General features: G+C 38.8%; 1 protein-coding gene and 2 long non-coding RNA genes across 5 annotated transcripts in view; 2 read left to right on the top strand and 1 right to left on the bottom strand.

Annotated features, from left to right (window-relative positions):
• Positions 1-19,819: 19,819 nt before the first annotated feature.
• On the top strand, positions 19,820-32,084 carry LOC149680938 (uncharacterized). Of its 3 annotated transcripts, none has more exons than XM_089834439.1 (18): positions 19,820-20,302; positions 20,364-20,490; positions 20,578-20,723; positions 20,788-20,932; positions 21,016-21,096; positions 21,166-21,265; positions 21,338-21,556; positions 21,624-21,778; positions 28,300-28,649; positions 28,723-28,808; positions 28,884-28,994; positions 29,065-29,279; positions 29,343-29,411; positions 29,475-29,570; positions 29,650-29,773; positions 29,825-30,007; positions 30,102-30,347; positions 30,456-32,084. In XM_089834439.1, the coding sequence occupies exons 1-16, from the start codon at positions 20,290-20,292 to the stop codon at positions 29,945-29,947; spliced, it is 2,160 nt and encodes a 719-aa protein (XP_089690565.1). In that variant the 5' UTR covers positions 19,820-20,289; the 3' UTR covers positions 29,948-30,007; positions 30,102-30,347; positions 30,456-32,084. The 3 variants fall into 3 exon arrangements, with proteins under 3 accessions (XP_089690565.1, XP_089690566.1, XP_089690567.1); XM_089834440.1 differs by having other exon boundaries at positions 30,102-30,351; XM_089834441.1 differs by having other exon boundaries at positions 30,102-30,351; positions 30,427-32,084.
• An 895-nt stretch (positions 32,085-32,979) lies between these two features.
• On the bottom strand, positions 32,980-33,774 carry LOC149680937 (uncharacterized). Its single transcript, XR_016365532.1, has 2 exons — positions 33,343-33,774; positions 32,980-33,186 (listed from the first exon to the last, which is right to left on the bottom strand). It is a non-coding gene; the product is annotated as an uncharacterized LOC149680937 (long non-coding RNA).
• Positions 33,775-71,166: 37,392 nt separating this feature from the next.
• LOC149680936 (uncharacterized) overlaps positions 71,167-72,089 on the top strand; it is a 1,037-nt gene continuing 114 nt past the window's right edge. Inside the window, exons 1-2 of the long non-coding RNA XR_016365560.1 lie at positions 71,167-71,341; positions 71,562-72,089. The exon at positions 71,562-72,089 is cut by the window's right edge and continues 114 nt beyond it. This is a non-coding gene — a long non-coding RNA (uncharacterized LOC149680936). The remainder of the gene's footprint in view (positions 71,342-71,561) is intronic.

The following is a 72,089-nucleotide window of genomic DNA, read 5'->3' as shown; positions in this document are numbered from 1 at the left end:
TAGGATATACGCGGCGATCAGCTAGGGTTACGAGAAACGTCTAGCCTCCCTAAGGTAGGATCGCTACCAAAGGTTTTCGCATTTGCGGTTTTTCCTTACTATTATAATGGAAACGAATCGTATATATACCCCAAAATTTGAAGAAAGCGGGAAGAGGGGTACCCTTCATTTTAAACGCCAATATTAGCAAAGTTTGAGAAGATAATAGGTATAACTTTATTTTAAACGATTTAACTATTATTAATGTTAATTATTGAAGATTAAAAATTTAAAATAATTAAAAATAATTATATTTATTTAAATATTAAAGATAAACCTCTCGTGCAAAGAGACAGATTATCATTGCCTCCTATATCTACCAAGGCCTGTGCATGCGATATATTTCCTTCATTGCCTCCTATATCTACCAAGGCCCGTGCATTGTGATATATTTCATTCATTGCATAAACATAAGAGAGAATATGCAGCCAGTATAAGGATCCAAGATGGCGGCCACTCAAGGGGGAGGAGTCGGGTTTTCCCGATCTCTCTCTCTCTTTACCTGTCAATATTTGATTGATTGTATAGGCTTATAACAAAAGATGCTTTTGTAGGAATAAATTTATAAAGACCGTAACTAAAAGTAAGTTATCTGTATGAGTAAGCTTATAAATAAAGACCATAATATAAAGTAAAAAACTATTTATTTTCTTTAAAAGTATAGGTTCTAATATTAAAGATATTTTTTCAATTTTCATTTTAAAATGCATTTGATTTATCCTAAAATAATTCCTTCTATCTTCGTAAGGAAGAAGATAAATTTTAATATTATTTTTAAATCTTACGTAAGTCATTAAGCCTTTCTTTAATATACAACGCGTTAAGTTGTTTTCTAACGTAGAGTTCCAAAACTAATCTTTCGAGATCTTTAGTTTTGACTTTAAAGGTGTGATAAAGTTCTTCCGGGTTTTCTTGAGGTTTTTCCGGTGGATTTTCCTCAGTCTTGACTTTTATATTTTTGGTGTACGTCTCTGTTTCGTCAATGGTAAAGGGTATATTTTTAGTAGGCCTACCTCTGATTTAGGGAAATGTTTTAAATGTTCTTCGTAAGGATTATCGGTCGGTTTCCATGCTAGCAAAATCCCGTTGCATTCGAAACATTGTACTAGATCATCAGTATGTAACGAATAAAACCCCGCTCTGCTTAAAGCTTTTTTATAGTTTTCATCTTGTGGCCAGGAGTAAAAAGAATGATATCTTTGCAGCTCGGAGTTCATGATGCTGAATGAATATGATGATAGGAATATCTGAGTTATATCCCCATCAAATTTACTACCCCCCTTTTTTACCTTCCCCCTCAAATTCCTTAATATATGAAATAAAAGAAAACAGTATTAAAAAAAAGGTGACACATTTATTTTTTAAAAATACAAAAGAGATTACAAAGAGTATTTGTTAACAAAAGGATTAAGTTAATCTTTACGGGCGCGCTTCAACATGTTTGTAACAATGACGTCATTTTTCAACCGATCTCGTCCAAACTGCTTCATGAATGATTTGTGGCTCTTTCTTTTTGTTCTTTGTATTATATACATAATACAATATAGTCCGCATGTCGAACTTGACAAGTTTTGAAGTCTTCTTTTGTTAAAGGACCATTTTCTTGAATTTCTTTTAACAAATTCTTTAATCGAGGGGAGAAAGTTCCCTAAAGCCAAAGAGTCAAAGTAATAACCCCTTCTGTTTCCATCAAAGTAACAGCATACCCAGTGGGATCCGTCTTTATAGTGATTGTCTAAATTTATTATAATGGATGAAGGAAACTTGTCAATTTTTTCGGGTAATAAATCACTTGGGTAAACACCTAGGAAATGTGGCGTGAATCGTAGAAAGCGTCTTATCTGATCGGCGTTCATTATTTGTTTAACAAACGATTGACACGTTTCTATTTTTATCTATTTGTAACATAGCCTGGAATTCGGCTAATACGATACAACTAAGCGTAGTGGGTGTGGGTTTTTCAAATCCCAATTCTAACCTTAATTGTCCTTGCTTCGTGGGACTCCAATGATCTGAATGACTCGCGTAACCGTCAGGTGTTAAGTCTAAACAGTATATGGCGTAACCCGAGGCAAAGTCGTCCATAGAGATATTGTTTCCCTTGTCATTGTAGTGGCAGTTTGACCCCGAAAATAAAGTGTAGTAGCTTCGGACAAATTGCTTTTTACTGTAGTGGGGTTTTAAGGCTTTGGATGGGTATTGTTCGGAATTGATGAATGCTGCTAGATGATTGACATTCCAATGTCCAAAGTCGAAAGGGTTACTATCCAATGTTCCATTGTAAGCAGTATGCTTTACAATAGCAACTGTAATCCTTGAGGGCTGGGTACCCAGGTAGATGTTTCCGATTGATGTGTTTAAGATATTAGGCGAGATTATAAATATTTTAGTTTCCGTTCTAGTGTAACTATATTGGGCTGGTTTAATACTTAAGGCTTGTTCATGAGCAATTAGAATTTTAGGGGCTAATTGTAACTTTAAGACGTATAATACGGCTTCCACGATGACGGGCTTATAACCAGTGCCTGCCGCGGGAAGTTTACCCATAAGACAAAAATTAGGTTTGCTTCTGTGTAATTTTAATTTCATAGAAACGCCGTTTATCAGATATCGAGGGATATTAAACAGGTCTACGTAAAGGCTGGAATACATTTCAATTTCCTCGGATAAGGCTGTGAGTTTCTGTCGTTTAACAAAACCCATATTTGCTGTAAGCGAATCCATGCTTCCACTTGTATCTTTGTAAAACAAAGAAGCCCCCAAATGAGATTCTTTAGCCGCCGGACCGTATGACGTCAGAGCCGAAAGCAAAGCCGTGTACGCGTAGTTACTAGCAGCGGGTGTTGTTGCGCAATCACCCAGCTCCAAATCGACACGCTCAAATTGACTGTATTGGAAATTATTTACGGGTCCAACCTCGTCAGTGGCTGTTAAAGCGGTTCCATCTTCATTTACAATTTTAGTTCTGGTGTACAGCATTGTTAAAGCTGTATCCACGTATTCGCTGCCGCTAGACGTTACTTCAAATTCAATAGGTTGGTCCCCTTTCAAGGAAGTCAAAGGTTGATACGGAACCCATTTGGAATTTTCGATGGCCGTTTGAAGGGGAGGGGTGGCGAAAATATCGAAACCAGTACTGCAAGCTTCGGTCATTTTTTAGGGAGAGAAAATATCGCGAACCGTTTTGAATGAAAGTTTACGTTTATCTGATTTAAATTTGTTTGTGTTGCTTTGTTTTATAGATTTCTTTCTCTTTGGTATTTTTTTCTTTTTAGCTTGTCTTTTCTTTTGTTTGGCACCCCCTCTACCGTATTGTTGTTGTACATCATCCAGCGTTTCGGTGAACCTTCTTTTAGCGGAAGTTTTCAGATCCTTTCCAGCGGCGACATCGTTTATAATCTCTGAAGATGTGCCCAGAAGCTGTTTACCAAGGAACTTTGCCCCTTTAATTAAGAAAGGTGATACGTATCTTCCGAAAGATTTCAAGAAGGACCCTATGCCGTGACCGTGTTGTCCTTGTTTGCCGACGTAAAAACTCAGACCACCACCTGACATCGCTTGTTGGGTATAATAATCCGTGTAGACACATCTTTTGTTATCTAACGCGTTTGACTTGCGCATCTTAAATGAACTTTACAGTGCAACAGTCCAAACTGAAATAAAGCCGGTTCACCCATGTGATCCTTTATATAAATGCCAACCTCGCTAATATAATGTTTTGACAAAGGGATGTAATGGGGTGAGACAAAAGTAAGGCACACGGCATCCCCGTGTTTCTTGTCTTCGATGGGTATAATACGTAAGAGGAGGGCGTGGATGTTACCGACAATTTCCCCTTCTACCAGGTCGCAATAAATATATAATTGAGATGGTACGTGGTAGTTTAGCCTGGCTTGTCTATCGCTCACACCTTGTATATTGAGATGGTCTTTGTACCCCAAGATGTCGGCTAATGATTTGTGGGTCTTGAAGATAATTTTTGTATCACCAGAGGCATCGGTTTTTAAATTTACATGTCCCGTCGTTTCATTAATATGAAATAAAGAAGCTGTTTTTTCGCATACTTTGGAAGTATTGATAGTTTCCACAACGTGGTTTAGTGATTTGTAATGACCAGCCGGTATATTATGCAGTTGATAGATTTCGTATCTGGTCAGTTTTGTATCTTTTCGTTCAACCTGGTATGTTAAGTCGCATGACTTGGGGTTTTTAGGTTTTTTAAAGTTGCCATCATCCAATGAATCTTCAGGTGTTTTTCTCTTATTGGTTTTGTATATTACATTGTAGAAGCTGTTTGTATATATTATCTCTACTAACGAAATTTCCCACTGTCCTTGTAAATTAATAGGATCCGGTAGTTTAGTGGTGTAACTACCCATAGTGTTATTAGGGTAGATATCCATACTAGCGTCGCTAGGTAGCGTTAAATAGAATTCAGATTTTCTCGACATTTTCGGCTGTTACCCAAGAGTTCTGTGATTTAGGTAAACCGATAAACGATACAAAATATTCTAATTTTCCTTTACGTTTACGTTTCTTGAGTATAGAGTCTATCTAAAACAGTTTGGGCTCCACTGTTCGAATGAGCTGATCAGAGTAAAACAACCCGCTTATATGCTTGTCGTCCAAATCTTTCAGACGATATAACACTGGTTTTCTGAAACTCAGAATAGAGGAAATGACAAATACTTCCGTCGAGAAATTAGGTTCATAACCTTTAGAAAATTCTGGTTTAAGCTTGCTTATTCTTACGTAATCACCAACACGAAATTTGACATCTTTTTTAGTAGGGTTATTACTCAATTCAGACTTGTAAATGTTTTTGTAGACTTCCAGAACGTTAGATGGGGAAACATTATCGGGTGCCATTTTTATTACGGAGTGATAAGAGGCATTGTAGCCTTTAACTATGTCTGTCAAATGATCTATATATCTATGTGAATTGAAATGAGTCAACATTTTGAATATTCGATGTTTTAAAGTTTTAATTAATCTTTCTACAAAAGGACAGTGGAATTTTTCTGACGTCATAGAACCGTATTTGATTTTATTTTTCTTTAGAAGTTTTTGCGTACGTGAATTAATAAATTCTTTTCCTAAATCGGACCAGATGGCTTTAGGTTTGCTTTGTTCGATGATTATTTCGAGAGCTTTCGTAGCTTCGGCAGCGTGTTTTCTTTTCATGGGTACTACAAAAGCTTTTCGGGAAAAGCAATCAATGCCTACCATAATAGCCCAGGACTTTTAGGGTTTGACCTAGAACATTTGAACATAAAGATGAAAATTGGTGCATGTGTTGTTTTTGACCCATCAAAAAATATACTAAAAGTCCCCTGCTGTAGAGCGCGAGCTTTCGCCGCCATCTTGGAAAATGGCCGCCGGGAATACCAGCTTCAATGTAATCCACGTTCTTCTTCAAAAATGATGAAAATTGGTACACATAATGATTGGAACCAAATGAACATCATGACAAAATTTTACAGCTCTGTGTTCAATAGTTTGGTCGCCATATTGGAAAATGGCCGTCGTGAATGCTAGGTACAGTAAATTTCACCATGTTGTTGGAAAATTATGAAAATTGATAGGTATTATAATCAGAGCTGTGTGAACTTCATAGTAAAATATTGAAGCCATTAATCCGATAGTTTGGCCGCCATCTTGAAAAATGGCCGCCATCAATGTCATTTAGATACAGTATATGGTTCAAAAATTATGAAAATTGGTAATAATTATGTTGAAGACCGTCTAAACATCATACTTGAATATTGAAGACGTGCTACTGATAGTTAGGGCACCTCTTCGAAAATGACTGCTGGAATGCCAAATATATAAATCTTTTTGAAATTCCTATTTTGAATAGATGATTTTCATTAACGTAATAAACAACAAAAATGGGTATCTTGAAGTTGAAATTATCGACGCCACCTTTAAAAATGGCGAAACGAAAATCATTGCCCTAAATTCTGAAAGAAAGAAAAGTTATTCAAAGCTGTTAGTCTCAACATGTTGATTAGAGAATATGATTTAATATGGGGTTTATACATTTTAGTGTTTTTTAAGATTAGATTTTAGACAAATCTCTAACATTTCATTCATATTCATCGTCACCCTGAAGATTTTTCATAATAATTGCATGTCAGAACCCTTGATTAGGCGCTACACATAGCTGGGGGCCTTGTCAGCGACCCTCCCCATCATATTCCAAATTGAACCTGCGGAGCCGCAGTCATGGCACACGGGATCGGCCAGCGGGCCCGACAAACGCCACTTGAGCGGGTGACAGAAGCTGGACACCGTCAGCGGCGAGCCCAGTTAGGAGGTGGTCGGTGACAGGGAAGGATTAAGGCAGCAGAAAACTCGAGGAGACGGGGGAGTTCTCTCCAAGCACAAAAGTGCCATAAGGCCCAAACAAATAGTGTATCCGCGACCCCTAGAGGGTTGCCAATAGCGGGGGCGAGCCGAGGCAACACCTAGGCGGGGGCGAAGCGGACGGGCAAAACCTTCACGGAATGGGGCAAGGAACGGTCTAAAGCAAGGGCAAATCCAAGGAACTCCCGAACCGTCACACCGAACTCGGGCCCCCTCCGCCGCGACAAGTCCTTTGAGTTAAAAAGGTTAAGAGAACACTTCTTTTATTTGCGTGCTGTAACTGGGTGTGGTTATGATAAGGCGTGGTTTAAAGTAATGACAGATAATAAACATCTTACAGATTTGTTTCGCTTTTTGAATGGCCATATTGCATCTAAGGAAGTCATAGCTGCTGCCGAAGGGAGATTTCTTTTCGCTTTGTTTTATGGGGATAATTGACACGTCACGCTTCAACCATGTAGATGTAACACGTATAATGGAACCGTTGCCGCACATACTGTCCTCATTTGATCTCGCTAAGCTTCATCCAACAACCGACGCCGCAAAACTACATTTTTTCCGAGCGTATCTTCAAGTCCAACAATAGCTAGGAAACGATTTAATCCCAAACAGTGGGGATTGGTTCGCGATCGCGAAAGTCGAAAACCCATTCACACCATTCTCATTCCGACATCAGATGAACTTCTAACACTCATTATTTGTACCTGCAGTCTGCAGAACATCTTGTGTAAAGAACTGTGAATGTAGACGATCTGGATTTGCTTGCTGGGCAAAATGTGGTCATTGTCAAGGTATTAGCCGTAATAAAAAGTCTTCAGGATGAAGCGAAATATGAACGAAATGTTAAAAATGTGTCTTAAATCTAATCCTTAACGGCAATAGAATGTTTATACCCCATATAAAATGGTTTTTCCTAACCAAAATGGAAGTAACATGGCTTTCCTTTTTTTCCAGATTTTAGGATATCAATATTTCAGCGACCATTGTTGAAGATGGGTCGATAATTTAAACTCAAAATTGGTTATTTTTATGATGTTTAATACGTTCATGAAAATCATCTACTCAATAAAAAAAATATCGAAAAAATTTATATATCGGTAATATATTTGTCATTTCAAGAAGTCATTTTCGAAGATGGCACCCAAACTATCAGTAGCACGTCATCAATATTCAAGTATGATGTTAAGACGGTCTTCAACATAATTACTACCAATTTTCATAATTTTTGAACCATATAGTGTATCTAAATGAAATTCATGGCGGCCATTTTTCAAAATGGCGGTCAAACTATCGGATAAATGGCTTCAATATTTTACTATGAGGTTCACACAGCTCTGATTATAATACCTATCAATTTTCATAATTTTCCAATAACATGGTGAAATATACTGTATCTAGCATTCACGGCAGCCATTTTCCAGTATGGCGACCAAACTATTGAGCACAGAGCTGTAAAATTTTGCCCTGATGTTCATGTGGTTCCAATCATTATGTGTACCAATTTTCATAATTTTTGAAGAAAAACGTGGAATACATTGTAGCTGGCATTTCCGGCGGCCATTTTCCAAGATGGCGGCGAAAGCTCGCGCTGTACAGCAGGGGACTTTTAGTATATTTTTTGTTGGGTGCAAAACAACACATGTACCAATTTTCATCTTTATGTTCTAATGTTCTAGGTCAAGCCCTTTTTTGGCCTATCTGTCCTGGCCTAATATATTCGATTTGAAATCTGCCGTTGGGGGCTGCATATATCCTCGATTTTATACCTGCCGTTGAGGGCTGCTAATATCTTGGATATGAAACTTGCCGTTGGTGATTAGGAATATTTAGGATTTGATCACCTGCCGTTGGTGGCTTCTAATATCTGGGATTTGATCTCCTGCCGTAGGTGGCTTATAATATCTGGGATTTGATCACCTGCCGTTGGTGGCTTCTAGTATCTAGGGTTTGATCACCTGAATTTTGGTGGCTTCTAATATCTGGGATTTGATCACCTGCCGTTGGTGGCTTATAATATCTGGGATTTGATCACCTGCCGTTGGTGGCTTCTAATATCTAGGGTTTGATCACCTGCTGTTGGTGGCTTCTAAAATGTGGGATTTGATCACCTGCCGTTGGTGGATTCTAATATCTGGGTTTTGATTACCTGAAGTTGGGGGCTACTAATATCTGGGATTTGATCACCTGCCGATGGTGGCTTCTAATATCTGAGATTTGGGGGCTATGAGTATCTAGAATTTGATGCCTGCCGTTGGGGCTGGGAATATCTGGGATTTGATCACCTGCCGTTAGGGGCTTCTAATATCTATGATTTGAAAACCTGCCGTTGGTGGCCTGTAAAATCTGGTATTTGAAACCTGCCGTTTGGGGCTGCATATATACTCGATTTTATACCTGCCGTTGAGGGCTGCTAATATCTTGGATATGAAACTTGCCGTTCGTGGCTTCAAATATCTGGGATTTGATCACCTGCCGTTGGTGGCTTATAATATCTGGGATTTGATCACCTGCCGTTGGTGGCTTATAATATCTAGGATTTGATCACCTGCCGTTGGTGGCTTCTAATATCTGGGATTTGATCACCTGCCGTTGGTGGCTTCTAATATTTGGGATTTGATTACCTGAAGTTGCCTGCTACTAATATCTGGGATTTGATCACCTGCCTTTGGTTGCTTCTAATATCTGAGATTTGGGGGCTATGAGTATCTAGAATTTGATGCCTGCCATTGGGGCTGGGAATATCTGGGATTTGATCACCTGCGGTTGGTGGCTTCTAATATCTGGGATTTGATTACCGGCCTTTGGTGGCTTGTAATATCTGGTATTTGAAACCTGCCGTTGGGGGCTGCTTGTATCTTATATCTTCGATTTGAAACCTGCCGTTGCGGGCTGCTAATATCTGGTATTCTAAACCTGGCGTTGGGGGCTCTAATATCTGGTATTTGAAACCTGCCGTTTGGGGCTGCATATATATTCGATTTGAAATCAGCCGTTGGGGGCTGCATATATCCTCGATATTATACCTGCCGTTGAGGGCTGCTAATATCTTGGATATGAAACTTGCCGTTGGGGATTAGGAATATCTAGGATTTGATCACCTGCCGTTGGTGGCTTCTAATATCTGGGATTTGATCACCTGCCGTTGGTGGCTTATAATATCTGGGATTTAATCATTTGCCGTTGGTGGCTTCTAATATCTAGGGTTTGATCACCTGCCGTTGGTGGCTTATAATATCTGGGATTTGATCACCTGCTGTTGGTGGCTTATAATATCTGGGATTTGATCACCTGCCGTTGGTGGCTTCTAATATCTGAGATTTGGGGGTATTCTATGAGAGCGGTAGCTCTCTTAGACAAGACTTCATACTGCTCTTAATGTATAAGGAGAGTTTTTTGTTTGGATGTTACTTTTTTTGTATTGTATTAACTGTTTTGAAAAATTTCCACAGAACTTCAATTCGGACCCTGAATATGTGGTTAAAATTTCAAAGAGATCCATTAATTAGTTTATTTTATAAAAAATAAAGTTGCTAAGGGTGGTTTTCATTTCCATAAAATTAATCAGCCCTTTTGACGAAAAACTGGAAATTTCCCATAGAAATAACATGGGATTTTTTTTCGCAAACAGCCATTTTGTCCAGGCACTTATAGACATAACTATACATTTGTTAGACTTGAAAATTGTTTTAAATGAAAGGTACAACATTTTACTTGGCGCTAAGCGATTTTCATTAACTTTAATTAAGTCTTAGTGTGTTTAATTTAAAATTTCTAAAACCAATCCATTCTGCGATATTTTAGCAAGGATATTCAAGGAGTCAGTTTACGATGTTAGCACGTTTAAAGCTATTTGGTTCAATTTTCGCGGTGCTTGAAAAACAAGGGGACCTTGGCTTGTGTGAGCTAACAAGTTGAGTTGGAACACTAATATACTTTGGGACAGTAACAAACAAGGTGATTAACAAAAAAACCGACGACTGGTAATTAAGCTAGATTACCGACGACTGGTAATAAAGCCGGATTACCGACGACTGGTAATTAAGCCGGATTACCGACGACTGGTAATTAAGCTAGATTACCGACGACTGGTAATAAAGCCGGATTACCGACGACTGGTAATTAAGCCGGATTACCGACGACTGGTAATTAAGCTTGATTACCGACGACTGGTAATTAAGCTAGATTACCGACGGCTGGTAATTTACCCGGATTACCGACGGCTGGTAATTTAGCTGGATTACCGACGGCTGGTAATTTTGCCGGATTACCGACGGCTGGTAATTTACCCGGAGTACCGACGGCTGGAAATTCAGCCGGATTACCGACGGCTGGAAATTAAGCTAGATTACCGACGGCTGGAAATTAAGCTAGGTTACCGACGGCTGAAAATTAAGCTAGATTACCGGCGACTGGTAATTAAGCTAGATTACCGACGACTGGTAATTAAGCTAGGTTACCGGCGACTGGTATTTTATCCGGATTACCGACGGCTGGTAATTTAGCCGAATTACCGACGGCAGGAAATTCAGCCGGATTACCGACGGCTGGTAATTAAGCTAGATTACCGATGACAAGTAATTAGGCTAGATTACCGATGACTAGTAATTTAGCTAGATTACCGTCGACAAGTAATTAGGCTAGATTACCGATGACTAGTAATTTAGCTAGATTACCGATGACTAGTAATTTAGCTAGATTACCAACGACTGGTAATTAAGCTAGATTACCAACGACTGGTAATTAAGCTAGGTTACCGACGACTGGTAATTAAGCTAGATTACCAACGACTGGTAATTAAGCTAGATTACCAACGACTGGTAATTAAGCTAGGTTACCGACGACTGGTAACTAAGCTAGATTACCGCTGACTGGTAATTAAGCTAGATTACCGACGACTGGTAACTAAGCTAGATTACCGCTGACTGGTAATTAAGCTAGATTAGAGTCGACAGGTAATTAAGCTAGATTAGAGTCGACTGGTAATTAAGCTAGATAACCGTCGACTGGTAATTAAGCTAGATAACCGTCGACTGGTAATTAATCTAGATTACCGTCGACTAGTAATTAAGCCGGATTACCGACAACTGGCAATTAAGCCGGATTTTGTCCAGGCACTTATAGACATAACTATACATTTGTTAGACTTGAAAATTGTTTTAAATGAAAGGTACAACATTTTACTTGGCGCTAAGCGATTTTCATTAACTTTAATTAAGTCTTAGTGTGTTTAATTTAAAATTTCTAAAACCAATCCATTCTGCGATATTTTAGCAAGGATATTCAAGGAGTCAGTTTACGATGTTAGCACGTTTAAAGCTATTTGGTTCAATTTTCGCGGTGCTTGAAAAACAAGGGGACCTTGGCTTGTGTGAGCTAACAAGTTGAGTTGGAACACTAATATACTTTGGGACAGTAACAAACAAGGTGATTAACAAAAAAACCGACGACTGGTAATTAAGCTAGATTACCGACGACTGGTAATAAAGCCGGATTACCGACGACTGGTAATTAAGCCGGATTACCGACGACTGGTAATTAAGCTAGATTACCGACGACTGGTAATAAAGCCGGATTACCGACGACTGGTAATTAAGCCGGATTACCGACGACTGGTAATTAAGCTTGATTACCGACGACTGGTAATTAAGCTAGATTACCGACGGCTGGTAATTTACCCGGATTACCGACGGCTGGTAATTTAGCTGGATTACCGACGGCTGGTAATTTTGCCGGATTACCGACGGCTGGTAATTTACCCGGAGTACCGACGGCTGGAAATTCAGCCGGATTACCGACGGCTGGAAATTAAGCTAGATTACCGACGGCTGGAAATTAAGCTAGGTTACCGACGGCTGAAAATTAAGCTAGATTACCGGCGACTGGTAATTAAGCTAGATTACCGACGACTGGTAATTAAGCTAGGTTACCGGCGACTGGTATTTTATCCGGATTACCGACGGCTGGTAATTTAGCCGAATTACCGACGGCAGGAAATTCAGCCGGATTACCGACGGCTGGTAATTAAGCTAGATTACCGATGACAAGTAATTAGGCTAGATTACCGATGACTAGTAATTTAGCTAGATTACCGTCGACAAGTAATTAGGCTAGATTACCGATGACTAGTAATTTAGCTAGATTACCGATGACTAGTAATTTAGCTAGATTACCAACGACTGGTAATTAAGCTAGATTACCAACGACTGGTAATTAAGCTAGGTTACCGACGACTGGTAATTAAGCTAGATTACCAACGACTGGTAATTAAGCTAGATTACCAACGACTGGTAATTAAGCTAGGTTACCGACGACTGGTAACTAAGCTAGATTACCGCTGACTGGTAATTAAGCTAGATTACCGACGACTGGTAACTAAGCTAGATTACCGCTGACTGGTAATTAAGCTAGATTAGAGTCGACAGGTAATTAAGCTAGATTAGAGTCGACTGGTAATTAAGCTAGATAACCGTCGACTGGTAATTAAGCTAGATAACCGTCGACTGGTAATTAATCTAGATTACCGTCGACTAGTAATTAAGCCGGATTACCGACAACTGGCAATTAAGCCGGATTACCGACAACTGGCAATTAAGCCGGATTACCGACGACTGGTAATTAAGATTGAGTACCGACGACTGGTAATTAAGATTGAGTACCGACGACTGGTAATTAAGCTAGATTACCGTCGACTGGTAATTAAGCTAGATTAACGACGACTGGTAATTAAGCTAGATTACCGTCGACTGGTAATTAAGCTAGATTACCGACGACTGGTAACTAAGCTAGATTACCGCTGACTGGTAATTAAGCTAGATCAGAGTCGACAGGTAATTAAGCTAGATTAGAGTCGACTGGTAATTAAGCTAGATAACCGTCGACTGGTAATTAAGCTAGATAACCGTCGACTGGTAATTAAGCTAGATAACAGTCGACTGGTAATTAATCTAGATTACCGTCGACTAGTAATTAAGCCGGATTACCGACAACTGGCAATTAAGCCGGATTACCGACGACTGGTAATTAAGATTGAGTACCGACGACTGGTAATTAAGATTGAGTACCGACGACTGGTAATTAAGCTAGATTACCGTCGACTGGTAATAAAGCTAGATTAACGACGACTGGTAATTAAGCTAGATTACCGTCGACTGGTAATTAAGCTAGATTACCGACGACTGGTAATAAAGCCGGATTACCGACGACTGGTAATTAAGCCGGATTACCGTCGACTGGTAATTAAGCCGGATTACCGACGACTGGTAATTAAGCTTGATTACCGACGACTGGTAATTAAGCTTGATTACCGACGACAGGTAATTAAGTTAGACAACCGACGACTGGTAATTAAGCTAGATTACCGACCGCTGGTAATTTAGCCGGATTACCGGCGGCTGGTAATTTATCCGGAGTACCAATGGCTGGTAATTTAGCCGAATTACCGACGGCTGGAAATTCAGCCGAATTACCGACGGCTGGAAATTCAGCCGGATTACCGACGGCTGGAAATTAAGCTAGATTACCGACGACTAGTAATTAAGCTAGATTACCGACGACTAGTAATTAAGCTAGATTACCGACGACTGGTAGTTAAGCTAGATTACCGACGACTGGTAGTTAAGCTAGATTACCGACGGCAGGTAATTAAGCTAGGTTACCGACGACTGGTAACTAAGCTAGATTACCGCTGACTGGTAATTAAGCTAGATTACCGACGACTGGTAACTAAGCTAGATTACCGCTGACTGGTAATTAAGCTAGATTAGAGTCGACAGGTAATTAAGCTAGATTAGAGTCGACTGGTAATTAAGCTAGATAACCGTCGACTGGTAATTAAGCTAGATAACCGTCGACTGGTAATTAATCTAGATTACCGTCGACTAGTAATTAAGCCGGATTACCGACAACTGGCAATTAAGCCGGATTACCGACAACTGGCAATTAAGCCGGATTACCGACGACTGGTAATTAAGATTGAGTACCGACGACTGGTAATTAAGATTGAGTACCGACGACTGGTAATTAAGCTAGATTACCGTCGACTGGTAATTAAGCTAGATTAACGACGACTGGTAATTAAGCTAGATTACCGTCGACTGGTAATTAAGCTAGATTACCGACGACTGGTAACTAAGCTAGATTACCGCTGACTGGTAATTAAGCTAGATCAGAGTCGACAGGTAATTAAGCTAGATTAGAGTCGACTGGTAATTAAGCTAGATAACCGTCGACTGGTAATTAAGCTAGATAACCGTCGACTGGTAATTAAGCTAGATAACAGTCGACTGGTAATTAATCTAGATTACCGTCGACTAGTAATTAAGCCGGATTACCGACAACTGGCAATTAAGCCGGATTACCGACGACTGGTAATTAAGATTGAGTACCGACGACTGGTAATTAAGATTGAGTACCGACGACTGGTAATTAAGCTAGATTACCGTCGACTGGTAATAAAGCTAGATTAACGACGACTGGTAATTAAGCTAGATTACCGTCGACTGGTAATTAAGCTAGATTACCGACGACTGGTAATAAAGCCGGATTACCGACGACTGGTAATTAAGCCGGATTACCGTCGACTGGTAATTAAGCCGGATTACCGACGACTGGTAATTAAGCTTGATTACCGACGACTGGTAATTAAGCTTGATTACCGACGACAGGTAATTAAGTTAGACAACCGACGACTGGTAATTAAGCTAGATTACCGACCGCTGGTAATTTAGCCGGATTACCGGCGGCTGGTAATTTATCCGGAGTACCAATGGCTGGTAATTTAGCCGAATTACCGACGGCTGGAAATTCAGCCGAATTACCGACGGCTGGAAATTCAGCCGGATTACCGACGGCTGGAAATTAAGCTAGATTACCGACGACTAGTAATTAAGCTAGATTACCGACGACTAGTAATTAAGCTAGATTACCGACGACTGGTAGTTAAGCTAGATTACCGACGACTGGTAGTTAAGCTAGATTACCGACGGCAGGTAATTAAGCTAGATTACCGACGGCAGGTAATTAAGCTAGATTATCGACGGCAGGTAATTAAGCTAGATTACCGACGGTAGGTAATTAAGCTAGATTACCGACGGCAGGTAATTAAGCTAGATTACCGACGGCCGGTAATTAAGATAGATTACCGACGGCAGGTAATTAAGCTAGATTACCGACGGCAGGTAATTAAGCTACATTACCGACGGCAGGTAATTAAGCTAGATTACCGACGGCAGGTAATTAAGCTAGATTACCGACGGCAGATAATTAATATAGATTACCGACGGCAGATAATTAAGCCGGATTAACGACGGCTGGTAATAAAGCTTTTTCTCTCCTGTGTTTTCTAAACAATTCTAGTTGATATGAAGACTGAAGTAACAAATATTAATAAAAACTGTCATTGTAGACAAAGACCGGAAAGTGTGAAAGATAAGTTTAGAAAATTAACTGCCTGAAGAAACAGATATTCAAATTTTCACTTTTGAAGACATGATTATAAAACATCAATTATTTTAAAAAATTCTTATCTTACTTTTTTTCACCAAAATTTCATTTTCCCAAAATATTTCTCAACAATATTTACCCATGTATTTTGTTCTCAATTATAGTTGAAGAAAAAATGGCACCTAGAAGAATTTAAGGGATACTAGCTTGATACTAGGTTTTACTTTCGACTAACATTTGCTATAAGGATATTCAAATACTTGGATATCTGAAATGATTTCTCTTGAAGAGTTTTAATTTTTTAATTTTAAAATTGGAAATATTGCGTAGCGGAAAGTAACATAGGCCTTTCCATTGCGATTTAGTTATTTATGTCGAAAAGATCAGTAGATTGATCGTGATCTTTGAGAGCTATACAGCACGTTAAACATTACAATTGAAGAATACCTGAGTTAAGTTTTCATACGGTTTTTTCTTATCAGCTCTAAACGATTTTCTGTCCATTTAATACTTTTTATAGGGCCGAATTCTCTACCTAATTGTAAATTTTTGATAGAAAATAAATGTAACGCGTACTATTTTTAAAATGATGCGCATGTTTCTTGTTAAAATATTGTTCTGAAGTAATTTTGGTGAAAAAAGTAAGATAATAATTTTTTAAAATAATTGATGTTTTATAATCATGTCTTCAAAAGTGAAAATTTGAAAATCTGTTTCTTCAGGCAGTTAATTTTCTAAACTTATCTTTCACACTTTCTGGTCTTTGTTTACAATGGCAGTTTTTATAAATATTAGGATTTAGGTTTAATGCCTGAGTTATCTTGTATTAAAAGGTTTCGAGTATCTTACCCTTCATTATGCACGAAGTGGCTCGCCGCGATAAATCGGTCGAATTTCCATCCAGGGAGAAAAAACACTTCGTATGTGAAACTCACTCTAACAAAAGCGATTATCAGATCTCGTCCAAGCTCAAAACGCAATATTTCAGGAAATATTAAGTTACCCTATATAAGAATATGATTCTTATATAGGAGGTAGTGATGCACCATTTCTGTTAAAGCGCGCATATTCCAAATAACACAGAAATCAGTAGATAAACAGGGTCATTTATGTTAAATGATGAGCGGCTAAATGTGCGCATGTTTTTGTTATTATGAAGTTTTAATTTAACAACTGAATAAATTTCCCCCTTCTCCAAAATTTTACTGAATTGGATATGTTTTTACCCCTTAATATTGCTACCTATTCCGAATTATTATTATTGTTAAAATAGCACAGTGCACAGGCCTTGATAGATAAAAGAGGCAACGGTCGAGCTGCAAATTCACGATCACCATTGAAAATGGTAAGACGTTTCGCCGCGGTGAAGGCTGCGGTTACGTGAGGTAGAAGCCAAGGAAATTTTGGAAAAACTTTACTTTAGCTCGCGCATTCAAAATAAAGTTTTTTCAATAAATATCATTTCTTGGAGGTTAATTATATGATAATTAATTACATTTAAGTCGCGAACACTATTTTAATAAATATTTTCACGACCATAAAAACCCGACCAGTTCCTTCTTCCTAGCCACGAAATACCATAAAATATCTAAAACTATAACCTAACCTAACCTTTAATCGTTGAATATGAAGGGTAAAATATAGAAAAACATGGAAAATATACATTTTAATTAATTTCCGCACCTTAATTTTAACTAATTATCCTATAATTAACCTTGAATAAACGATATTTATTGAAAAAACTGAATTTTGAATGCGCGAGCTAAAGTAAAGTTTAGCCGCTACATTTTCTAAATAATTGCTAATTAGCTTGTTTATAGCCACTTTTAGCCACTCGTTTAAATTTGTCAAGAGCTGTAATTGAAAGTTAGTTCAAGTAAACAATTTAATATTAATATCTCGTGATTTTCAGTTATTTTTAAACTTCGGCGTATAAAAAGACTTTACAACACTTAATTTTGTTGCCGAGTTTAAAAATACTTGGGAAGTAATGACTTTAAATTAAAAAAAAATAATTTTTCCTTTATTGATTTAGGCTTAGCAAAATGGAGCAAAAGTTCAGTATCCAAGGGTGCAGTGTCACCATCAATATTTATGTAGGAGGAGGGGGACGTGGTGGTAGACGGCATAGAGACTATAAACTGAAAGGAGTGGCAGGTCCCCCGCTCTACAAGCGCAAATAATGATGTTGCTCTAAAATTGGTACATGAGAGCTTCCGGCCCGTTTAATTTTGCATAGCGGAAGTTGCCCTGTACCAGGAAAAAGGGCAACAAGTTGAGGCATTCCTTCCACTCCTCTACTTCCATTCTCTTTGTGGACGGCGAGGTGGAAGGGGCGGTGGAAGGGGAGGTGGTACGGGGGAAAAGCGCCCAGAAGTTAAAATTTGTTAGCATTGTAGAAAGGCAGGGCATTTTGAAGTTTTATTTTTTAAAAAAGTGGTGAAAAAAAAGAAAAAAATCAGGAAAAGGTACAGGAGGGCCCGAGCGGCGAAGATGAGAAAGCAAACCCATTTTACCCTCATGTTAACTGATAACCACACCAGTATACAAAGTTTCATACTCCTTGTTAAAGCCCTATTAAAACCAAGAGATAGGAATTATGTTCCTATCTCTATGATCAAAACCGGTTTCCCCCTATTTAAACCTAATTAAAAAAATTAAACAATGTAACATAAAAATTCTTTATTGTTTTGCACCAAAAACAACCCTAATTTTTGCTCTGGAAGCGCTGTTGTACCAGACACTCCTGGTTAGTCGCTGTCAAAGGCTATGTTGGTGGGTACTCTAATAAGCTTGAAGCTTGAACCATGGTGACGTCAAAATGGGATACAGTACAAGCGCCTCATATATCTATAAGTATCATCATAAGTTTATAAGATGTGTTTCATAAGTATGACACTACCTATACTTCGTAACACTAGAGACTTACTGAGAGCTAGTTCAAGAACGACGGGAGAATTGACTACACGCGTTATTTCAGTCCATTTTCCTATTTTTGACAGCGCCTCACCAGAGAATCTTAGACGTTTCACCTACGTTATTATATCTCTCTTTTTTTGAAGTAAAAATTTACGAATTATTAAAGCAGTATTCCAAGCATAGAGAATATGTATATGGTAAAGCAGATGACATTTTACATCCAATAAGAATGTGCCTTGGACACGTGAAATCAGTTAGCGGGGAAAAAACAGGAAATTAAGTGTATATTACCAAAAGTTTATTGACATTACTTTGGGAGAAATATAACCTTTATGTGTTTGAAACAGGCCAGTTGTCTACCCCTCAACTGTTAACCCTATATTCTTATTAATAGAAACTGTCTTTGCAGACAAAGACTAGAAAAAATAAGGGATAAGTTTAAAAATTAATTGCCTGAAGTAACAGATATTAAAATGTTGACTTTCGAAGAGATGATTTTAAACATTTAAAATTCTTATCTTATATTAAATATATAAATATCGTAGGCGTTGATAGGGGCCAAGTTCTTTGATAGGGGCGCTGTAATGTTTTCAACATGGCCGTTTCAACGGGGTATATAATGTGTTTATCGATACAGCGCAATTGAAGAATTAAGAATTTTAAATGTTGACAAGTTTAAGGTACCATTATTTGAAATTTATATATACGCGTATTACAACGAAGGGATTGAAAACGATGTCAAATAGAAGGAGAACAGATACATAAGTGCAAACACGTCGTATTATGTGGCAGTGGCTGCAAGTTTGTATGCCACTTAGTGGCATACAAACTTGTAGAGAAGACCAAGGCTTGAAAATCGTAAAGCTTTACTTAAAATGTTTAATAAATAATAATAACTAGTTATCTAAAATAAATTTAAAAATAACGTTTTTTTCAATTGCACAAGAAATTTGTTTTTAATTTATTTAAAGGTTACGTCGGCGCCGTTTATTACCGATCTGGAACGCTAGATGGCGCCAGGAGAAGACAGTGTTGTATAGGATGTCCAAAAAAGTCCATACCCCACGATTGGCTGAATTATATGACGTCATACAAAGACCCTATTCTGGACTGTCCAATACAATATCAATCATGGCTTGCTAGAACCCGCGCGTAGGGCGTCCGTTTAGGGTATATTGTCGCGTCTTTTTCTTTCAGGATTCGGTTTCATCCGGTTTTCGCAACGGTTTTCTAAGTTTGAAATTCATTCTAACTTTGCTGTCGTAGAGAGCTGTACTAGACTAGTTCGTTACGATTTGAATATAAAGTTGACACGAATTTGTTGCTGTTTTTATAATTTTTTGTTACATTTATTATAATTTTCATAACATAATTTAAGAATTAATAGTACTAGTAACTGAAATATTAGAAAATATTTTGTAGTTTAGGAAAATATCACAGTGAGTGAAACGTTTGTTTTGACCAAGGCTTAGGAAACTTTCAAATTTTGGCTTTGGAAATTCATTTATAAGTAAAGATACTATGGCGACTAAAGGTAAAAAATTTAACTAAACCAATTACTGTCTGACAAATTAGAAATCCATTATGTTTTGCAGAACCTATCCATAGAATTAAGCTTAGTAAAGCAGTTTTTGAAAGATGGACAACGGAGAAGAATCGGTGGGGTTTGGGAATAGGATCACAAAATGATAAATTTGTGACATTCCTGCTTGACAAACTGCAGTAAGTTTTTGAGGCCCCCAACCCTCTTTTTCACAGTAATTATTATGCTGTTGGCTAATATATATTTATATGTTTATTGAAAACAAGCCAGGGGGAAATGTGTCATAAATGGACCCAAAGTGTGTTTGATACCACTGAGAAAATTACTCAAACTGACCCCATTACCACATTTGAGATGATGACATCTCCAGGGTTTCCTCCTCAAAAACATTATCGGCGTGTGACACCAAAAGGTAGATATTCAATGCTTTATTCACCTAACTAAGCCCGGGAGTTTATTTTTTCTTTTATTTGCAGATAAACCAGAGACTCCTACCTATAAGAGGCTAGGTTTGGCTATGGAGTCACCATTGGCTAATACGCCTGTTAAAAGAACTCCAACAAAACGGGCAAAACGTACCTTATTTGAAGTGGAAATGGAAGAGGAGGAAGAGCTTGAAAAGTAAACATGCCCTTTTCATTTGTGTTAAACTTAAAACAATCCTACAGTCTTGGTTCTTTCTAATTTGGGCAACCTTAATTCAGGGAGGAAGATGGAGATGAAATGGAAAGAGACGCTGATGAAGTAGAGCAGGAGGCATTGGGAGACGAACTTGAAAATCTAGAGTAATATTTTTTGGAATATGTTTAATTAATTTGTTAGAAATTTTCCTAAATCTCCGCAAACACTTATAGTAATGAAGGAGAATGTGATGATCTCAATTTTGAAAATGATTTTACGGAAGATGACGATAAAGATGCTGATTATGAAGAATTAATAATTGAGTACAATGAAGTAAGTTCTCCCACTTTAATTCTTCAATCTTCTTATAATTTCAAATTAATACTTATATGTTACTCTTTTTAGCCTGTGCCGCAAAAACCTAAACATCTAACGGCTGAAGAAATAATAAGGGAACCTATGTGTTTTGTGTTTACTCCTTTTCTGACATCTCTTGTTCAAAAAGCTTTTGGAACAAAGTGCCAATATTGCAAATCAGCCATCACCTACAAAGTTCATAGGCGAGCTACCGCCTTCATTTATACGTGGAATTGTTGCGAAGGATCAGGTGGAAAACATGCAAAGGTAATTAGTAGATTTCCATTGTTTTCTTTCAACCACAAATGCCTAAGGTATATCTCAACACTTATAGGGCAAATGGGAAAGCCAACCCAATTTTCACGGTCTCTATGCTGGAAATTTATCACTTGCAAGTTCAATAGTTCTCTCTGGTAACCAGTATGGAAAAGTGGCGTTATTTATGCAACATTCCAATGTACATTTTTTTGGAAAAGACACCTTTTTCAGGTAATTCACTCTTTTTCTTTATGGTGCTGGGCCCCATTCTGTAACGTCCATTCAGAGAAGCTACTCTGTTAGAGCCCTATCCTATTATAAGGAGAGAAATACTCTATAGAGTACTTTTCATCATGCCTACAAACATATCCCTAGTAAAGATTCTGCCCAAAAACTATTCTTCCCTTTTTTTTAATATGATCTACATCCTGTCACAGCCCTCCTCCTCTTTTGCTGTTTATAGTTTTGAAGAGAATTACAAAATAAGCGTCCTTCAAGATAGAAATTCAATTTCCTTTTATAGTTTTTTACAAATTTTTAAAAACAATGGCTTACCCCACACCTGCGTTTACGATTTTCTAGTGGTACCGCAGGGTTTGTACACGACCTGGAAAAGTCTAGGAAATTAGAAGTAGTAATGGATAGGCGGGTACACTAGCCATACAGTCTCTAGGTAACGAAGCTTTGCGCGTGCTGACAAGAGACAAAAACTTGAGGATCTTCGGGATTTAAAATAAGCGCGAGTTTTTTAGCACGAGTGCACGGACCTCTAGGCCTTAGTTTCAAATACGTGTAATAGGCTGTAGGCAATTTCACACTTATTTGAAACTAGGGCCTAGAGTGCACTGGAGCTAAAAAAACTGGCGGATATTTTAGATCCTGAAGTTTTTGTCTCTTGACAGCACGTACAAAGCTGCGTCACATACAGACGTGGGTTTGCGCGTGCTGACAACCGATGTTGTAACAGAGTATATACAGAATAGGGTCTTTGCGCCTGACGTCAAGTTACCTTCCCCCTTTCCTCTCCCCTTGCCGGCTGCCCGCTCTGGCCACGTTAGGACGCCATGTTGACATCCCCTGAAAACCGGTTTTCGCCCCCTATTTCTTCTCCCTTTTTACTCTCGCGGAAACACCCTATAAGCTGCCGTCGAAGATAGGGAGTTGCCTATCCTGTAGAGTGAAAACAAATTTCCTCACGCGCATTCTTTATCCATGGTAATAGTTTCAAAAAGAGGGCTAAAAAAATTGGGAATTTAATTTTTGTTAAAAGGAGTCTTTTCATGAACTCCTTCGGTGGAAAGGTAAGAACACCCTTAATCTCTACCCCCCCCGCAAAATATTCTCTTCGCGGGAGGGATGAACACCCTTCGGCCACGCTTTCCTCCCCCAGCAACATAGGGATTTTATTTAAAGGCCAATATCAAAAAGGGACCGGCAGACTAAGCCCCCCCCCATCATTTTTTGACAGCCACGCTTTTGATGGAATCTGATGGGGTAGAACTACAATATTTTTGGTCTCAGGCTCTAAATCCAGTGACACACTGAGACATTTCGTGAATTTCAAGTTCGTCCGCCAAACACCAATGTATCACTTGTGTGTAAAATGCATATGCTTTTTGGCTTGAAAGGCTAAATTTTCAGTCTGCAACTGGCTTTAGGAATTTAAAGCGTATATTTATTTAGAATATATTAATTTATGTGATTAAAAAAGCCTAATTTTAATGAAATAGTATAATTTTAATTGCAATTAGGCTTTTTTAATCATATAAATATAAATTAATATATTCTAAATATACGCTTTAAATTCCTAAAGCCAGTTGCAGACTGAAAATTTAGCCTTTCAAGCCAAAAAGCATATGCATTTTACACACAAGTGATACATTGGTGTTTGGCGGACGAACTTGAAATTCACGAAATGTCTCAGTGTGTCACTGGATTTAGAGCCTGAGACCAAAAATATTGTAGTTCTACCCCATCAGATTCCATCAAAAGCGTGGCTGTCAAAAAATGATGGGGGGGGGGGGCTTAGTCTGCCGGTCCCTTTTTGATATTGGCCTTTAAATAAAATCCCTATGTTGCTGGGGGAGGAAAGCGTGGCCGAAGGGTGTTCATCCCTCCCGCGAAGAGAATATTTTGCGGGGGGGGGGGGTAGAGATTAAGGGTGTTCTTACCTTTCCACCGAAGGAGTTCATGAAAAGACTCCTTTTAACAAAAATTAAATTCCCAATTTTTTTAGCCCTCTTTTTGAAACTATTACCATGGATAAAGAATGCGCGTGAGGAAATTTGTTTTCACTCTACAGGATAGGCAACTCCCTATCTCCGACGGCAGCTTATAGGGTGTTTCCGCGAGAGTAAAAAGGGAGAAGAAATAGGGGGCGAAAACCGGTTTTCAGGGGATGTCAACATGGCGTCCTAACGTGGCCAGAGCGGGCAGCCGGCAAGGGGAGAGGAAAGGGGGAAGGTAACTTGACGTCAGGCGCAAAGACCCTATTCTGTATATACTCTGTTACAACATCGGTTGTCAGCACGCGCAAACCCACGTCTGTATGTGACGCAGCTTTGTACGTGCTGTCAAGAGACAAAAACTTCAGGATCTAAAATATCCGCCAGTTTTTTTAGCTCCAGTGCACTCTAGGCCCTAGTTTCAAATAAGTGTGAAATTGCCTACAGCCTATTACACGTATTTGAAACTAAGGCCTAGAGGTCCGTGCACTCGTGCTAAAAAAACTCGCGCTTATTTTAAATCCCGAAGATCCTCAAGTTTTTTGTCTATTGTCAGCACGCATAAATCTAGGTTGCATAGAGACCTAGCTTTACGCGTGCTGACAACCGATGTTGTAACAGAGTATATACAGAATAAGATGCCGTCCGAGATAGGGTGTTGCCTATCCTATAGCGTGAAAACAAATTTCCTCAAGCGCATGCTATTACTACCGTGAATTGATAGAAGGCCGGAGACCAAGGAGACTGTATAATAGGCGATTTAAAAAATGACGTTTCACATGGGGCGCGCGCAGAAACGCGGGAGGGAAAAATGCCATCCATCTCCGCTTTTCTCCCCCATTACATCGTTTGTACAGGGAACTTTTTAAAAAGGCCTAATATATATCCTCCTTGCTGAAAGCTCTCTCTCCCAATAAACATGTTTTTCCCCTACCAACCTCCCTCCCTCCCCCCTCCCCAAAGACCCTTCGCTCGGGAGAGAGGAAAGGGGAAGTAGTTTCTATCAATTCACTATGCCTCTGCATTCAAAAAGCCCGCGAAATTTAAACTACATTTCTTTCCTCTCTCTCTCTCCTCTCCGGGCGAGACGCCCGTCTCCCTCCTCCCCCTCTCACTATATACCAGGCACGGCAGGCAGGCAGCCAGGCAGTTCTCTCTCTACGTCGCGCTTTCAATTCGTTTCTCGGAGAGACCAAATTCTCCGTGAGCCCCCCATTCAAAAACGTTACCAGGGCTAGTGGCTCTCTAAGAGCGTGGCGCACATGCGCAATCGGCGCAACCGAGAGAGAAAAAAGTCAGAGAAGTTTGTTTACATTATTACGCGGCCGAGGCTTGAGTTTTACGGTGTCGTGTCGGACTGTCACTGTCTCGGTGATACTCCGATACTCGAGCCGCTTCGCGAATCGTGCGTGCCTACAGTGCTTCGGCGACGGGTTTTTCTCCGAGCTTCTCTCTCTCCGTATCGTGTACGCGTCTGGTAAAATAAATCAGGGGTGGGGGGGGGGGTCTTGTGGCGTGGGCGTCGGGTTTTAAAAAATTCCGAAAAAATATAAAAGAAAATGAAATTTGTATTTGTAAGGACGCTTACTTTGTCATTCTCTTCAAAACTATAAAAACGGTACAACTTTATGAATTCCGAACTACCCAGCAGCGGTTCCCACGGATGGGCCATGCCATTACAAAAGCTGGGGGAGTAGAAAATGAAGTGATTTTTTATCGATTCTTCTACTAATTATAAGACCAGTCTGTATGGTGTAACATTCGGGAAATACTCCAGAGTGATTTTAAAGTTGAAATTAGGTTCAGATTTTAATAATAATTTTAATTAAGGACGTCCGACCAATCGCGCAACGCCCTGCCTTTTTGTTAACCAAATCCTCGTGTCACGCGCCATGTCTCGCGCCAGGATTGTCACGTCGCGCACAAATTTTATCAAATCTCGTGATAAATTTCATTCGACACGGAACGTGTCACGAGAATTTTGTTAACAGAAAGGCAGGGCGTCCTTATTTAAAATTATCCTTAAAATCTGAACCTAATTTTAATTTTAAAATTTTTATGATGTATTTCCTAAATGTTTCACTATGCAGACTGGTCTTATAATTTGTTCAAGATTCAATAAAAAAATCACTTGATTTTCTACTTCACCCGCCCTTTTTAAGTGGCGTGCACTTGATAGCGCTAACATCCTTACATACAGGGTGTTTGTGAAAGGTCCATCAATAATGAAAGGGCGTATTTATTGGGCCATTTTGAGTCGAAAATGTTCTATGACATTTTTCCGTTCGGGCCACTGTTTTCAAGTTATGATTGGAGTAATTTACGGATGACCCCTTAAATTTAATTAAGAAATTGAAAGACAGCGCTAATTTAATGAAGGGGTCATCCCTAAAATATTCAAATCATAACTCGAAAACCGTGGCTCGGACGGCAAAATGTCATAGAACATTTTCGACTCAAAATGGCCCAATAAATACGCCCTTTCATTATTGATGGACTTTTCACAAACACCCTGTATAATACCTTTGAACACGAAATCTGATAGTGATTAGCCCTCGATATAATTATAGTGAGGCTTATCAGCTCCTCTTGTTGGTTGCCCCAAGTTTTTATTGTTGTGCTAAAAGCATTCACTTAGTTATTTTGTATACGAGAAGCTATGGGAAACCTTTTTCTTTTAGAAGGACAGGATGGTTGCAATTTAGGGGGGGGGGTTACAAAGTCAGGACACCAATAAACTTATTGACTCAAGGGACAGACAAGGACATTGGTTAAAGAATTTTTAGCTTTCCGATGCTTTTGAAATGAAAGCAATGTCTTTTTACTGTTTTCCTACTACAAATTTGTCATAGCGTTGGTGTTGGGTAAAAAACTGAAGTACAGTCAAAACAAAACTGGAGACTTCAGTTACGGTTTTACTATCCATTAAAAGCACTCAAAACCTTTTAAAACCCATGATTATTAAAATTATATTAAAAATCTAATGATATTACTAACTTCGAAGACATAACACTGAAAAGAAAATCCTACAACGAAAGCTTACGATGAGAGAGAGAGAGAGGGAAAACGAAAGCGTGCGGGGGGGGGGAGTGAGATCGCTAGCGTACGCGATGGCGATACGAAGAGAGAGGGAACCCCAGATCGGAGGGAAACGAAGCTCCGCTGCCTGCCTGGTATATTAGTGAGAGGGGGAAGGAGGAGAGTGTGGGAATCCCGCTCGGAGAGGAGAGAGAGAGGAAAGAAAGTTAGTTTCAATCTCGCGGGCTTTTTTGAGTGAAAGAAACAAGTTGATAATTTTCGTACACTACTGCACTTTGTGCGCGTGATACATCAGAGATTATGCTGGATGGTTAGGTTACGTTTCGTAAAATAGAGGGGACGGTTTACGGTCATAGTGATTTCTGGTTTAGGGGATCCAGGATTTTGTTTTAGATACATTATTTGATTCGTATGGTTTTTAAAAATTATTCTTTAGTGGGGTGCACAATTTAGTGTCATTAATATTATTTGAAATGTGACGTTATTAGAAATTAAGGGCATACACGATTGTGTTTCAGACATATTTTTAGTTGTACGATTTATTGGAGATCAACTATACGGGGGGTCACGTGAGGCGTGTAAAATTAGTATTAAGGCCCAGCCCTTGGGCCATCTTGTTGTATGCATATACATGTATAGAAAGCCTTCTCTCACTGAGGGATGATTCGATACGGTGGGGTTCCTTTCTAAATTACATAGACATCAGGTTCACGTTCAATAGACCCGTAAGTTGATGGATTTATTTTTTTTTTGGCAAAGAAAAACTGAAATTGGTTACTGCGAGGGTTTATTTCTGATTGTGTTGATTTTATACGATTTACGTAAAGAGAAAAAATGTAAACTAAACTAGAAATGGCACCTTATAGTGTCGTGGTCACTGTATTTTGGTGTATTGAATTAGGCATGGATTTCTCAAGTTTATGTGGCACTTTTCGTAACTGTATAGTGTATGCGAGCCAATGTATAGACGGTGTATCCCTCCCTCTAAGCGCGCTTTTGTAAGAGGGGATACAGTACGTGCCTGGTAGGGGGATGACACTGAGCTAAGAGATAGAAGAGTATGACGTTTGCATACGTAGAACTGACATTACTCTATGAGTAATGCCACTAAGTATGCAATCGTCACACCCTTTTATCTCTTAGCTCAGTGTAATCCCCCTACTGGGCGCGCAAAGTAGTCCCTGATACAAGAGCGCGACCAGAGGGAGGGATACACCGTCTACACCCCCTCTACCAGTAGTCCGTTACTAGTCTATAGCCTTAGATCGTTGTTGGGTGATGTACAACCTTAGCACATTGGAAGCACACGGACTAATGCAAAATGATTTTTGCCTTGTTTGAGAATAATAAAATAAAGGGGGCTAGATAAAATTCATCCCCTCTCACCTTTAGAGAAAACGATATATAGACATGGAGACTGGGGAGTTCTCGCTAGCGAGCATATATCATTATTATTAAATTGGGCATGAAATTGTTTTTCACCATCAGCTATCAGCTTCATTTTTTGAAGCCAGCTGTTGATGTTTTCTGGGAGAGGACGCAAAAAGAAACTTTCGAAGAATTGTCGGGAAAAGAACTTGTAGTAGCTGGAGATGGAAGGATGGACAGTCCAGGGCATTCCGCCATGTTTTGCACTTACACTTTGGCAGATACTGAATCAAAGAAAATCTTAACTATATCCAACAAAGACGTTCGACACGCTGAAGGGAAAAGCCCGAACATGGAGCTCCTTGCTTTCAAAGGTGCTTCCAAAGAGGTTCTGGAGCTTGGCGCCCAACACAATGTCAAAGTGCTGGAAGTCGTCACAGATGCTCATTCTTCAATTTCAGCTGAGCTAAGTTAGTTTGAAGCACGACATTAACATTTGGCGATTTTAGAATGCATGGTATATTTATGAAAAAAAATTCGTAGGGAAGGAGGATTCTTGTTTGCCAGGTGTAAAACACTCGTGGGACACGTGGCATGGTGGCAAAATAATTTTAAAGAGATTGAACGAAGTAAATATGATTCCATTTTTAAATCTCTTGTCACACCCTTTATCAAGTGAATGAAACAGAACTTGTTTCATGTAGATTGGACTGAAATCTAAAGAACATAGAGATTTATGTCACTGGGCTCCTCTACTACGTAATCATTTCTGGTGGTGCTCCAAAAATTGTCAAGGACAGGTCTTCACTATGAAGGTATTGTGCTATGATTACCTTGAATGAATCTTGAAGAACAGGTGGTCAATTGAAATCCAAATATTTATAGAGTTTGTGGTTGACTTGTCTCCACCATGTTATCAACGAGCATGAGTGGCACTTGGAGATAGGCATGTTCAATCATTGCGACCATGAACCTTTAACTGAAGAGCAGCTGGAAAAACACCCCTGGTTACAAGCCAACTCTCCCACTTTCTTAAAATTAAGAAGCGAAGTTATGAGGAAGTACCTCTTGAAAAATATGGGATACTTCACAAACTTTAGGTATGCGTGAGTACCTAGGGACTAACTGTACCACCATTCACGCGCAAATCTTGTTTGTTACAGGCACACAGGCTTTCTCGAAAGTTACCACAGTCTAATTCTAATGTATGCCCCAAAAAGAATCGCTTTTGGGTATGTCTAACTTTGTTTCCATCGTTTACCATGTTGACATAGTAATTTTTGTCTGTGATGTAGCTACTGGGGCTACCAAATAAGGATTAAATTAGCCGCCATAGACCACAACAAGCACTGTGGAAGGCCTCGGGCTTGTAGACAAGATGGACAGCCAAAGTAAAATTTCATTAATATACTTATTATAGCCTATGTGTTTGTGAAATAAGCATAACGGTCATAAATGTGTGGATTCCAGAGATACACGTGCCTACAGTAAACGAACGAAGGCGTGGTACATTGTGCCAATATATGAGAAGAAAAAATATTCTTATATTCCGGAATTAATGCGGATCATTTTTGAACAGAGGGAAAACTTCAAGGTGAAAATAAAATCTGTTCTTTTTCAGCTATAAATTTATTATGATTTCTAGGGGTCATTGAAACAAAAAGTACCACTGGATGCTGATCACCCGTTAAGGATTGCCAAAACCAGAGGAATGGTAGAAGCCCCTTCAAAGGAGGAATTAAGAGAGAAGCAGATATCTCGATTTTAAATAATAACTAAATTTCTTGGGAAATGACCGCAGAGCGACCCCCCACCACCCTAATCACTAGTAAGTCATAGGAAGGGAAATTTGTGGTCATCGTGCACTGTCAGTCCTTGAAGGGAAATGAAATCACTTTTCTAATGTCAAAAATAAACTTCAGCAATCCACGAAATAATAGGTTTCGACAGTTGGAATGCTGAGGAATCGACGCTTATTTGGCTTGGGATCCTAGACATAAGAGACCCAACAAAGGCTTGGGATCCTAGACATAAGAGACCCAACAACGGCTTGGGATCCTAGACATAAGAGACCCAACAAAGGCTTGGGATCCTACACATAAGACACCTGACAAATCCATCACCACCCTCTTCTTTGGACCAACGATAGTCGTCCCCATCACCAACGGGTAGGTAAGATGGTGCCTACATGACAGAATCACTGCTCTTTAGTATCAGCTCTGGCTTGATATTGATGGCCTGAAACAGACGAAACAGTTTGTTGATGGTCCTTGCAGGTCTTGAGCTAGGGACCTTGTAATGGATGCAGCGAGATGGCGTCATTTGGCATTGGTGACCTTTCATCCCGCATATACCCGCTTAGTCGGTAAACGTTAGGGGCGGCATGGTTTGGGCTGACTTGGCGGTATACCGGTGTCTCCTTGGTCACTTAGATGGACAACACATCCCCATACGATAAAGGACTTCAACCGTTGAAATAAAAGAGAACCAAAGCACGTAACGTATTATTACTTATTAGACTCTAAACTTGGCCTTAATACATCAGTTCATATTTCTTGTTTTATAACCCTCATACTTTATGACATCGGAGGAGAGGTTCCTCAGTATCACCACCATGAAGGGGCCGGATACCTTCCCGCAATTGGAAGCGCCAGAGGAGTTACCCACATCGGAGGCATCAGCGCGGAAGGACCTACATACCAATGTACCGTTACCATATCTAGATGAGGAATGTACCGAACGCCCTGGAAGCGGAGTCAACGAAGGAAACATGATGCGCCAGTGTCGAACGAGAAGCCTAAATTCCTGTGCCACAAGCAACCAAGAAAGAACCCGAGTCGTTTTGTATCTCAAGCGATACAGGCTCGAGAAGAGACGCTGTAAAGGAGTTTTCCTCCGCGGTCTAACCCGGTTTCTCCTTTCCATTAGTTAGTATGCTGTGGCATAGGGGCTAGCCACCACCCCTCTATGCAATGTAAAGGGACCCACCTGTAAACTAGCCACAGGCTTAGTGTAGAAATCCCTTCATAGACAAAGCCTAGTTATTATTATTAGTCCATCTATATCTATATAAATCAAAGTCCTGACTGACTGACAGACTGATAATCAACGCCCAGCCCAAACCGCTTGCCCTAGAAAGCTGAAACTTTGCAGGAACGTTACTTAAAAGTAGTAGGCGCGTACTAAGAAAGATTTTTCCAATTCGCCGCCATCTTAAAAAATGGCGCCAACAAATGTAAACTCTTCTCCATGCAACAAAGCGTTTCAACCGATTTCACAAATATTTAGTACACTGGCAACCTATAGACGGGCTGAATGGTCTTTCGGGTTCGATTTGTGGCCATCTTTTTAAATGGCGGCCAAAAACTTAAAAACCCTTCTTTATGGAATAATGAATAGTAATAAAAAATGTCCCGACGGGCTAGCGGGCAACGCCGAGTGCCTTTGCTCCTACGGTGTTACAAAAATATTATTTATCTGTCAAATCTAACCATTCTTTGTATCATTTTGATGGAAGTTCTTATTACACGCGAGCGACGCCGCGGGTAACAGCTAGTCAGAACATATATATCAACCAATTTTTAAATTTAAATTAAATACAAAATTTTACTTCCTAATTTTTACCTACTACTATTTTGTTTAATAATTATATATTTGTTATGCCTAATAGGATTATCGATTGTAACATTTTATATTTCTGTATAATTATCATATTTGAATGTGTTTGGGGAACAAGTAACGGACGCCGCCACGAGGCGTCGTTTTCCGTTTGTGACCTTTGATCCCGAATATACGCGCTTAGTCACTTTTCATTTAGGTGCGGCATGGTTTGGGCTTGTTGGCGGTATACGGGTGTCTCTCACTTAGATGGAAAACTGTTGGAATAAAAGAACTAAATGACGTAACGTATTATTTATTTATTAATTAATGGACTCTATAGTAGTAAGATGTTTTCTCTGGCCCGCTAACTAGCTTTAATGTACGGATTGTACGATTTGGTCTGTTACAGCCTTACTGGGCTCAGCAGATGGGATATTAGGCTTAATAGACACCTGCATTAGATATTGATTCTTTCTCTCCTCTTTGCTGCAGCTACAGTGAGGGTGCACAATATGCATTTGGCATCAGTGGTGGGACGTGACTCCTCCCACAATAATAATGACTATAATTAAAGGGTTCCACATCCACAAGTCGCTTGGTACGGATGAAATGACACTACCTAGCTTAAACTGCACTAGGTGAAAGTAGCGCCATTGTCGCGGAGCAAGATTTTTCCAGTGGAAAGTATATGAAAAGGAATTGCTGACCGACTTCAAAATATATTTCCATTGCATATTTTGAGTTTCTATTTTAGAATCAGATACCGCGGTGAACTTCTTGCAAGGTTTTACAATAATAATAATAATATTGGCTTTTTATTGGAACAATCATTAAGGTGGACTCCTAATTTACAATGATGTCCAGAGTTAATTTAATAAATAAAAGTAATGCATAATAACTTAGATTAAAAGTATAGAGCCTGTTTACAGATAATCCCAGCCTCATTGCCTTAATTTCTGTGCCACGTGATTGCTCATGGCATCTTTAAAAAGCATTATTGATGTTATTATTTTGTGGTGATTTTCTAGTTCATTCCAACATTTTATGCCTTGATTTTTACATTCTTGTCTCTAACGCGCGAGTTACAACTTTCAGGGTAGAAGTTATATTTGTCTCCACGTGTTCTTATATTATTATTTCCCTTTGGGAACCAGTTTATTACATATTCTGGGAAGAGACCATTTCTCACTTTAAACATGAAAATTAACAGGTCAAAGTAGTAGTTGTAGTCCGTGGTATTTATATTTGCGACTTCCGTCGCGGAGGAGTATTTTCGAGTATTGGATATAAATGTATGTATATTTTTGAAAGTAATTGGTTTATTTGTTCACTTTGTTTATATATTGGAAACAGTAAGTTGTCCCTTTGATTACGTGTGGCAGAATTGGGCTCAAACATGTTTATTTGCTATTACAATTATGAAACTAAATTAGTCAAACGCAAAGGTGAATCTATTTCTTTTCAACGTCAATAAAGGATCAATGTATTGTATTTGTGGTTTATCATTATAATAAGCACACAGTAAGACCAAGTGTAAGTCACTGAACTAAATTAAATACTTACTAAAATAGGACGAATGCATTTCAATATCGTGGCTATGTAGGATCACATCCGCAAACCAAAATTTTGGAATAAAAAGAGTATAAAACAAGCGTTCAATATAAAACTATTTTATTTTTTTCCCGAGTGACCGAACATTCTCAAATATAATAAGTAAATCTTACACCTTCATTTCAGTTTAGACCATCTAAATAATCAAAAACAAACCACCCTTTCACAGCATGAAGTTAGAATAATAAACAGCCCGCGCCTTCAAACCGTCGTCTGCTCTAAGTCTAAACTGTTAAATGGCAACTTATGTCCAGCACTGGTAGAAAAAAAAGGTCTGATCATAAACCAACCTTAAAAATTAAAGGTGGCAGCACATTCTTGGATTTTTTTGAAGCTGTGCGGACAAGTACAACTCTAGGGGCGAATCGTGAGCAGATTTCCGCTTTAAGTTATCTTGCGCAAGGTGCTTCTAATTTTTTTATTCTAACTAGTTATCTTCTAGGGGCTTACCCTCATTAAATAATCGTAAATTGAAAGGTGAAGATGAATTCACTATTCATTGCTCTTGTAATGATTGTGGTGGTTGGGGTGAAGGTATTAGTTTAATTAATAAAGCCGTTTGTTAAACATGAATGATTTAATACTGTTGGTTGTTACAAAGAAAAAGGTATCTTATTTGCTCGAGGGTTACGCGCTGACTGAGGAGCGCTCTGTTGGTTTTAGCTAGGTTGGAGGTAATGTTTTTTATGCGCAGGTGCTGCCATCTAAGACATTGTCAGAGTTAGGATGAGGCGCGAAATATAAACGGGTTTCAAACTGATATGACCCTAACATCACCTTCCCCGTTTAGAGAAAAAGTTATACATCAAATGGTACGCGGATTTTTCGTGCACGTTGCGAACGTCGTGGTTCGGCGAGGGAGGTTCCGGCGGCTGCTTGGAAACCTGTGGTTGTTGGGGTCGTCGTCTGAGGACTTCTGTCGGCGGGCGTGTTTTGGCCAGGGGTAGGAATTGAGGCACGAGCTGCCGATTGTGTAGGTGATGCATTGGCAGTCATTTGTGGAAGTGGTTGATTAACGAATCCCGGATTTCTAGGAGTTTGGCAGCGGAAAGCAGATATGGCGGGGATCGTAGGTTTGGTTTGTTGAGGCAGCAGTGGCTGGTCGGACGGATCTTCGGCAATGTTTGTACGGAAACGAATTTGGTTTCTATGTCGTTGAATTATATGACCGTCCTCGGTTCGAATTCGGTACATCATGGTTCCAATGGTTTTTGTGATTTGTCCCTTTATCCATTTGGTACCTTTTCCGTAGTTGCGAGTGTAATCTAGGGTTCCTTCAGTTGTCGATTGTGAGGAGACGATTGGTTCTAGTTTGTTTTGAGTTGCAAGGCGTTCTGTTTTTGTATCCTTTTTTAAAACTGGAACTATGGGCGTAGCGTAGTCGGCGTGACTAATGGGACTGATTATTCCTTCTTTCTCTAGTCTCGTGATTTCGTTTTCAACTAAGTCTTTCAAGTGGTACGGTATAGACCTAGCCTTGAAAAACGGCGGCTTGGGGGTGTCAGAGCGAATGATTAATTTGACTTGATGACCCTTTAGACGTCCTATGCTTGGCGAAAAGAAATTGGCACGTTTTTGTACCAGAGCAGTGAGCGCTGCGTCTGGGGCAGCTACGTGTTGGATGACGGTTGGTTCCACTTTAATGTCTGGTTTTGCGATGACATTAAAATTGGAAAAAATCCAATCACGCCCCATGAGAGCAGGTCCCGGTCCTTCGTAGACCAATAGTGGTAATCTCAAAAGAGGTAGCATTGTACCGAGCTTCAACAAATAATTTGCCTTTAATTTTAACCTTCTGGCCCGTAAATGAAGCGAGGGTGTGCGGGCTTTCCTGTATGTCCCCAGGATGAGGTGCTATGACGCTGTGTTGTTCGGAAACTAACGTGAAGGCGGAGCCTGTGTCCATCTCCAGTGTGATTGGTTGTTGGTTTATGTGACATGGAAGTATAATCGGTGGAGTTGATACGCCATGGACGGTAGGTAAAGCGACGTCGTTTGCGGCGTTGGCTGTGGAATGCGGCTTGTTTGTTGAACGCATATGAAAAAGAGCATATTCTGGAGATTGATCGAATACGATGTTTTCCGATTCTTGTTCGCCTTCGTTGATGTAATGAGCCGTGTTTTCAGACGGTCGTCTGTAGTTGTTTCTGTTTGCAGAAGTAGAGCTGTGTCTTGCTCTGTAGTTAGATTGATTTTGGTTGCGTAATGCCCTTCTGTAGGCTATTGCTAAAAGCCCTTTCGTGCGACATTGATAACATTCCGCATCTTTGTACGGACATTCCCATTCGTGGTGTTTATTACTGGAGCAACGAATGCATGGGAATTGGGAGGCGCTGGTTTTGACCTCATCCTTATCATTTGCCATGGTCATCGGCAAATTCGATTTGGGTGTTATGTTAGTTGTTTTTTGTTGCTTTCTTCTGTAGTTTGATTTCTTGTTAACTTGCCCCGAGTCTTGTTGTGACCTGATATCTAAGGCTTCCTTTTCTACGGTTTCCAAGGATTGTGCTATGGCTATGGCTTTCTTGATATCGAGAGCCGGTTCAGCGAGAAGACGTTTTGGGCAGAGTCGTTGTTTATGCCACAGACCAGTCGGTCGCGTAGCATGGTGTCCAATGTATTGGCGAAGTTGCAATATTCAGCCTTTTGTCTTAGACTGTCAACAAACATGGTAATGGATTCGCCAGTTTTTCTATCTCGTTTATAGAATTTACAACGCTCTACTATTTCAGAGGGTACTGGTTCAAAGTGTTTGTTTAAGACTATAGTGAGTTCTTCATATGTCTTACTATCTGGTTTGGTAAGAGCAATAAGACTTCATACTAGAGCATAAGTTTTAACACCCATGACGGTTAAAAGAATGGCTCGCTTTTTCTTTAGAACCATTGTGTTGTCTGCACCCGGTGTGGGATCTTCAATGATATCGTTAGCGAGGAAAACATGGTCTAATCGTTCCTTATAAATTGTCCAAGGTTCTGTACTATCATCGAAAGGTGCAAACTGACTATATAAAGCGGCCATTGTCCCGTGGTAGTGAAGATCAATGTGGCTGCGAGTCTATGGGCATCGGCGTACGTGGTTCGTAAAGTCCGGCTTTTTCGTGAGGCCTTGGTTTTGCGTTAGGCCCGGCGTGCTACGCGATTTTTCTCTCGCGAGTGTGACTGGCTTTTCCGTGAGGCCTTGGTTTATCGTTAGGCGCGGATGGCTACGCGATTGTTTTCTCGCGAGGACTAACTACCTTCCCGAAAAATAGAAAACGCGCATCTCCGTCGCCAATTTGTTGGGGTGAAGGTATTAGTTTAATTAATAAAGCCGTTTGATAAACATGAATGATTTAATACTGTTGGTTGTTACAAAGAAAAAGGTATCTTATTTGCTCTAGGGTTACGCGCTGACTGAGGAGCGCTCTGTTGGTTTTAACTAGGTTGAAGGTAATGTTTTTTATGCGCTGGTGCTGCCATCTATGACATTGTCAGAGTTAGGATGAGGCGCAAAATATAAACGGGTTTCGAACTGATATGACCCTAACAGTAAACACATTTTGGCTGTTTTACTAACGAAGATGTAGCGTATCTTGAGGACGCAAGCGCTATTTTAAAGAAGTGAACCCTGTTCATAAGTACCCAACAGCATAACAACCATGTACAATAACGAACCAAGGATTATTTAAACATCAAAGGTAGATGTTCAAACAGTACTTAGTGGGTAGAAGTGACAAACCGGAAAGTCATTTATTTTGAAGCGTAAACAAGTAATGCCTTTAAGAGCGTCCCGTAACGCTTTTGAGAGTGTCCTGTAATGCCTTTAAGAGCGTCCCGTAACGCTTTTGAGAGTGTCCTGTAATGCCTTTAAGAGCGTCGCGTAACGCTTTTAAGAGTGTCCTGTAATGCCTTTAAGAGCGTCGCGTAACGCTTTTGAGAGTGTCGCGTAAAGCTTGATTTCCACTAGAGCGCGTAACGACGCGCAAATGCCTACGCGCGACAAAAAGCGTCAGATTTTCACGCGCTACGACACGGAAAAGTCGTTTACGCGCCGCGACATTCAATTTCTAAATTTTACGCGACGCAACTTTAACGCAAAACTTTCGACCAATCAAAAAGAAGGATCTTGCCCTCTCTTGGCGGCGGAGAGCCGATTCCGTCGTCAAGTCGACTACAAATGAACAAAATGGCAGCATCAAAGACGAGTAGAAAAAGTATAAACAAATACATTGATAAAGAAACTTTTATTGAAGAAATCAGGCCGTATAAATTTATCTATGATAATTCGGATCGTCATTTTAAAGACTGTCGTAAGAAAGAAAACGCTTGGGGAGAAATTGGAAGAAAGTTTGGACTATCTCGTAAGTACTATTACTGCCTACGCTAACCCTTGGTCAATCCTATCAATTTCAATTGATATTAGCTTTTACTAGCAATTGATATTTTAGGAAATGGAATTTAGAATATGATATGAAAATTATATAATTCACGAATGACTTAAAGTGCTCCTCTTTTTAGGGTAGAAACTATAATAACAATATTGTGGAAAAGATAGCTGTAATCAAGCTTATTAGCAATAATTTGGAATATTTAGGAATATTTAGGGATAAAAACATACCCAATTTAGTACTATTTTAGAAAAGGGGATAATTTATTTAGTTGAAAAAACATTTAGCCGCTCATTACAATTTTGAATATACGAACTTCTGGAATTTGAGAAGTTAAATCTAGTTAAATCAAACTTCATTTTTATTTCTGTTCATAAATCTAAAAAAAGAGCTGATATTAAAGTATTTTCCATTTTCTGTTATTATATTAGAAAATGAAGCTGCAACTAAATGGAAAGGTCGCAAAGACCGTTTTATTCGTGAACGAAAAGCATATAAACTCAGTTTAAAAAGTGGAGCTGGCAGTCGTGAACTGGCTCCACCCAGATGGAAACTTTACGACATACTTAAAAATCTATTGGAGGTTCACGTTTCTCATCGACAGTTAGTCAATACTTAAAAAAATCGGTTTATATAAAAAATTTAAAATATTTTTTTCTATCATCTATCACACAGAGCTAGAGCTACCCCTACAAGCAATGTATCTGATGATGACGCTGAATATACGGAGGACAAAGAAGACGAAATTGATGAAGAAAAAACCAGAGATTTGGAGGCCACAAAACTTTTCCAAGAAATAACAAACCCTCGTCCTGATCTCGATGGAAATGCAGATACTGAGTAAATGACTGAGTTTAATTTTTACTTGGAATCTATACCCGACAGTTTCCTTTATTTAGGCACATTGACGAACCTAATAGTAGTAATGGTGATGATGGACCTAGTCAATTAAACGAGGATTCGGATTATCAATGTAAACCCAAGCCCAAAAGAAGCAAGTTTGACGCTACAGACATCAAATTAATGAAGTTGGTGGAAAAGGCCACTGACAGCGTGAAAGACTTCAATCGCACTCTACTGGCTAAAACCATGGCGAGTGCATTTATGGAAAATAAACCAAAAGAGGAGACAGAAAAGCAAGATGAACTCTTTCACTACTTCAAGAGTGTTGAAGAAAGAGTAAGAAAGTTGTCTCCAGATAGCCAGGCAGAAGTCAGGCAGAAGTCAGGTTCAATATTGAGAAACTACTTTTTGAGACTCAGAAAAATGAAAAATACATAAGTTAAGAGCTCTTCTCAAGCTATCTTTTCTATGTGAAACAATGTACAAACAAAAACTCTTCAGAGTAAACAAATACAATGTACCATTAAACCTTTTTAAGTAAAATAGTTTGTGGTGGTTTGTCCATCTCCCTATTCCTAGGGTAATTTTCCCCTATTTACATATTCATTTTGCCCCCTCATTGCACAGATACAAAGCTAGGCGGTTTCTTAATTCCGCGGCTTTTTTACTGTGGTTGTTGCCAGATTTAATGCCACAACCACCTCTGATAGCGCATGATGAAGTTATTTGTGATCTCCACTTTCCGTCGATGATCTTCCCATCTTGTCGCACTTGGTCTCCAGTTGAAGGGGCGTTGTAATTTCGTTGAAACCTTGATTTACCCATATCGTCTGTCATCAAGAAATTATGCAGACAAACGCAAGCTCGAACATAACTATCTACGTTGGCTGGTTTGGCACGAATGGGTCTTCTAAAAATTCTCCACCTTGAGCATAGTATCCCGAACGTGTTTTCAATCACGCGTCGCGCTCGACTTAACCTGTAGTTATAGATCTTCTTTTCGTGGGGGTTATTACGGCCCGGATAGGGTCTCATGAGGTTGTGATGTAATGGGAAGGCTTCGTCACCAACGCAAAAATAAGGGAAGTTATCACTTGTTCCTGGCAGGAATTTCTAGTTTTTGATTCAAAAGCTTTGAGCCAAATGTGGATTCTGAAAAAACTCCACCGTCACTTTGACTGCCGTAACTTCCAATGTCTACCATAGTGAATCGATAATGGGAATCGCACATAGCCATCAAATTAATGCTAAAGGCTCCTTTATAGTTGAAATATTTAGAACCACTGTTGGAGGGAGATTCTATAACAACGTGTTTCCCACCCACAGCTCCAAGACAGTGAGGCAAATTCCACATTCCTGGAAACCCGGCTGATATGTTTTTCCATTCTTCTTTAGTTTTCGGGAAAATCAAATACTTAGGAGCTAAGCATTCCCATATGGCATCGCAAGTCTCACGAACAATTTTCGAGACTGGCCGGACCAACACGGAAAGCGAAAGCGACACTTAGTTTCATGTCAGTACTAGCTAGATAACTGTCAAGAGTATATTAGGTTAAAATGGCAATAAAGCCCAACAAATGTTTTGCACACACCGAAGTGTTATCGCCAAACGTTCCGCTGCTGATATTGCTTTTCTAAAACGGGTGTCCTTCTTTGTTATTCTTGCCTCAATCAATGATAACAGGTAATCAAACTGACTTGCAGTCATCCGAAAAAATCTGTTATGAAGATTTACTCAAACAGTCAAACTATGCATCTGATAAACCTATACCTTTTCCTACAATTACCTAAAATGACTTTCATCATCGCTCTTGCGCATTTCATGCACCAAATTGTTGTAGTAGCCATGTTGTTTTCGTCTTTGAAATATTTTTCTAACCCAAAATGATTTGCGGTACTTATTTCTTTTCTTTTGTATTATTCTTGATATTAGGAAAACTAATCCCAAATTGATTACACTTAAATTAGCTGCTAAACTTCCCAGAGTTGAAATAGTAGCGATCGTTGCGATATCCTTTTTGCTTTTAAAAATAGGATTAGGAAATTTTCAATTACTTTATTGGTTCAAATAATTGCGCCAAAATATTTCAAGCGCGTGAAATGTCTGAAGTGGAAATCGCTTTGCGCATCGCGTAAAAAGTACGCAACGTAATTTTGACGCTTTTTATCGCGTGTAGGTACTTACGCACCCTAGTGGAAATCAAGCATAACGCCTTTAAGAGCGTCGCGTAACGCCTTTAAGAGCGTCGCGTAACGCCTTTAAGAGCGTCGCGTAACGCCTTTAAGAGCGTCGCGTAACGCCTTTAAGAGCGTCGCGTAACGCCTTTAAGAGCGTCGCGTAACGCTTTTGAGAGTGTCCTGTAATGCCTTTAAGAGCGTCGCGTAACGCTTTTAAGAGTGTCCTGTAATGCCTTTAAGAGCGTCGCGTAACGCTTTTGAGAGTGTCCTGTAATGCCTTTAAGAGCGTCGCGTAACGCTTTTAAGAGTGTCCTGTAATGCCTTTAAGAGCGTGGGGTAAGGCTTTTGAAAGTGTCGCGTAACGCTTCTAAAAGTGTTTTATAAAGCTACCATAGCACCTGATCACCAATTCCTTAGCTACGTTTTACTCAGGGATAATAATATTTTCTTAAGAAAATATCATCTTTAAAAATGCTGTTATATTTAATTTAAAACGAAAAATTAAGACTTTTTCCTTGACTTAAAAATCTTTGGATTGACTTCAAAATTAAAACATATACTGAAGACCTCATTTAAAAAACAAGTTTTTGATTTTCTATCCTGCAGTATTATTATTTAATTTCCATGTTTAATTTCAAACAGTGTTTTAAAGGTTATTATTACCGAAATTGTCCGGCAATACTAAAGGCGACGAAACTCTCTTTTGGGTGTTATTAATTTGTAAAAAAAGTGTTTTCTTAAATTACACTCTTTTGAAACTTCCATTTCGCTAAATATTAATTATCCACAAAACTATTTCATATTAATATTGATCATAATCATAAATCGATGAAAAATGGTCACCTTTAAAATACCAAAATAACACCGTTTTTTTTCATGTAAAAATGTTAGGCTTTATATATGTGTATTTAAAAAGTACACCATTTTTACTCCAAAGAAACATTAATTTTTTTGTGTGCACTGTTTATACGCCATTAGCATAAAGCATGGTTATCACGACTTTTCTCCCGACGTCAAACGACAAACAAAAAAAAGTAGTTACGCTGGACAGAAATTAAGTTGCGTGTGGCGATATTGGCTTTCTATTTTTTCGGCCGCGTTCATTGTTAAGGCTCTGCGCGAGCCAACCAGCAAGAAGCTTGTGTCGTGACGTCATTTTCGACCACGCGTGTTCGGAAGAGAACGGTCGCGGTCCGCCATGTTTTTATATATTTAGTTGCCAATCGAGCCAGTTACTAGTACAAATCCCTGAGAATGCCGAAGTTCAATGCTGAAAGTTTCATTGAAGAGGTTGGGAACCATCCATTTCTCTATGAGAAGGGACATAAATATTACAAAGACCAAAATAGAAAGACAATAGATGGGCCGCTATTGGTGCAATGTTCAGCTTGTCTGGTAAGCCTTTTTTCCATTAGTTGCGGTAACTACGCTAGGTGAAAATGCTATAACGCTGGGCGACAACGTAAAAACGAATCTGACGTTTGACGTACAGCTGCCAAGTAGTTTTTTTGGTCAAGTGAAAACCATACTTAACGAGGATGAATCTGATCCCTCTTCCAATGGGCCATAAAAAGTGTGCGAAATTGGACTATGATTCTCGAAAATTGTGCGGAAATGGGCATCCTACTCTCTGCGGATACAACCTTAATCGTATTTGAGCCATTTTCTTCAGTAGCCCCGCGTTGCACTTTGCTAGTTTTCCTTTCACTTGTTTAAAAAAAAAAGAAAAAAAAACATTTTTATTATTTTCATTATTGTTATTAATTTTATGCTGGTTTCATTATGTAAAAATTTTTATTGTTGCCAAAGTCCTCCCTGTTCAAAAAGAGATGTCTTCCAGAAATCGATGAGACTAACAGTTATACCCGAATTGGAGTAGTAGTAATTAAATAAATAACGGTAATGAGGAAGTGTGGCGAAAGCGCTGTGTGATTTATATTGGTTCGCAGTTATTGGAAAAAATTTCCTCGCACCGTTATATTAGGGGATATTTGACTAAAAGTATATTTGTACCTTAAAAATTTGCTTAATATGGGCTAGATCATCTTTTTTCCTTACTGCTATATTAACCACACATAGTAATTTGCAACATCTCTTTCTAGCGTCGACGCCACCGCTGAAAGTGGCCGTTTGGGTCGGCTAATTTCACATTCCTGCCAGCCGAACCTTAAAACCTAAGTCTACGCAATGGTTGGCCGTCCATACCTTATTCTCCTAGCGGCTAGCAACATTGCAGCGGGAGAAGAATTGAGTTTTGACTACGGAGAGCGGAGAACGATGGCCCTGGAAAACAACCCCTGACTTCGCCGGAACCAGACAAGAAGCTCCGTCTCCGTAGTCGAACCAATCGCTAATTTCCCCTTGGCATCTACCAGCGATGTCGTTTACGAGCGAGCAGTCTCGCAAGTAATATTTCACGAAGTTAAAACATAGGATTGTAACGTTCAACTTTTGCCCTTCTTTTTAGGAATTTACATGCACGTTTCCGGACTGCCATCGCTCTTATAAATGCCGTAGCAGCCTGTAATTAGTTTTATAATTAACATATCCTGAAACCATTTTTTAACCGTCGTTGCATTTCGTATAGTAAACTACACGAGAAAAAGCAAAGAGACCAGCTTTACATTCCATGTAGAGTGGATGGCTGCTAGAGTTATTTTGGATTAACGAACGAACGTGTACTACACGAACTTCGGATTCACGGAGTGTTCCCAGAAGGGGAATGTTTACATCTATACCTCCCTCCGGTTAGTACAATTTCTTTCAAAATCCCTAAAATCAGTAGATCATTATAAACCCCTCTTTGGGGGGGGAAGTACGAAACTAGTTAAAAAGCCCGTAACATCAAAGTTTCGCCGTAAAGCTCAGCGGATTTATACACCGCTTAAAGCTTGATTCTCACTCGACGGAAAATCTCGACGAAAACCTACCGCTCGGCGGCTTGAAAATTTGAACACGCCGGGCTCCGACGGTGTTCCATTCTCATTGAACGGAATTTTTGTGACAGCAAATTTGAACGAAGTCACGTGGTTTGAAGTTTTAAAAACAAAAATTAGAGGGCGCTACCCACTCCCTGTCCGTCAGTCCCTGTTTTGTTAAAAAAATGGAGGAACTGTCGGATTCTGATTTTTCTGTTAAAATCGTGTCCACATTAAGCATTTATAATTATACGCTATTAACCTATTTGTTGTATAAAAACTATCAAAATGTTCGCAAGAAACGTTTTTGGGTGAGAGACATATTTAGGAAGAGGCAAGAACAGGGCTTTCAAGCCAATTTAGTAAGTGAACCCCGTCAGCTGGATCCGCAAAAGCACTTTCAGTAAGCCAAACTTTCTGTTTGTTTTGTATGAACTAACCATAGTATTTAATTTTATAATATTATATTAAATTCGTCGATAGATACTTCAGGATGAACCGAATGGTATGTGATGAAATTTTGGAATGGATCAGGCCATTGATTTACAAACCAGACTCTAGATTTCGCCGCTCCGTCTCTCCGGAAGAAAAGTTGTCACTAACTTTGAGGTATATGCGTTTATTTTAAATATATACCTCAGTTATCACGTAGAATAATTTTAATGATGACCATGTAGATACCTCGCAAGTGGAGACTTGCAAATCAATTTGTCATTTGCCTATAGACTCGGAGCAAGTACCTTATGTAATATAATAAAAGAAACTTGCCAAGCTTTGTGGAATGTACTTTCTCCAATTTATCTGAGAATTCCTCAAACATCGGAAAAATGGTTACAAATAAGCGAAACCTTTGAAAATATGTGGAATTTGCCCCAATGCGTAGGGGCCCTTGACGGGCAACACATAACAATTGAATGCCCAGCTAAAAGTGGATCAAAATAGTTCAATTACAAGGGAAATTTTAGCATCGTTCTTTTGCCTTTATGTGATGCTAATTATAAGTTCACCATGGTTGATGTCGGTGGGTACGGGAGTGAAAGCGATGGTGGCGTATTTGCTCGTTCCAACTTTGGATGTAAATTAATAAGTGGGTTGTTGTCGCTTCCACAACCATCTGAGTTTCCTAATTCAAATTTAGTATTTCAATACTTTATTGCGGCAGATGAATTGTTTCCTCTTAATAAAAATATAATAAGACCTTATCCCAGAAGAGGTTTATCTCTATCACAGAGAATTTTTAATTATCGTTTGTGTCGCGCTCGGAGAGTTATTGATAATACATTTGGAATTTATGCGGCAAGATGGCAAATTTTCCACAGGACTACTAAAGGGAAACCTGAAAACATCGATGAGATTATAAGGCAACAGTGTGCTTACACAATTTCATTATAAAAAAAGAATCTTTGAAAAATGAAGACCAAAAAATGTACATTCCATTTTCAAACTACGTTGACTAAGAAGGAATTGTTTAAAAAATAATCCCTGGACAATGGCGTAAAGAAATGGGATCCGAAAATCCACTCTCTCCCTGTAGGAATCTATTTCATGTAAACCAACACCCAGTGAATGTTGGTCAAATGAGAGACACTTTATCTACTTATTTGTGTAACGAAGGAAAGTATCCTGGCAAATCGAACGTGTAACGAGGGGCTCAACCTAATAGTTTATTAACAATCAATCATAATATTTTGAAAACAATTTTTATTGTTCAGTGAATAATTGCATTTTATTTTGTAAATGAAAGCACATTTAAATTCTTAACATTTGAAAATTAAATAAAAGTGGATAATGATATCCGAACCCCTTTTAATACTTTTTAGGAACCTTTTATTTTAATGGAAAATTCAATCTTGACTTTCAATTTCATAAAATATATTTTCTATTTCGTGCCTTGCTTCTCGTTGGTTTTTTTTGACAAACTTCTGAACCTTCCCATTAAGCTATTAAAATAGTGGAATATTTCATCTTTCTCACCGGCTTTTTGACTAGTGGCCAGTAGAGTAATGGGAGTTTTTTGAGAAAAATCTAACATTTTCTCAAATTTACTATCCAGACTGTCTTTTTCTCTTCTTTGGGAGTTATCTTCATTTGGCTTATCAGGGGACTTTCTTTTTAATGAATCATTTGTAGCATAAACGCACAATGGACCTTCATCATCCGAAAGCTACTCGCTAGAAATTAATTTCATGTTTAAGACTAATATTAATATAATTTATTTTGCATTATCTCACAACACGTCCTTTCCAAGGAAATTAAAAATAGCTGTTGCCTGCCGGTCTTCGGCTAGTTCATTCACATCCCCAGAATTTGAACAAGTGTTTTCAAGCACCGTTGACTCGTCAATACTGCTGCAAGTTCTTGATAAGCAATAACAAATTAATAAACAAATTAAATTAAATGAACTTACTCTCTAGGTTCTATGGTAGTTTTTAAAAATCCTTACAGTATTTTAAAAAGATCCCACTTGGGATATTTGATATCGTCGGAGCCAGCCCCGCTTTTTTTCGTTGTGTCAAGAACTTTTTTCATTTCGGTATCGATCTCGCATATTCTTCCACGAGTTGTAAGCCTCATCACATGTAAAATATCCTTATGATTAATGAAAAAGTAAATAACTAAGATTTTAAATAATAATTTACCTGTTTGTTTGAACATGGCCCCGATTGCAAACCAACGATCATCTTTTAGAACTGTATCTTTATAATTTTTATGACAAAGGTCAAACAAATACGGGTACTTTATAACTTCCTCGATAAATATCTCTCTATTAAAAATTACTTTTTTCTTGGGCTCAACATTAGTGGTAGTTTTTTTAGGGCCCATTTTGCAGCATTCTTAATTCTCTCTGACTCTTCCCTCGTTCCAACTTTCCAAGACTGATTGCGCAATAGGATGAAATATTTCACTTTCCCGCCTAAAAATTTGCGTCATCGATGACGATTTCATTATCGCGTTTTCATTGGTGGAGCAATGAGATAAACGACGCGTTCGATGGCAAAAATAGAACACAGATTCCGTCCGACAGCGCAGTGGTTCCGTCGTGGTCGACGGCCAGATTTTGCCGTCGAGTCAAAAACGCCGAGTTTCCGTCGTAATATCCGCCGAGTGAGAATCCAGCTTAACTCCCAAAGAAATAGTTACCCCAATTTTTGGCGCCCACGCGCATTAACTTCCACACTTCCGCTTTAGCACTATTTTTATCTTGTGATTTTGGGAGCGAAAATGGCTCGCGTCTGTGTCTTTCGGCGCGGTGGAAATTAAGCCTTGGCTAAGAAGTTTTTCGATGGTTTCTAGTTTTCTACAAAACATTTAAACGATCGTCAATAATGTTTTGTTGTGATATGTGTGAGTGAGAATTCCGTGGTTAAATTAAAACGGTTTGGACAAATTTATTCGCAGTATCTTTAATAAAAGAATTCCATCGTGTTTCTACGTCCACCATAGTCGCCATTTTTCTTAACGACGGAGATCCCAGCCAACGGAAGTTTTGGAACCAAAACCAAGGAGCAAAGATACCATTACAATCTACTGTGAAGTTGTATGTCCATCAACAAGCTGGTCCTTTCTATGCGACACGACAAAATCTTGTTGTTCGCGATTTTTACCATTAGCCCTATGGCCAGTTTCGTACTTCCCCCCGAAGGGGGTTTATTATGAACTCCTGCTAAAATATACAGAGTGTAAGTGATCAGATGAACGCTTATTTATTTGAGTATATCTTTCAGAGATGGGCCGATGCCAGTTTAAATCGATACCCATATATCGGTTTAGCAAATATCGGTACCGATACCGATATGACATAGGTATCGGCCCATCTCTATAGACGTTCCGATACCGTTTTCAACCGATTCCGATATATCGGTTTAGCCAAATACTGGTACCGATACCGATATTGGTATCGTATCGGCCAGTCTCTTTTAACATTAAATGTTTTTACCTCTCCGAGTGACGTATGTCACGGAGAGGTTCAATTTTCGACGTGACTTTGTGTGTGTGTCCGTCTGTTGTTATTGACTTACACCCCAGGGGACCGCGTTCGCAGTTTCCGAATCGAATCAAATGTGTTCGCTATTTCCGGACCGCATTCACAGTTCCCGGAAAATTCAAAACTTGAATCTATCCACAAATCAACTGGCAACTATTACTTATTGACTAGGCAATTGTCTATTCTACATGAATACCAATTTGTACTTATTGGCTTTGCACATGGACACCAGTCTGTACACACTGGCTTCTAGCACCAACATCTTCTGGTCTTTGTTTTTGTCCATCTCACATGAACACCAGTCTGTACACCAGGCTTCTACTCCATCATAATCCTTAATGTTAAGACATACGCGGCGATCGGCCAGGGTTACGAGAAACGTCCGGCCTCCCAATGTTGGGGCTTCCACCAAAGGTTCACGCAACTGCGCTGTTCTTATCCATAGCTGCTATTCGAAACCCTTATATACCACCTATTTGAGTAAGGCGAAACAAGTCGTATCCTTCAATTCAAACGTCAATATTAGTCAAGTTTCTCAAGAATGGTTAATTGTTCTTTTTAAACACGATGTTTATTTAAAAAGGAAAATTCATTATAATAATTATATTTATTTTATTATTTAAGATAATCTTGTCTCTCAACTCATAATTAATACTGAAAGGGTAAAATAACAGTCTATGTGTTTGTCTGTGTGTGTCTGTCCGTCGTTACACTAGTGCAACGCATTAGCAGTTCGCCTAATGTTGATGTGGAAAGAAATCCTGCAAAACCTTATTATTTGGTTTTCTCATGATGCAAAATTAATATATTTAAATATTTTTCGTAATTTCGATGTCTTTAGTAGTTTTGTGGCTTGAAAGCTCTGTTTCATTTTGATATCCCAAGAATATTTTTATATTATTACTTCAAATGGATGTTTATATATTACTTAAACTATACTAAATCTGTTAATAGCATAATCCTTTCTTTAGTGATTACAAGAAGAACGCTACTCTGTCGGTCAAATGCACTTTTATTTGTCAATAGGCCTAGTGAACCATAAAGTAAACGCTTGGGTTTGTTTTTCGTTTCTGTAATGTAGAGACATTAACGGTTAAGAGTGAGCAGAAAGTTAAATACACCTTCAAATAATCAGGCTTAGATTTTATAGTAAAATAAAGCATCATGGTGGAAATCTGGGCCGAGTTCAGCAGAGCTCAGCGCTGTTAGCAGTGTCCAACAGAATGGGGTTTATAATTAAATTTTTGTTAAAAGAAGAGAAAACTTATGGCAATTAAATACAAGTATTTTATTAGGTGTAGAATGCCTAATTAAAATACATTAAGATGAGAGCTTTCGGCTCGAGAGCCTTCATCAGTCATACTAAAATCTAAAACGCGTGACACCTAACAAGGTAACCTCGGTTTTTAAAAAATCATATCACGCCCTCTTTTGAACAAGATGCCTGTCGTCTATGACTCCCCAATATTTTGCTTCAGCACAGCCTTGATTTAAATTTAATATCCCTGATTTTTTAATAAATATACCTTCAATAAATTTTCTTTTTCGCCAATTTTTTTCCCGATATAAAACTTCTGGATATTTAAAATCCATTACGTGACCTTTCGACTCCCAAACATGAACCGCTATGCCGTTTTCTTTATCAAAATTTTTAATGCATTGCTTATGCCCTGAGAACCTATTTTTTAACGTTTGTTGTGTTTCACCAACATACGTTTCGCCGCATGTTTCACATTTTACTTGGTAAACAACGCAGCGATTATCCAATAGGTTAATATCTCTTTTAGGCCTATTTTTAACTAAGTGATTGTTTAAATTTTGTCCACCTATATTTAATAATTTAATGTTGAATTTATTTTTTAATAATCTACCTAATTTTTCACTAATTCCCCTAATATACGGAAGCGCTAAGCATGGTTGAGAGTCTCTAGGTCTGTTGTAGTCGTTATTAACAATGTTATTTTTAAAAATCGAATCAATTACACCATTTGGGTAATTACTATTAATTAATTGATTTTTAACGATGGCTTTATCAGTCTCAGGTTCGTCGGAGATATTTTCTATGCGGTGTTTTAAGCTTTTTACTATACCTAACTTTACAATTTGGCTATGGCAGGAGTTATAATCTAGAAATTTTTTACAGTGAGTGGGTTTTTGAAAAAGAGTACATTTTAAACTATTGTCATTATTTAATCTTTTGGTCATTATGTCTAGAAAGGGTAGACTGCCATTATTTTCTAATTCAATTGTAAATTTAATAGAATTATCTAAACTATTAACTAAATCCAATAACAAATTTGTATTGTTTCTTACATTTTTTAAAATGACAAAAATGTCATCGACGAACCTTACCCAAAACTTTATATTTCTTGCCATTCTTTTATGACTAAATAGTTTTTCTTCAATAAACTCCATATATAAATTAGCTAAGACACTCGAAAGTGGATTACCCATCGCTAAACCCTTTGTTTGTACAAAAAATTGATCTTTAAAGCTAAAATATGTGTTTTCTACACAAATTCGGCTAAGTTCTACGATTGAATCAATGGTTAAGTCTGTTCTGTTTTTTAAAATGGGGTCCTTTACTAATTTACATCTTAAAACATCTAGAACACCTTCAATAGGTACTCTAGTGTATAAGTTTATTACATCTAGGCTAAGGATAATATCAGAACTATTAACTTGGATCTTTTTAACTTTCTCTAAAAAACAGAACAGACTTAACCATTGATTCAATCGTAGAACTTAGCCGAATTTGTGTAGAAAACACATATTTTAGCTTTAAAGATCAATTTTTTGTACAAACAAAGGGTTTAGCGATGGGTAATCCACTTTCGAGTGTCTTAGCTAATTTATATATGGAGTTTATTGAAGAAAAACTATTTAGTCATAAAAGAATGGCAAGAAATATAAAGTTTTGGGTAAGGTTCGTCGATGACATTTTTGTCATTTTAAAAAATGTAAGAAACAATACAAATTTGTTATTGGATTTAGTTAATAGTTTAGATAATTCTATTAAATTTACAATTGAACTAGAAAATAATGGCAGTCTACCCTTTCTAGACATAATGACCAAAAGATTAAATAATGACAATAGTTTAAAATGTACTCTTTTTCAAAAACCCACTCACTGTAAAAAATTTCTAGATTATAACTCCTGCCATAGCCAAATTGTAAAGTTAGGTATAGTAAAAAGCTTAAAACACCGCATAGAAAATATCTCCGACGAACCTGAGACTGATAAAGCCATCGTTAAAAATCAATTAATTAATAGTAATTACCCAAATGGTGTAATTGATTCGATTTTTAAAAATAACATTGTTAATAACGACTACAACAGACCTAGAGACTCTCAACCATGCTTAGCGCTTCCGTATATTAGGGGAATTAGTGAAAAATTAGGTAGATTATTAAAAAATAAATTCAACATTAAATTATTAAATATAGGTGGACAAAATTTAAACAATCACTTAGTTAAAAATAGGCCTAAAAGAGATATTAACCTATTGGATAATCGCTGCGTTGTTTACCAAGTAAAATGTGAAACATGCGGCGAAACGTATGTTGGTGAAACACAACAAACGTTAAAAAATAGGTTCTCAGGGCATAAGCAATGCATTAAAAATTTTGATAAAGAAAACGGCATAGCGGTTCATGTTTGGGAGTCGAAAGGTCACGTAATGGATTTTAAATACCCAGAAGTTTTATATCGGGAAAAAAATTGGCGAAAAAGAAAATTTATTGAAGGTATATTTATTAAAAAATCAGGGATATTAAATTTAAATCAAGGCTGTGCTGAAGCAAAATATTGGGGAGTCATAGACGACAGGCATCTTGTTCAAAAGAGGGCGTGATATGATTTTTTAAAAACCGAGGTTACCTTGTTAGGTGTCACGCGTTTTAGATTTTAGTATGACTGATGAAGGCTCTCGAGCCGAAAGCTCTCATCTTAATGTATTTTAATTAGGCATTCTACACCTAATAAAATACTTGTATTTAATTGCCATAAGTTTTCTCTTCTTTTAACAAAAATTTAATTATTAACTTATACTATGGCTTCGAAAAAGTTTAATATTTAAGAATGGGGTTTGGTTTTTGAATTTTGACGTCACGCTGCTCAGCTCTGAGCCAGTGCATCACCAAAGAAAATAGTCGGGTTTTTGGATAACGTGACGTAAAACGCGTGGTTCTCAGCTTGGCGAAAAGAACGTGGAGGAATTATTCTGATGGGACTATACCTATTTAATTGGCGTGAAACCAATTGATCACGCGAGAATTTTAAGAGACATGTGAAACTTTCTAACGGCAGGTATCAAATCCCAGATATTTCCAGCCCCCAACGGCAGGTATCAAATGATTTAAGAAGCCCCCAACGTCAGGAATAGAATCTCAGATATTCCCAGCCCCCAACGGCAGGTATCAAATCCCAGATATTCACAGCTCCCAACGGCAGTTATCAAATTCCTGATATTCACAGCCTCCAATGGCAGGTATGAAATCGAACTTATAAGCAGCCCTCAACGGCATATTTCAAATACCAGATATTAGAGCCCCCAACGCCAGGTTTCAAATACCAGATATTAGAGCCCCCAACGCCAGGTTTCAAATACCAGATATTAGCAGCCCCCAACGGCAGGTTTCAAATCGAAGATATAACCAGCTTCCAACAGCACGTTTCAAATCTAAGATATAAGATAAAAACAGCCCCCAACGGCAGGTTTCAAATACCAGATATTACAAGCCACCAACGGCTGGTGATCAAATCCCAGATATTAATAGCCACCAACGGCAGGTGATCAAATCTCAGATATTAGGAGCCCCCAACGGCAGGTATAAAATTCCAGATTTAAGAAGCCCCCAACGGCAGGTATCAAATTCCAGATATTCACAGCACCCAACGGCCGTTTCAAGTGTGAGAATTTCCCAGCCCCAAAGGCAGGCATCAAATCCTAGATACTCATAGCCCCCAAATCTCAGATATTAGAAGCCACCAATGGCAGGTGATCAAATCCCAGATATTAGAAGCCACCAACGGCAGGTGATGAAATCCCAGATATTCCTGGTCCCCGATGGCAAGTTTCATATCCAAGATATTAGCAGCCCTCAACGGCAGGTATAAAATCGAGGATATATGCAGCCCCAACAGCAGATTTCAAATCGAATATATAAGCAGCCCCCAACGGTAGGTTTCAAATACCAGATATTAGAGCCCCCCACGGCAGGTTTCAAATCGAAGATATAACCAGCTTCCAACAGCACGTTTCAAATCTAAGATATAAGATATAAGAAGCCCCCAACGGCAGGTGATCAAATCCCAGATATTATAAGCCACCAACGGCAGGTGATCAAATCCCAGATATTATAAGCCACCAACGGCAGGTGATCAAATCCCAGATATTAGAAGCCACCAACGGCAAGTTTCATATCCAAGATATTAGCAGCCCTCAACGGCAGGTATAAAATCGAGTATATATGCAGCCCCCAACGGCAGATTTCAAATCGAATTTATATGCTGCCCCAAACGGCAGGTTTCAAATACCAGATATTACAAGCCACCAACGGCAGGTGATCAAATCCCAGATATTTCCAGCCCCAACGGCAGACATCAAATTCTAGATACTCATAGCCCCCAAATCTCAGATATTAGAAGGCACCAACGGCAGGTGATCAAATCCCAGATATTAGTAGCCCCCAACTTCAGGTAATCAAATTCCAGATATTAGAAACCACCAACGGCAGGTGATCAAATCCCACATATTAGAAGCCACCAACAGCAGGTGATCAAATCCCAGATATTAGAAGCCACCAACAGCAGGTGATCAAATCCCAGATATTCCTAGTCCCCAACGGCAAGTTTCATATCCTAGATATTAGCAGCCCTCAACGGCAGGTATAAAATCGAGGATATATGCAGCCCCCAACGGCAGATTTCAAATCTAATATATATGCAGCCCCAAACGGCAGGTTTCAAATACCAGATATTAGAGCCCCCCACGGCAGGTTTCAAATCGAAGATATAACCAGCTTCCAACAGCACGTTTCAAATCTAAGATATAAGATATAAGAAGCCCCCAACGGCAGGTGATCAAACCCTAGATATTAGAAGCCACCAACGGCAAATGATCAAATCCCAGATATTATAAGCCACCAACGGCAGGTGATCAAATCCCAGATATTAGAAGCCACCAACGGCAGGTGATCAAATCCTAGATATTCCTATTCCCCAACGGCAAGTTTCATATCCAAGATATTAGCAGCCCTCAACGGCAGGTATAATATCGAGGATATATGCAGCCCCCAACGGCAGATTTCAAATCGAATATATATGCAGCCCCAAACGGCTGGTTTCAAATACCAGATATTAGAGCCCCCAACGCCAGGTATAGAATACCAGATATTAGCAGCCCGCAACGGCAGGTTTCAAATTGAATATATATGCAGCCCCAAACGGCAGATTTAAAAATCGAATATATATGCAGCCCCAAACGGCAGGTTTCAAATACCAGATATTAGAGCCCCCAACGCCAGGTTTAGAATAACAGATATTAGCAGCCCGCAACGGCAGCTTTCAAATCGAAGATATAACCAGCTTCCAACGGCACGTTTCAAATCTAAGATATAAGTTATAAGCAGCCCCCGACGGCAGGTTTCAAATACCAGATATTACAAGCCACCAACGGCCGGTGATCAAATCCCTGATATTAGAAGCGCCCAACGGCAGGTGATCAAATCCCTGATATTAGAAGCCCCCAACGGCAGGTATCAAATTCCAGATTTAAGAAGCCCCCAACGGCTGGAATAGAATCCCAGATATTCCCAGCCCCAACGGCAGGCATCAAATTCTAGATACTCATAGCCCCCAAATCCCAGATATTAGTAGCCTCCAACTTCAGGTGATAAAATCCCAGATATTAGAAGCCACCAACGGCAGGTGATCAAATCCCAGATATTAGTAGCCTCCAACTTCAGGTGATAAAATCCCAGATATTAGAAGCCACCAACGGCAGGTGATCAAATCCCAGATATTAGAAGTAACCAACGGCAGGTAATCAAATCCCAGATATTAGAAGCCACCAACGGCAGGTATCAAATTCCAGATTTATGAAGCCCCCAACGGCAGGAATAGAATCCCAGATATTCCCAGCCCCAACGGCAGGTATCAAATTCCAGATATTCACAGCACCCAACGGCCGTTTCAAGTAAGAGAATTTCCCAGCCCCAAAGTCAGGCATCAAATCCTAGATACTCATAGCCCCCAAATCTCAGATATTAGAAGCCACCAATGGCAGGTGATCAAATCCCAGATATTAGAAGCCACCAACGGCAGGTGATGAAATCCCAGATATTCCTGGTCCCCGATGGCAAGTTTCATATCCAAGATATTAGCAGCCCTCAACGGCAGGTATAAAATCGAGGATATATGCAGCCCCAACAGCAGATTTCAAATCGAATATATAAGCAGCCCCCAACGGCAGGTTTCAAATACCAGATATTAGAGCCCCCCACGGCAGGTTTCAAATCGAAGATATAACCAGCTTCCAACAGCACGTTTCAAATCTAAGATATAAGATATAAGAAGCCCCCAACGGCAGGTGATCAAATCCCAGATATTATAAGCCACCAACGGCAGGTGATCAAATCCCAGATATTAGAAGCCACCAACGGCAAGTTTCATATCCAAGATATTAGCAGCCCTCAACGGCAGGTATAAAATCGAGTATATATGCAGCCCCCAACGGCAGATTTCAAATCGAATTTATATGCTGCCCCAAACGGCAGGTTTCAAATACCAGATATTACAAGCCACCAACGGCAGGTGATCAAATCCCAGATATTTCCAGCCCCAACGGCAGACATCAAATTCTAGATACTCATAGCCCCCAAATCTCAGATATTAGAAGGCACCAACGGCAGGTGATCAAATCCCAGATATTAGTAGCCCCCAACTTCAGGTAATCAAATTCCAGATATTAGAAACCACCAACGGCAGGTGATCAAATCCCACATATTAGAAGCCACCAACAGCAGGTGATCAAATCCCAGATATTAGAAGCCACCAACAGCAGGTGATCAAATCCCAGATATTCCTAGTCCCCAACGGCAAGTTTCATATCCTAGATATTAGCAGCCCTCAACGGCAGGTATAAAATCGAGGATATATGCAGCCCCCAACGGCAGATTTCAAATCTAATATATATGCAGCCCCAAACGGCAGGTTTTAAATACCAGATATTAGCAGCCCGCAACGGCAGGTTTCAAATCGAAGATATAACCAGCTTCCCACAGCACGTATCAAATCTAAGATATAAGATATAAGCAGCCCCCAACGGCAGGTTTCAAATACCAGATATTACAAGCCACCAACGGCCGGTGATCAAATCCCTGATATTAGAAGCCCCCAACGGCAGGTGATCAAATCCCTGATATTAGAAGCCCCCAACGGCAGGTGATCAAATCCCTGATATTAGAAGCCCCCAACGGCAGGTATCAAATTCCAGATTTAAGAAGCCCCCAACGGCAGAAATAGAATCCCAGATATTCCCAGCCCCAACGGCAGGCATCAAATTCCAGATATTCACAGCACCCAACGGCCGTTTCAAGTAAGAGAATTTCCCAGCCCCAAAGGCAGGCATCAAATCCTAGATACTCATAGCCCCCAAATCTCAGATATTAGAAGCCACCAACGGCAGGTGATCAAATCCCAGATATTATAAGCCACCAACGGCAGGTGATCAAATCCCAGATATTATAAGCCACCAACGGCAGGTGATCAAACCCTAGATATTAGAAGCCACCAACGGCAAATGATCAAATCCCAGATATTAGAAGCCACCAACGGCAGGTGATCAAATCCTAGATATTCCTATTCCCCAACGGCAAGTTTCATATCCAAGATATTAGCAGCCCTCAACGGCAGGTATAATATCGAGTATATATGCAGCCCCCAACGGCAGATTTCAAATCGAATATATATGCAGCCCCAAACGGCTGGTTTCAAATACCAGATATTAGAGCCCCCAACGCCAGGTATAGAATACCAGATATTAGCAGCCCGCAACGGCAGGTTTCAAATCGAATATATATGCAGCCCCAAACGGCAGATTTAAAAATCGAACATATATGCAGCCCCAAACGGCAGGTTTCAAATACCAGATATTAGAGCCCCCAACGCCAGGTTTAGAATACCAGATATTAGCAGCCCGCAACGGCAGCTTTCAAATCGAAGATATAACCAGCTTCCAACGGCACGTTTCAAATCTAAGATATAAGTTATAAGCAGCCCCCGACGGCAGGTTTCAAATACCAGATATTACAAGCCACCAACGGCCGGTGATCAAATCCCTGATATTAGAAGCCCCCAACGGCAGGTGATCAAATCCCTGATATTAGAAACCCCCAACGGCAGGTATCAAATTCCAGATTTAAGAAGCCCCCAACGGCTGGAATAGAATCCCAGATATTCCCAGCCCCAACGGCAGGCATCAAATTCTAGATACTCATAGCCCCCAAATCCCAGATATTAGTAGCCTCCAACTTCAGGTGATAAAATCCCAGATATTAGAAGCCACCAACGGCAGGTGATCAAATCCCAGATATTAGTAGCCTCCAACTTCAGGTGATAAAATCCCAGATATTAGAAGCCACCAACGGCAGGTGATCAATCCCAGATATTAGAAGTAACCAACGGCAGGTAATCAAATCCCAGATATTAGAAGCCACCAACGGCAGGTATCAAATTCCAGATTTATGAAGCCCCCAACGGCAGGAATAGAATCCCAGATATTCCCAGCCCCAACGGCAGGTATCAAATTCCAGATATTCACAGCACCCAACGGCCGTTTCAAGTAAGAGAATTTCCCAGCCCCAAAGGCAGGCATCAAATCCTAGATACTCATAGCCCCCAAATCTCAGATATTAGAAGCCACCAACGGCAGGTGATCAAATCCCAGATATTATAAGCCACCAACGGCAGGTGATCAAATCCCAGATATTATAAGCCACCAACGGCAGGTGATCAAACCCTAGATATTAGAAGCCACCAACGGCAAATGATCAAATCCCAGATATTAGAAGCCACCAACGGCAGGTGATCAAATCCTAGATATTCCTATTCCCCAACGGCAAGTTTCATATCCAAGATATTAGCAGCCCTCAACGGCAGGTATAATATCGAGTATATATGCAGCCCCCAACGGCAGATTTCAAATCGAATATATATGCAGCCCCAAACGGCTGGTTTCAAATACCAGATATTAGAGCCCCCAACGCCAGGTATAGAATACCAGATATTAGCAGCCCGCAACGGCAGGTTTCAAATCGAATATATATGCAGCCCCAAACGGCAGATTTAAAAATCGAATATATATGCAGCCCCAAACGGCAGGTTTCAAATACCAGATATTAGAGCCCCCAACGCCAGGTTTAGAATACCAGATATTAGCAGCCCGCAACGGCAGCTTTCAAATCGAAGATATAACCAGCTTCCAACGGCACGTTTCAAATCTAAGATATAAGTTATAAGCAGCCCCCGACGGCAGGTTTCAAATACCAGATATTACAAGCCACCAACGGCCGGTGATCAAATCCCTGATATTAGAAGCCCCCAACGGCAGGTGATCAAATCCCTGATATTAGAAACCCCCAACGGCAGGTATCAAATTCCAGATTTAAGAAGCCCCCAACGGCTGGAATAGAATCCCAGATATTCCCAGCCCCAACGGCAGGCATCAAATTCTAGATACTCATAGCCCCCAAATCCCAGATATTAGTAGCCTCCAACTTCAGGTGATAAAATCCCAGATATTAGAAGCCACCAACGGCAGGTGATCAAATCCCAGATATTAGTAGCCTCCAACTTCAGGTGATAAAATCCCAGATATTAGAAGCCACCAACGGCAGGTGATCAATCCCAGATATTAGAAGTAACCAACGGCAGGTAATCAAATCCCAGATATTAGAAGCCACCAACGGCAGGTATCAAATTCCAGATTTATGAAGCCCCCAACGGCAGGAATAGAATCCCAGATATTCCCAGCCCCAACGGCAGGTATCAAATTCCAGATATTCACAGCACCCAACGGCCGTTTCAAGTAAGAGAATTTCCCAGCCCCAAAGGCAGGCATCAAATCCTAGATACTCATAGCCCCCAAATCTCAGATATTAGAAGCCACAAACGGCAGGTGATCAAATCCCAGATCATAAACGGCCGGATTTCTGACAAATCAGTTTTTTGGAGTGGTTAAAACGGCCCTTTAAATTAATTGGTTAACCGAAAACCGGTTTCAACGTCAGTGGCTCGCGGTCATCTTTCATGTTTACAAGGGCTCGTCTAGTTACGGAGGGAGGATCAAAATGCATACCCCTTTTTATGGACAAATAAGGTCTAGCTTTTTAGTAGAGGGGAAGCTACGAGTCTCTACTCGTTCTACAACAGACTTCCTTGTTCTCGAACTACTTTTCTTTAAAAACGAATAATATTCGTTTAAACGAGTACTCGATTCGGATTTCGAATAGGAGATTTATTATTCGATTCGTATTCGATTCGGTTCGGTTTGAAAAACCACTATTCGCACAGCCCTAAGAAATACCATATCTGATTCCATTATTCTGAGATCCGAGGTCACATCTTGTAAATGGCAATTTAAAGACTGTACGTTATGTTCTTTTATCCAAAATAGGTACAATCAAGGGACAATCTTTTCGAAGCCGCTCCATCTCTAAGGCATCAGCGTCTTTACTTTTAACCACTGGATTAGGCGCTGTGAACTTTCCCACGATGAACAAACCGTTTGAAGTTTTGGCTCTACTACAAGCGACGTATAACTGAGAACTTTTCATCCTTCACTTTGGACTGAGATGAACAACTACTTCGGAGTAGGTGTCTCCTTGACTTTTTGTGTACCGTAATAGCTTCGGCAATTACTAGAGGATACTGCTTTCTTGAAACGTAGATGTTTTTTTGCCCTGAACGTCTAGTGAAACTTCTGACAATCTTCTCAACAGGCGTCCATAATTCAGTTATATTATTGGCTACCATTAATCCTTGAGACTGGACTCTAGTCTCTTTTCCAGTCTTGTTATCATTAAATTCAATCCAAACTCGAACGGGGACTTGTTCACCTTTTTGATTTTGACCATACTGTATTTTTCTTAACCTTCCAGTTGCACCATTTACTAGACCATCGGCGGTGTTCAAATTATTGGTGATCATGTACCTGATACCAACCATTAGAGTTAATTCTCTTGGTAAACCGCTGTTTTTTGGGGTTTCAAGGTTTTTACGGCTTCAAGAATTCTTGTTTTGATTTCATTGCTAGCGTCACCCGTAGCAGAGTCAAATGCGACAGAGCATATCTTTTCAGCATTCCGTGAACGTAACTTTAATTCATTGAACGCATTAACTTCATCATTTGTTGCAAACAAATGAAGGGATTCCAAAGGTTGAGGTCTTGAAATAGATATTTCCAGACTTCGAAACAAATCAACGTCAGCGAATGTCATCTCTCCCGCGGACATTCGATTTAAAGCCATTGCAAATATTTTGTCATCTTTCTGCCTCATAATTTCGCTAAGCTCATAGAGCTTAAATTCTTCCCACTGTGGACTTCCAATAAGCGCCGCATAGGGGTTATTCTTCTCCTTTAAGGGCATAAATGTGTAATTATCCCCAACAGGGGGTAACTGGTTGAAGTCTCCCACGAGAACAACTGAAATACCACCAAAATGCTTTGGAGATCCGAAGATTTGTTGGGCTCTTACATTAATATAATTGAATATTTTGGCTCCACACAGATATTTCATCTATTATCATAAGTTTCAGGCCTAAAAGTGAACATCTTTTTCTGTTCAAAGTGTCGTTGTCCAAAGGATTCATCTTGCCAGAAAATTGATTTGTTGGCAAGTTAAAGGCAGAGTGAAGAGTGACACCATCAATATTGAAAGCCGCTTTCCCGGTGAATGCCGTTCTTAGAACAGATAATCGTGATGGATCGGCACCGAGTTTATTCTTTTTATGCCTGGATACGGCTTCATAAATGGCTTGAATCAAGAGGATTTTCCCAACACCAGCACCGCCTGTTATCAGAATCCTCAAAGGTTCTTCTTGAGATGTTTTGAAATGATTAAGTACGTAGTAGAAAATTTCTCGCTGCTTTAAATTTAGTTTTCGAAGCATGCTGTAATATTCTTCATTGTTTACAAGAGTAATTGTTGGAGTGAAGTCGGCAGCGCTAGACTGTTGAATATCAGAAGTTACGTCACAAACGGCTTCTTGAAGAGAGTTGACAAAAAAATCGGGTCATCCAATGTAAAACTTAAGCGGCTAGACTGAGATTTTCCAGTTCATCGGGTCTCACAATGTAGTGCTCGATGATTCCATCGGAAAAAACGTTAGTACTATCATCAGGCAATAATTCCAATTCAGATGGTCTTTTCAAAATGTGTACCCTTTCTTCAGGGGGTGAAGTGTTTATGAAAATATGAGGGTAGGATTTTACTTTACCTACCTAACCCAACCAACACTTGATTCTGATTAATTAGGTAACGGGGAGTTCGAAAAAAATAGTGAAAAAATTCTAAACCCGCCACAAGTTGGTGAAAAAAGTTTTGGAAAATTTTAAAATTGCATGTACTTACCGCCATTAAGACCGCTACGCGCCTAAACATAGATGGGCACTATCATATCATTTGATAGTTTTACCACTTGATACGATAGAAAACTAAATCTGCCCCTATCAAAGTATCAATTTTGATAGTTATTTTCGAGAAAAATTTGAATTATAATGATCGATTGAGTTTGATAGCTTAGAAAGTGCACTCGAAGTTGATATGATTCATTGATTCGTTGAAATCTTCTAGAGAAAAATATCGATTCTCAACGTGATCTGGCTACTAACCCCATCTTTTAGAAATCATAAAAAATGATAGGCATTATTCCTTGAGAAATAAATTGATTCTTTGAGTGAGTTTATTTGGCGACATCTGTTTTCTGATTTCATTTTAAAAAATTATGTGCTAATCTTTGATAGGCAATTTTGATAGTTATGAAAATTTCTGGAAAGATAAGTCGTTTTTTGAATGATATCGAAGTTTTTAATATATTTGAACGTTAGCAAGTGTAGGTTTATTCCATAAGAAGATTCTGTACTTGGTGGTCGTTATAACCCTCTCAAACAAATAAATAAAAATAAAATAAACGATGGTTCAACAGTTCAAACTGTGAAGACGGAGCTTCTTGTATATAGAAGCTCCGTGCTGTCACTGATGTGAACGACTACTCGAGGAGGAAGAACGATTCCACGAAATCATCCAAACGTAGAATTAGATAAATTAAAGTGTAGATTTTCTGATTTTTATTACCCACAGTTTTAATTGCAATTTTTGCCTTTAATTATTATTAGTTAACCGTTTATAGTAGATGGTTTAGATTAAATCAAGGGCGAATAATTTGAAAAAGTTTGGATAGTAGCTTTTGAACTATAGACAGTTAAAAGTCAAACTTGAGAAATGAGATTATGGAAATTATATGAATATATGAAAATATTAGAAATTCTACAAAATCAGGAAATATCAGGAATCGATTAAACAGAGTAAAATTAGGTAGAGCCCAAATCAGTTTGATCGAAAACAATCAAATTTAAAGTCCGGAAATTAAATAATCGATTAATTTAGTCGTTCCTAAAGATTTCAATTTGATTTGATAGGCAAAAAATCTATCTAACAATGAGAGCCAATCTAACATATTGAAGGAAGATTTGATAGTTTCACCATCTATGATTTGTTGAGAGGGAAAAAATCTATCTAACAAATAATGCCCGTCTAAAATATAGCTAGAAGAATTGATAGTTTCGCCAAATATGATAGTTTGAGAGGAAAAATATCTATCTAACCAGCAGTGTCAGTCTAAAATATAGTCAGAAGAGTTGATAGTTTCGCTATCTATGATAGTTTGAGAGGAAAAATATCTATCTAACCAGCAATGTCAGTCTAAAATATAGTCAGAAGAGTTGATAGTTCCGCCATCTATGATAGTTTGAGAGGAAAAAAATCTATCTAAGAAGGAGTTCCACTCTAAAATATAGCCAGAAGAATTGATAGTTTCGCCATCTATGATAGTTTGATAGGAAAAAAATCTATCTAAGGAGGAGTGCCCAACTCTGCGCCTAAACGCATTCTGCCGTCGATCTTGAAAAACTACTCGGGGGGCAAATATAATAACAAGGACTCGCGACCGAAATCAAGAAGCACATAATGCGGAAATATAGCTATGAAATTTTAAACACCCGCTGAAACATTTACAATTCTCATACCAGGGTAGAAAAATATTTTAAGGAAGCTCCAATTTTAAAAATAAACAGCGATATTTTGCTAAATTGCGTAGATTTTTTCGGAAGTAAATGAAGATAAACCACAATATTTTGGAAAAGGCGTAACATTATTTGGGAAGTAAATGAAGATAAACAATAATATTTTGGAAAAGGCGTAACATTATTTCGGAAGTAAATGAAGATAAACCACAATATTTTGGAAAAGGCGTAACATTATTTGGGAAGTAAATGAAGATAAACATTGATATTTTGGGAAAGGCGTAACATTATTTGGGAAGTAAATGAAGATAAACTATAATATTTTGGAAAAGGTGTAACATTATTTGGGAAGTAAATGAAGATAAACAATAATATTTTGGAAAAGGCGTAACATTATTTGGGAAGTAAATGAAGATAAACCACAATATTTTGGAAAAGGCGTAACATTATTTGGGAAGTAAATGAAGATAAACAATAATATTTTGGAAAAGGCGTAACATTATTTGGGAAGTAAATGAAGATAAACCACAATATTTTGGAAAAGGCGTAACATTATTTGGGAAGTAAATGAAGATAAACATTGATATTTTGGGAAAGGCGTAACATTATTTGGGAAGTAAATGAAGATAAACTATAATATTTTGGAAAAGGTGTAACATTAATTGGGAAGTAAATGAAGATAAACAATAATATTTTGGAAAAGGCGTAACATTATTTGGGAAGTAAATGAAGATAAACCACAATATTTTGGAAAAGGCGTAATATTGTTTGTTAAGTAAATGAAGATAATTAGCAATATTTTTGAAAAGGCGGCCAATTATTGAGAAGCAAATGATGGCGAACAGCAATATTTTAAAAAGGCTTCAATATGTTGGAAGGAAGTGTATATTAAAAAATTATACACTATTAACTGCAAAACTGTTTATACCGATGGCTATGCAGTAAAGTGTGGCACTTAGCGTTACCCGAGAAACACCACTTGGAGGTGGCCACACGTCGTTTCTCATGAGGAGTTTTGATAAGGCAGGCCCCCTTGCCTACTGCCGCTACAATCCAGCCGGGAGTTTTGATAAGGCCTACTGCCAAAAACTAAGAAAACGTTGCCTTATTCGTCAGTGAATTCGGCAGTGTTTTCTTCGTTTTGGCCAGCAATTAAAAATGCTGGTTCTGCCTCGGGATCGAGAGTAGCCAGCTCTTCCTCCGAGACCCCGATTTCAATTAATTCAAGGCCTTTTTTGCCCGGTCCAGGGTAGCAAGACTTTACGTCTTCCAAGAACCGAGCAAAATTGGTTCCAGGAGGAAGCCAGTTTCCATCCTGGTCCTTGAAAAATAGGCATCGGTACCAATAAGAAGCCATATAGCTACTTAATGACCTGTCTGTTCTGTGGGACTTAATGGCATCCTTCACGTGTCTATTTCGGTTCTCGATGTTGTTCGTATGGGCGCGAGAATCTTCCGAGTTGACAAACTCGTACTTATGAAGCACGGTAAGGTGCTCCCGAAAGCCCATTAACGTACAATTCATGTACATAGGGGCTCCGTCAGACACGATGATGGACCCAGGGGCTATATATTTTGCCATTTGCGTCCACAGAACAGCACAAGACTTATTTTTGACTTTCAAAAATAGACCATCTTTTGTATCCCGGCAATAAATTCCAAAGATACAAATGGTTTCTCCGGCTAACTCCGCCCCTCGGTTGTATTTGCGAGTATGAAGGTAGGTTTCGTCCACCTCCACAAACAGTCCTGGTCCTCCAATCTGGACTTTGTCGGCCCTATTAGAAATGACAATTTCCGTTACCTCACGACACATGGAAAAATAATCCACAACTGTTCGTGAGGAACATTCACTATGGGTTGTAGCGTCAGTGACGCTCATTTTACAAACCCAAAGAAAACGAGGAAAAGATTGTCGGTAACCGACAAATTTTGATTATAGAACCATGTGTTTTTGGAGGGGACGAAAGCCTTCACACACTCGGAAACCAAATGATCGGGAACCTTTTTCCTCGATGCCTTTAAAGCCTTTCGCTTGTTGGCTCGAGATTCCCCAGTGGAACATCGGATTACGTATCCAAACCGACTTTGGTTGTTAAACACCCCCACAAGAAATCCATCGATAATTCCATCGTCGGATTTATTTCCGCAAGTACAAGCGATCTTTCTTTCATTGAAAGAAGTAACGCTTGGAACCAAGTCCAATGATATCACCAGAGTTTTAGCGTCCCTTTCAGATTTGGCCCTTAACTCTTCGTTCATACATGGAAAAAATCCACCCCAATTTTTTAACGAAATACTGTGGAAAAACTGTTCCGCAGTTTCAAAATTAGGGTTTTCAAAAGTTGGATTTTCCATTTTTGAAAGTAGGCCAGCCACAAAACCAAATGTTTCCCACCAAAAATGTGTTTCTTCCCACCAGAAATGTCTCTTCCCACCAGGAAATGTCTCTTCCCACCAAAAATATCTCTTCCCAACAAAAATATCTCTTCCCAACAAAATAATGCCACAAAATTGAGTTTTATTAAACCTCTCGCTTAGCTCGCTCAAACGCGTCTGATGAGTAATAAAGAATTGTCTTAAAAGGTCACCTGTTACTTAAGAACGGTTCGCGCATGCCACATTTTAAGCAAATTTTATATAATTTTCCAAATAAGTGACCGCCTTTCCAAAATATGTTGTTTATCATCCCAAATAATGTTACGCCTTTTCCAAAATATTGTTGTTTATCTTCATTTATTTCCCAAATAATGTTACCCCTTTTCCAAAATATTGTTGTTTATCTTCATTTATTTCCCAAATAATGTTACGCCTTTTCCAAAATATTATTGTTTATCTTCATTTATTTCCCAAATAATGTTACGCCTTTTCAAAAATATTGTGGTTTATCTTAATTTATTTCCCAAATAATGTTACGCCTTTTCAAAAATATTGTAGTTTATCTTAATTTACTTCCCAAATAATGTTACACCTATTCCAAAACATTATTGTTTATCTTTATTTACTTCCGCAATAATCTGCGCAATTTAGCAAAATATCGTTGTTTATTTTTAAAATTGGAGCTGGAGCTCTCTTCAAATATTTTTCTATCCTGGTATGAGAATTCTAAATGTTTCAGTGGGTGTTTAAAATTTCATAGCTATATTTCCGCAGTATGTGCTCCTTGATTTCCGTCGCGAGTCCTTGTTATTATATTTACCCCCGGGTAGTTTTTCAAGATCGAGGGCAGAATGTTTAGGCGCGTAGCGGTCTTAATGGCGGTAAGTACATGCAATTTTAAAATTTTCAAAAAATTTTTTGACCAACTTGCGGGGGGTTAAGAATTTTTTCACTATTTTTTCCGAACTCCCCGTGGCCTAATTAGTCAGAATCAAATGTTGGTTGGGTTAGTTAGGTAAAGTAAAATCCTACCAATATGAGCACGACTGCTCCGGCAAATTTGAATGGAAAGTAGTATGTAACAGCATTCTTGGGTGCTAATTTCTTCACAATGAATAAACTTATTAGCAATAACTTTTAATCTCTCTTTTTACCACTGCCTTTATTTTTCGCTTCCTTGATTGCCTCCCTCAAGAGCTATGACATCCCCTTTTGGGCTTTGCCGATGTAGGAAACTATATACATGAGACAGGCGTACGGGTCTAGGACATATTGAAGATCCATATTAGCGTTCCATAACTCCAAAATCTTCTTGTTGTATGGATTAATTCTTAATTCCTGCGGTGGCCTTTTCAGAAGGACAGTGAGCCTTCAAATTGCATAAGTTGTAGCTGCAATATATTGCTCTTCAGCGTTTCCAAAAATTCTTCAAATGTGCAGTTTCGACTTTCAATTTCTCGATAGCATTTCGCACCAATTTGCTTGTTCAATGCTGTTTCTTCATCAATTTCGTCCCATTCCTGGTCGCTGTCAGGTGCTTGAGGTTCTACAGCAGAATTACTTGGTTGATCTGTACCAACAGGGGGCGTGTGCTCCACTTCAGTTGGCATATCTTCCTCATTCGATACGAAATTATTTAGTTGATCTGTACCAACAGGGGGCGTGTGCTTTACTTCAGTTGTCATATCTTCCTCATTCGATACGAAATTTACAATATTAGATTTGCTGAACTCCAAAGCCACTTCATCTGGAACTGTAACTTCATGTTTCAAATACAAAGGAGTTGTTATTAGAATCTTTAAAGCATCCAGTATTTTTCTGGGACGAACTGTTTCAAACATCTAGTGGTGTTGATATTCCTTCTTCTTCATGAGTTTAATTTGAATAACTTGAGTGTCAGTGGGGCCTCTGGGCAGAATTGAAACAGAAGAGTCGATTGAAACTGGTACATTTACGACATTACCGCGAATGCCTCTTTGCTGATCAACTCCTAGTTTTCTTATCTGCATAAACGGTAATCGAGGAGATATCATTCTATACTCCAGTTCCGTTAGATTTTTCATCTCTGAAGGTAATTCGGGAAAAATGTAGCCATTTTCTTTAGAGAGTGGTGGTACTTTCTTTCGAGAAATACAGCTGTGGCAAGAACTACACAACAAAACATGCGACGGTAGCACGTTTTGACGTATTCCTTCAACCGCTAAGTATTTAGCTGAGTCTATTCTTTTAACAGAAGTAAGGAAAAATAGTCCAGAACAGCATTCGCATACATGATCTGGACCATCCAATATATTTTGGAGATAGGTATTTTCATAATATAGTGGATCTTGTTTTCCAATGGTTCTTCTTTCATGATCTCTTATAAGCTCCCTCTAGACAGAACCTTCACGTCTAATTTGCCTTCTAGAGTTGTCTCTCTGTAATTCAGATTCAGCGTAGAACGGATCTTGACGCCTAATTTGTCTTGTACGATTGTCTCTCTGGATTTCACTTTGTATATAATTGGAATCTAGACGTCTATTCTGTCTCGACAAATTATCTCTTTGATTTTCAGCTTGAGCATAGGCTTCATTTCCCCTTCTTAATTTTTTAGACCTTCTATCTCTCTCCAACTTAGACGGAATAGTACTATTTGTGGGGCCTTGGCTAGTTGAAGGGCCATAAAAAATTGGAGGGCCTTGGCTAGTTGAAGGGCCATAAAAAAATTGGGGGACCTTGGCTAGTTGAAGGGCCATAAAAAATTGGGGGACCTTGGCTAGTTGAAGGGCAATAAAAAATTGGGGGCCCTTGGCTTGTTGAAGGGCCATCAAAAATTGGGGGACCTTGGCTTGTTGCAGAGCCATCAAAAATTGGCGGACCTTGGCTTGTTGCAGAGCCATCAAAAATTGGCGGACCTTGGCTTGTTGCAGAGCCATCAATTATTGGGAGACCTTGGCTAGTTGAAGAACCATCAAATATTTGGGGACCTTGGCTAGTTGAAGAGCCATCAAATATTGGGGGACCTTGGATTGTTGAGCAGTCCTGGTGCTTTGAAAGGTTTCTTAAAGGACTATCGAAAGTAGAGTTGTTATTTTTTTCTATTTTTCAGCACACATTTGTCGGCGACGTGCATTTTCTTTTTCTTTGTATTCTGAATTCTGGCGTAATCTCCTCATTCTTTCTTTCGGTGATTCTTTGTCATTTGAAGCCATTTTATAACTCTGTTTAGTTCAACTTTTCAAAATACACTAAAATGTTTGAGAAATAACTTATTTCGTTAGTGTTATTATTATAAATGTAGAGAAATAGGTAGGATAAAAATAAAAATTTAGAAAATAGTGATCTTGCCTGGATCAAAAAATTATTTAAAGTGAATAGGCTTAACAATGTTGATTTGCGATAGTTTATAATAATTTACAACCTAGTAAAATAGAGTAAAGGGAAACTTAAAATTTAGAGAATGAAAAATTAAAAACGTAATAGTTTTGCAAGTGCTGCAAGCAGTTAGCAACTTTAACGCTGTACAGTACAAGGCTTAATAATATGAGAAGTTTGAGAACAACAGGGAACTGGCCCTGAGTTGTTTTACACTACAAGAGAATAATTAGGTTAAAGATATAGCTAAAAAACTACATTAAATGTGATCTTGCTTAGATCACCAAATAATATTTAGCTGCAATAATTATTATTTAAGTCTTCAAAGTAAATCATTCGGCGATATACGTTACGAAGTCAAGAAAGACTCAAGAGTCGATAACGTCACGTGACGTTCGCAGGTAAAAACCGCAGGCTGGGCCGGAAATAAGCACATTTTATTGGACCATGTCCAGTGTCCTACTGCACATTGTCCAATAAAATTTTAAAATGCCCCATAATTTTATTAAAAATTAAGGGGTTCACTGGTCATTTTGACCAATAAATTTCCCGAAGTTTTGATAGCTTAACTATGAAAATGTGACACTATTTTTGCTCACTCCAGTGGACATGTCATAAATTTTCAAGTCAAAGGGGGCGTCACTGGATACATGTATCGCAAGAATTTTTTTCTTATTTCCGGCCCTGACCGCAGGTGCAGTGCACCAGTTTGAATTTCGGAAAAGCTAGACACTTATCTCACGAATCTTAGATCCTCCCCCAACAGAAAGCGCCCTATTTTGTAGATGGATACAGGTTCCAATCTCAAATATTTATTATTTTATTTTAAAATCAAAACATTTGAGGAAGGTTTCTTGATGTCGGATGTGTGGCGCACTCCTGTAAGCCAAGCTACTGGGTGACAAAGTTTAAGGGAATAAGGGACTAGTCGGCGATCCTCCCCTAAAGGTGACGATTACCCCGTGTCCGCAGGCGGTGACTTACCCCAATTCCATCATCCGTCACCACCTGTACAAACCATAACTCCTTCCCTGTTTAATCACTTACGACCTAGCGCTTCCCTCGCGGCCCTTCAGAGTGGGCCGTAAGGGCCGCGTTTAGTCACCCGCTCTAAAATGCTCTAGCGGGCAGTACGTAAAAAAGAAAAAAATATTTCTTGATGACGTAGTTTTAGTTCAAATGTTTTGAAAATTGATAGCGAAAACGCACGTTCTTTGCCCAGTAGAGCAAACTCCAATTGATGCTAATAAAGATTTAAATCTCAATATTGAAAAAATGATCAAATAGGCGCATGTCAGTCAATTTACAGAAGTGTAATTCTTGAATTAATATTTTAATGAATAGGAAAAGAAATTAATTGATAAATCCATGTCCAGATTTTATTTAAAAACAAAAATCATTCAACTTGAATTGAGTCAACATGTACCAAATCTTAGAGTCATTTATATTTTAATAAAACATGAATTAAGCATTTTTTTCTAATTTAATTAATGTACAAATGGAGATTGAAACTATATATATTTGGGTCCACTTGGCTATCCCTTACATTTGTCCAAACCGCTTTACCTAGACGGCTGAAAATTTGCAGCTCCGGACATATTCTTAAAAAATTAGTACACACGGAGAAAGAACTGGGGATTTTCATAACTATCATGGAAAATTGGGGGTTTCATAACTATCGAAAAATCTGCGAGTCTTCATAACCATCTTAAAGAGTTGGGGGATTTTCATAACTATATTGTAAAATTGGGAGATTTTCATAACTATTTTGGAAAATGGGGAAAAATATCACTATTGGTAAATTTCCTAGAGATGGAAGAAATGTTTGTTTAGATAAAATATTTTTCATTAAAATTGTGGGACGTCGCGTTTCAGACAAAGTACGTCTATATCACTTAAAAAAACTAATTATTTTTGGCGCATTTCAAATTTAAAGATCAAATAAAGTACCTCTATACATAGAGATAGGAACATATATACCTCTAGAGTCACAACATGGAAGCGTCCCCATAGACTTTAACCTTATAATTAGTGAATATGCAACGTTAAAAACAGTATACTTTATCAAATACACCCAGCGCCATCTGTGCAAAAACGGAAGAACTATTTTGATATATTTTCAACGGCGTAGTCTGCTACTGTGTCTACGCGTGTATTGTATTCTAGCAAATTCGATGGAAGTGATAATGAATTAATTAAACAAATTGATGGTGATTTGACAAGTTAGTTAAACAAACATTATTTTTGTTTGGAGTGAATGAACGAATCATGAATGCTGAATGTAAAATGTACGTATCAACTAATAAATAAATTAAAATTATAAATAGACTACTATTGTCCTTGGAATAAAATCACTTTGGTCAGTCGTTTTCTAATATTCTCTTTTTATTTTCTCGTTCATATTCTTTGCTATTTTCCTCAGCCTGATATCTGTGTAGATTAACAATGTGATTTAAATGGTGGTTCCATCTGAACTCTTGGTCATACACGTGCTCCGTTAGAGTGGGAAATATGTTTTCACGCATTAAGCATCGTCTAACAAGAGTTTCTATTTTGAGTGGAATGTTTTTAATGCAACCACGACATTTTTCAAGATTTAAGACTTCTAAGCCATTTTTCAGTAAGATCAATGATTTTGACAATATCCTCAGATGGATATTGTCTGTGGAAATACGTTAATGTTTGACAAAGCCCCTGAAATTACAATGATATAGCCTGTAGCTCTGTACATACAACAAACAGAGGGCTATCATGTTCTTCAATGTCCATTGGGATGTGTGTTGGGAAGATGTTCCAACTTCTACAGTTAATGCGATATCCTCTATTGCATTTTCGTCTAGATTATGCTCCGCGGGTTCATTGACCTCAATGTAACTTGCCAAAGGTATAGGCTAGTTTGGAGTGTGATATTGACCGCCGCTTGAATAGTTGGCAATAAGGTAGGCCTATTTTCAACCGTTTCATTTACCGACGCGTGAGTGGTTTGGGTAAAGGTTTCATTTGGGATTGTTCTAGCGTATGTTTTCTGTAAATTGTATTAACAAGTTAAATAAGCACCAAAAGTTATTTTGCAAAACAGTACAATGCCAGCTCTAAAATTAGAATTTAGGAGATCCTCATTTGATTCCGATAAAAATAAAGAAGGAATCGCGGTTCTTGTCAGCCTGGACTAAGTAAAGCGAAGTTTCTATTATTAGTCCAAGTTGTCAATACTTTAATGGAAGCATTTTCCCGAAAGGCATTTGCCTCAAAATTATCTCCGCAAATCGCGTCAGTTGCAGTTGAAACCCAGTCCGTTTTTCCTATGGCTTATTGTGATAACAACTTAGTTTAATAAATTAATAATGTCAACGTTTAATTTATTGGGT

The sequence above is a fragment of the Phalangium opilio genome, unplaced genomic scaffold, assembly GCF_054372755.1.
Source record: "Phalangium opilio isolate 3A_F unplaced genomic scaffold, DU_Popi_V2 ptg000039l_1, whole genome shotgun sequence".
NCBI classification, from domain to species: domain Eukaryota; kingdom Metazoa; phylum Arthropoda; class Arachnida; order Opiliones; family Phalangiidae; genus Phalangium; species Phalangium opilio.
The sequence above is the reverse complement of the archived record's forward strand: the minus strand, read 5'-3'. Positions and strand labels throughout refer to the sequence as shown.

Excerpts from the sequence above, each read along its gene's own strand:
- LOC149680938 (XM_089834439.1), top strand. Across the intron at positions 28,650-28,722 it reads TTCAATTTCAGCTGAGCTAA|GGAAGGAGGATTCTTGTTTG; the intron begins GTTAGTTTGAAG and ends AAAAATTCGTAG. Across the intron at positions 29,280-29,342 it reads GGATACTTCACAAACTTTAG|GCACACAGGCTTTCTCGAAA; the intron begins GTATGCGTGAGT and ends TGTTTGTTACAG.